We start from the raw sequence: 71,776 nt of genomic DNA on the forward strand, positions 1-71,776 counted from the left end.
TCACCCCTCACTCTGTGATCATATTTAAGGGTGAGGCACAATAATAAATGCCAATGAAATGCCTCTGTGCATGAGCAGGCCTTGACAAATGTTGGCTTTCCGCATTTGATTGGGGTTGGTGGTAAGGGGAAAAGGGTTGCGTCACTGAGGAGTCGTCAAGGCTATTCCCTAGGGAGTGTGTCTTCATCCTCTGTTTTCAGTGTGCTCCTTACCCCTCCCCCATCCGTGACTGCTGTGCTGGGTGTAAATCCTCTCAAGTCCCTCTCTGCCAGAAGTCAATCTCCTGTTGTCTTTGGCAGTAGGAGGGGGACCGATTGCCTGGCTGAGGGATGGGGATCTCAAAAGTTAACTGTGCCTCATATAAAATTTCAAGATATCTTCCTATTTGGTCCTTGCCAGAACTAGCTCCTCCCACCTCCCCTTCGGAGGAATATGATGCATCTAGTCTCTGAGACATTTCAGAGTTCTGTGGCACAAACTGGCTTGCTTCTCACTGGCTTCTTCCCCTGAATCTTAGATTTCGGTTTTCTCTGATTGGCTCCATCAGTCACCACTCAGCAATTTGATTTGTCAGTTTCCAAAATTGTGTTACTATCTCTTATCTGCTGCTGTCTTGTCTCTCCTGCTCTTCAATTTCGTGGGTGCATATTTTATATTACTTCAGTGCCATTTTAGAGGGGTTTGGTGGGGGCAAGATATAAAAGCACGTGTTCAGTCTGCCCTGCCTAATTAGAAGCATTTTTAAGTCCCATTGTTTTTAAAGGAAAAATATGCCTATATTTGTAAATAAAAAAAATTTATGCCAAACTTGATAGCAGAGGTCATCTCTGGATGTTGAGGTCATGGATACTTTTTCTTTTCTTGCCTGTATTTTCCAAAATTGTCTACAGTAAGATACAGAGTAACTAGAAAATAATTATGCAAGTAAAATGATACTATATAGATGTATTAGTCAAAGCGTTTTTGTATCATTGATATTAGCTTCAAATCCAACCATTAGGTTGAAACATATGAAACTGCTCTTTTTCCAGATATAACAAAGGTTGAATATCAGCAATTTCATGTGGTTCAATCTAAAATATCTAATATAATACAGATCTCAGAGGTGACATAGGCTGGAAAGTGGAGTCATTGTGGAGACAGGCCAGGCTCAAGGTCGGGAGGGTGTAAAGCATTCTTTTCTCACAGGGGGCTCTCTTTCAGGGTTTGCCACACAGCCACTGCCTGTGCCGTTCTCTCAGAGCCGTTCTTTCCTGGGCCCCCGGGGTGAAGAGACACGTGTGCTAAGCCAGTTATCAGGAGCACACCTGATATAACTGATAAGACAAACAGTATTATTTCCTTCTTTCCTCCCTTGTTGGTAATTCCACCACATTTCACCCATCTCTGTATTGGAATTCCCCAGGCATGTGCCTTTTCCTGCTCTGGGGAGGCTATACCGTTTGAAGTCAGTGATCCTTATCTCACTGGTATTTGTGGGCTGTTTGGGAAGCATTGTTCACTTTATCACACAGTGTTTTCCTTATAAACTTTCACGGGAGAAATTTATCACAGGCAAATGCCTTGTTTTTATTTTTGGAAGACAATGTAATGTATGCTGGATTGTATTCCTCCTCTTTGCATTGGCTGCTAGGAAGCTCAGAGCCACACTTGTGCCATAGTTCTAAGTAGTGCCTTCTTGAAATCTCCACTTAGATGTCTCCTGGCCTTTGTATTAGTTTCTTTTTGCTGCCGTAACAAAGTACCACAAACTTAGTGGCTTAAAACACCACAAATTTACCTTATAGTTCTGGAGGTCTGAAGTTTTAAATCAGTTTCAGTGTGCTGAAATGTAGGTGTTGGTAGGCTGTCCTGGAGGCCCTAGTGGAGAATCCATTTCCTTGCCTTTCCAGCTTGTAGAAGCTGCCTGCATTCCTTGGTTTGTGGCCCCTTCCTCTGTTTTCAAAACCAGCAGCAGTGTGGCGTCTTCTCTCCTCTGTGACCTCTACTTCCATCTTCCATCTTCTCTCTCTGACTCTGATCCTTTTGCTTCCTTCTTATAAAGACCCTTTGGATTACACTGGGCCCACCCTGATAGTCCAGGATAATCTCCCCATCTCAAGATCCTTAACTTAGTCATATCTGCGAAGCTCCCCCCTCCCCTGGCCCTCAACTTTTAGTAGATTTTAGTTTTCAGAGCAGTTCTAGGTTCACAGCAAAATTGAGCAGAAGGTACAGAGATTTCCCATATACTTTCTGCCCCCATGGATGCACAGCCTCCCCCACTACCACGTCCTGCACCAGAGTAGTCCATTTGTTGTGATTGATGAACTTGCATTAACACATCAGTATCAGCCAAAGTCCATGGTTCACAGTAGGGATCAGTCTTGGTGTTTTACATTCTGTAGATTTGGGCAAGTGTATAATGACATATATCCATCACTATAATATCATATAGAGTATTTTCACTGCCATAAAAATCCTCTCTGTTCTGCCTATTTATCCCTCTTTCTTCCCAACCCTTGCTAACCACTGCTGTTTTTACTGTCTCCGTAGTTTTGCTTTTTCCAGAATGTCATATAGCTAGAATCATTTAGTATATAACTTTTTCAGATTGGCTTCTTTCACTTAGTAATATGGATTTAAGTTTCTTCCATGTCTTTTCGTGGCTTGATCACTCATTTCTTTTTAGTGCTATATTAGTCCATTGTCTGGATGTCCCACAGTTTATTTATCCATTTACATGCTGAAGAACATCTTGATTGATTCCAAATTTTGGCAATTTTGAATAAAGCTGCTGCAAACATCCACATTCAGGTTTTTGTGTGGACGTAAGTTTTCAGCTCCTTTGGGTAAATACCAAGGAACGTGATTGCTGGATCGTATGATGAGAGTATGTTTAGTTTTGCAAGAAATGGTCAAGCTACCTTCCAGAGTGGCTCTACCATTTTGCATTTCCACCAGCAATGAACGAGAGTTCCTGTTGCTCCACATGCTCGCCCACATTTGGTGTTGTTAGTGTTTTGGATTTTGGGCTTTCTAACAGGTGTGTAGTAGTATCTCATTATTGGTTTAATTTGTATTTCCCTGGTGACATATAATGTTGGGCAGCAGAGTCCCTTTTTACCACGTGAGGTAGCATATTCACAGGTTCTGGCAATTAGGGCATGGACATCTTTCGGGGGGCCATTATTCACCCATCACAATCTTCTCAATATTAAGTCTATAAAAATAGAATTTTTTTTCTATTAAAAATAGAAATTCGCTGCAAACCCTTCTCCCTGTAGCCTTCCCCATCTCAGCAAATGGCCCTGCTGTCTTCTAATTGTTCACCTCAGACACTTGGTTCCTTGCTCCCCAGAGCCCTACCTCCAGGTCCTGTGTCATTCTGTCATATCTACTTCTAGATGGATCTAGAATCCATTAATGTGTCTTTGTGGCCACTGCCACCACCCCAGACTAAGCCACCACCATCTCTTGCCTGAACCACTATAACAGCCTCCTAATTTGTCTCTGCTCTGATTCCTGCCTTTTACTAGTCTGTCTCTACAAATCAGCCAGATTTCTTAAAAACACAAGGAAAATTATACTATTTGCCTGCTTGATACCCTCCCATAGTTTCCTGTCTCACGTTGAATAGAATCCAATTCCTTCCTATAGCTTACAAGGCCCCTCTTAAGCGCATCTCACTCTACTCTCTGTACCACCACATTCCGGCTGCACCAGCCTCCTGTGGTTCTCAGCTGGCCTGCATGCTTCTCACGTGTGGTTCCTCTGCCTGGAACTCTCCTCTCAACTCCTCCCTCACTGAATCCTTGTCATCTCTTTGTTCTCAGCCAAAATGCCTCCCCCTCAGAGAAGCCTTTGCATCCGACCCCATCTCATTAGGATTCTCCCCAGTCCACTTTGCACACGTTTTCCTCCCCTGCCTCCCCCTTTCACACAGTCTTCATAGACTTATCACTGTTGGTAGTTACTTAGTTGTTGTTTACTTTATGTTACTCATCTTCTCTATCAGATATTAATTCCATGAAGGCACCGGCCGTTTCTGTTTCCTTCATCACTGGATGTGCTCCTTCCTTAGTAAGCGGTACTTAGTAGTCACTGAGTGCGTTTTATGGAGCATCCTTACTCTGACTTTATCTTTTTTTTGGCTTTTATTTTCCTTTTGTTTCGATCTTCTTACTTTCTGCTGTAGTGAGAGAAAAACTCACAACCTCCAAGATCTACTCAGGGTTGGGAGGTCGAGCTACCTCTGTCCTTGCCCTCCTCCTGCCCCTTTCACGCTGTGGGTAAAGAAACGTTTTCTACCAGAAGTGTCTTCCCAGGGAAGGAGGGGATTCACCTCAAGGTGCCAGATAGGCCACGGACTGTCTAAAAGGAAAGCCAGAAAGCCTTTCTGGACCCAGGATTGAAACTGTTCTGTATAATAATGTAAAAAGCTTATTTTCATTCACTGCGGGCAGAGTGCTTCCTTAGAGAGATTGATATGATGCTAAATGACTTTTTTCTCTCTCTCTGGCTAGGGCTAGAGAGAAAGCTTAAGCTCTGGATTCTAGAGAGGAAGGACAAGGTTCAGAGCTCTTCTACTTGTGGGAGGTGACAAGGGAGGTGAACAGGTTGTGGGCATGTGTAGGAGCGATGACCACCAGGGGACACCCTGGGAGAAAGAGGTCCTTAGCTCTTTTCTCCTGATCTCTGACCCTTGAGTGTGTGGCACACAGAGCACCTTCCTCCATTCTCTGGTGTGGTTGTCGTATTCCTTGGCACAGTGCCTTTGGCCTTCCATGTATGCTGTTCTGTCCAGGGCTAGCGGATGGTGAGGGCTTTAGGCTCTTGACTACGTCAGGAAAGCCTGCGTTGGCATCGAGTTTGTCGATTCTTCCAGGACCTCTTTCCCTATAGGTGCCACATGCCATGATTTAGACACAAACATGATTTGCCTGATTGTTGCAGTCTGGGCCTGGAACAATTTTAATTAATGGGAAAATGGTCCTCAATACACCGATTAGACCTCTTCAGGTACAACAAGATAAAAGCCTGATAATTTGGATGGAGTACTCTTCTTAAACGTCTACTCTATGCACGGCAGCCAATGGGAAAGCCAGGCTCTCTCCACCTGATCCAATGAGTAATTAAGAGAGGGCTTTTTCTTTCCCACCTCTCCCCTCCCTCTACCCGCCCCCCCCCAACTAAAGCTTAACAGGTTGGTGGTATAATTTGGAGACTTAAGGGGTGTCATGCTCAGAGCTTAGGCAAGAGCCAGGGCATCTTCTCTCCAGCTCTCCAGGCTCTGTCCAGCTGGGTTGGAAAAGCAGGCAAGGGAGAGCAAGAAGGAGGTGGAAGAGAGCAAGGTGGGTAGCATTTCTTAGTGGAGGCGGAGAGGGGCCTATGGCCATGAGTGAGCTGAGCACGCAGAAGACCAGCGATGGCACTGTTTCTCGCCTGCTCAATGTGGTGGAAAGTGAGCTTCAGGCAGGGAGGGAAAAAGGCGACCCCACGGAGAAGCAACTTCAGATCATCCTGGAGGACGCCCCTCTCTGGCAGAGATTCAAGGAAGTCACGAACGAAATGATCGTGACCAAGAATGGCAGGTGAGTTTATCTGCAGCCCTGCTTGGGCTGGCAGGGCTTAGCAAGAGAGGTCAGACCCCTCTAATATTGAAGAGGCTGCCGCTCTTCACTCAGAGGCAGCGGGGTCTGATTAAACATGCTCATGAGAAGGACCGTCTCCACGGCTTTCCCCCAGCCAACTTAATTAATTTCTCTGAGATCATTGGAGAAGTGGAGGCTGAAGCCACCTGTCTTGCATGCATTTTAAATGGAGAAATTCTGGGAAATTACTACATAGAGGGGCATGCCCCATAAGTTTGGGAAATGTGCTCAAAAGTCAGAAAATAATACTGATTTTTGACTGACTGCATATTCTGGAGCAGATCTGAGTCCCGTCTCCATTCAGATAAGGTGAAAGACAACTTTATTTGGAAGCTGGATGGTTTCCTCATAAGGATAGCAAACTTGTCAGAAATTTCAGACTAGTTGAAGATTGGGAGCAAATGGCAAATTTGGTCTCAGTGCTTCTCCCTGCATCCGCTTCCTCGTGTGTTTGTGGTGAGCGCTTGTTTGAGACTGTCTGTGTGTGAGGATGTGAGAGCCACTGCAGAAATAGTGAGACCATAATATCCCGTCTGGGGAAAGAGAAGATGCCTTCTTTTCTCTCATTGCAACAAATTGGGGATTAATTGAAACTGATCTCTGTCGGCATTTCTTGGATTCTGTTAAATCTAGACCACTCTGGAGCTGTCAAAGTAATATTAGAAGCTTTCGCTTGGTAGAGGCGACAGAAATATTTTGAAAGAAGTCTTTACTGCTGCCTGCTTGGCTGGACTGGCTCCCAACATTCAGTGGATGCTCACTGATCTTTCGGTTCACATGGTCGCAAAAGTACAAAACTTTGAAAGGCATTTTCAGTAGGGCTAGTTTGGGCAGGACTGTAATTGTCACCTTTGAGAGAAATTCTGCTCCCTATTAGGGACAAGTGGGGGTCAGCAGGACTCCTGCAGGCTTTTGTCCTTGTGCAAAATGCTTCCATTCCTGATGTCTCGCTTTTCTGTTTTTGAGTAAAATGCACAGTGTAGAAAATGAACCATTCCTTGTGTATCTGGGAGAGTTATGAACTTGAGTGCTGTTGCATGACATTAAAGTGCTTTGTAAGTGAAAAGTGTACCAGAAATAAGGGCATTTCAATAAACTGTGATTATTACTGGTAGTAGGAATATCAACCTTGCTTGATGTTTGTATTCTCTCTCTCTTAATGGGTCCCATGGTTATTTCATATGTAGGGTTGATTACTTTTCGTATTTGTAATCCAGGGATACCTGCTCCTAATCTTGCTCTCTATTTACACATTGTTTTTGGCAGAAAGAAGATATAAAACATGTTTTTAATTTCAAAGAATCACCTCAAATTCCTAACTGGATTGACTTTCTTTCCTTTCAAAGATGAGAGATGACGTAATTGTAAAAATTTTATGATGTCTGATAATAAGTAGAACTTTCTGTTTGTTATTCTTTGGACTTATTGAAAAGTAGTTACACTAACACTGAGCCTCATACTCTCTTGCTGTCAGAGTGGCCACATAGGAAAGCAAAATAAGCACAATCACTAAGTAAAAATATAGTTCACCTATTACAATAAGGAATAGATAAAAGTTTCTGAAACTGTTATAAAATTCAATTTAATAATACGTGATATTGGCATGTACTTTTACAATTTAAGAAGAGCATTCTCTTGCCTTTTTTCACCTATATAATTTTTTCTCCATATTTAAAATTTAAAACTCTTCACAATTTTAAAGTTACTTAGTATTAATTATGTGAAAACTATTCGTTGTAGAAAAAGTCTAATTTTGGTCAACTTGGTTCTTCTCATCTGTGGAGGCCCCGCTGCTGTTCTCTTCTCCAGTGAACTGCATCTTTTCTTAGATTCTCTTAAGGTCTCTGAACCCCTTAGGGTCAAGATTTTGCCAGGAGGTAGAAAGTTCCCTTCATACTTCAGATAAAGAAGGGAAGACAAATCTCCAAGAAATTGATGTGGTTGATAACGAATGGGCTTGGTCTGGAATTACTCTCAATCTCTTAGTTCCACAGATTAAATTGTTAGCAACACTTTACTTCTGGATAGACAACACATCTTTCTCGTTTTGTCATCTTCTTTCCTCTTCATCTCTCTTTTTCTCCTACCCATCTATTCCTGTCGGTCTCCTTCCCACCCATTTTCCGCTGGCCATAGGCCCGCTGTGTTTCTTCCAGATGCCCCATCCCTGCCTTTCACACCAACTCCCGAGTCCGATGCAGAGGGGTTTGGGGCCCTTCTCTGTGGAGAGCGACGTTCCCGGTGTTTAGTGCCGAGCCCCAGCCCTCTTCATCCACTTGACCTGCCTGTCCTGTAGGCAGCTGACTTTTGACTGTTCTAAAAGCTTCCTGATGTCGTCAGAAAGCCCTTGTACGCTTGAGGTCTCATTTTTCTGCATAATAGCAAGTTTTGAAATAGCACAGGATGGGCTGCTGAAAGAATTAAAACACTCATTTTTGAGTGGTGACTTACTTTTATGTACATAAACAGGAGGCTTGCCTCAGACCTTGATCAGAAGTAGTAAAGAGAGGATTTTCTCTGAAAAACACTGAATGATCCACAGAAACTGGGATCCTGATAGCCTCATTCCTCCTTCCTTCCATGCCTGCCTCCTTTCTCTCTCCCCCCTCTTTCACTACTTCCTTTCCCTTTCCTCCTCCTTTTCTCCCTCCTCTCTTTTCTCTTTTGAACTTTTAGGTGCTCGTATTCAGTAGTCTTTCAGATGTGACAATAACAATTATAATTCTTAGAGCTCACGTGAGCCATCTGTAGTGCAGCCAGCTGTCATCTCCATCCTTTAAGCCAGGAACTGATATTATAGGTGCAGAAAAAAACGTTATTTCAGGCTTGGAGGCAAACAAATGAAGTCTCTTGCACCTCCTGTTTTCTTTACTGTAACATCTTCACCTTAGGGGAAAATGCTATATTTCATGTGTGTTTCCACGCAGTTAAATAATTTTGACTTAATTCTGATTAAATTTGCCTTGAGCAGGTTTTAAGAAATTGGGAGGATTTCTGATGTAACTGTCGCACCCATTTATTTTCATAAAATGAGTGTTGGAAATCACTAGATTGAATTTGCCAATGAGTAAGGGATGCTGCTGCAGGGAGTTGATGCTGGTAATTTCCAGTGAGGGCTTGTGAGAGGGGGAAAATTACAGGTGCATGTCAGGCAAATAAGTTTCCATGTCCCATAGCCCACAGTGTTTTTCTTTGCACTTGATGGTTGCAGTTTATGGGGATCATGTGTATGTGTGTAATCTGCCTCTACCCAGGCCCCTTGGTTCCCTGCTGCTATTCTTACACCTGCTCGCCTATGCATAAGCATCAACAGCCACGTGCCACTCACACCTCCTCGTGCGCGTGCACACACACACACACTCCAAAAGCTCTGATGAGCACTTGATGAATATCATAGTTCTATGGGGAGATGGAGGAAGGATTTGACGATGGATTTTGCCATTGACCGTCTCTGCTGTTTCCTTGCCTGCAAAATCTGCCCCTATGTCTTCCTGCAAACCTCACTCCTCACCTCCTTCAGCAGTGCTGCTCTCAAGGTCCCCTGTCAGGGAAATAAAACTGAAAAACTAGCCTCACAGCAAAGCCCAACCACCTGGAGCACGGTTTTGTGGAGTGCTCATCCACCCTGCCACGCTGGCGCCTGCCCCTGTCTCTGAGTTAGGGCTGATTTACATAGTTCTCAGCTCTTCAAAGACTCAACGAATGGTGCCCACAGGTGAACAGATGACATCTCCCTAGATAATGCATCCCATGGTCATTGTGAGGCAGGAGAAGCTGAACTTGGCTTAGAGCCGGGGGATCTCCCGTCCCAGTTACAAGACTTTTGGCAAGTTGACTGACTTTTATTTATTCCTCATTGGCAAAAAGGAGATTAAAAAATACATGGCATCTCTTAGTTCATTTGTGATATAAAAGGAATTGTAAGATTCTTGGCAGATGAAGTGCTAAAGAGAATAGAGCAATAAACTGTGGTACCACTTTTCAGATGTGTCCTTCTAAGAGCCAAGATGTCATGGCTTCTTTACTTTTTTAAACAGCTTTATTGTGATATAATTCATGTACTATATAATTCTTCTGTTTAAAGTGTACAACTGGGTGGTTTTTGGTATATTCACAGAGTTGTGCATCTATCCCCACAAACAATTTTAGAACATTTTCATTATCCCCCAAAGAAGCCCCGCATCCCTTAGCCATCACCCCCTGGTCCCCCATCCTCCCCAGCCCAGTCAACTACCAATCTGCTTACTATCTCTATAGATTTGCCTACTTTGTACATTTCATATGAATGGAATCATGCAACATGTGGTCCTTTGTGACTGGCTTCTTTCACTTAGCATAATGTCTTCAAGGTTCATCCATGTTACAGTATTTTTATTGCCAAATAATATTCCATTGTATATGTATACCCTATTTTGTTTACCCATTTATTAGTCGATGGACATGTGTTATTTCCACTTTCTGGCTATTATGAATAATGCTGCTATGAACATTTGTCTTCAAGTTTTTGTGTGGATGTGTGTTTTCATTTCTCTTGCACATACCTAGGACTGAAATTGCTGGATCATATGGTAAGTCTGTATGTAACTGGCTGAGGAACGGCCAGATTGTTTTGCAGAGCGGCTCCGTCATTTTACATTCCCACAGCAATGTGTCAGGGTTCCAATTTCTCTACATCCTCACCAACATTTGTTATTGTCCATCTTTTTTATTACAGCCATCCTAGTGAATGCGAAATGGCATCTCATTGAAGTTTTGATTTGCGTTACCCTGATGGCTAATGATGATGAGCATCTTTTCACGTGATTTTAGTTTCTTTAGAACATGAGGCATAGCTCCTGAACGTCTCATGAAAGAAGAAAAGCCTTTACACGTTTTCCTATTCTGGAATGAAAGGTCACACTGCGTTCTTTGTGAGACCTAGCATGATGCAGCCGAGAGAGAGAGGAGGCCACTGGAACCTGCTAGTGGAAATAAAAATGTGAAGTTTTTCTTCATTTGGCCTCAGCCACACTGGCCTCCTCTTTCTTCAGTAGCCCTCAAAGGTCAGGGCGTATCTGGCCCTCAGGGCCACTGTACTTGCTATTCCTTTGCATGACTCCTTTCTTCTCATTGTTTATTTGTTAGCTCAAATATCACCCCCGGCCCTACCTCAGGTCTGTCTAGAGTAGCTCCCTATGTGACATCACCCCTTTTAGTTCCTTCGTGGCACTCTTGCGGTCTAAATTATATTAAGAAAAGACCTGTTTACATTTTTGTTGCCTGACTTCTCTGTTAGAATGTAAGCTTTGTGAACTAGACACTGGCTCTGCGGCTTTTTTGCCATCGAATCCCCACCTGGAACAGCTCCTGGCATTGAGCAGGTACTCAAAAATCATTTATTAAATGAGTAAATAAATCTCTAATTAGGTATTAAGATTTGGGAAACTATTAAGGGGACTTTTCCTTTCATTCTGGCCTGATCATATTTACTTACTAGAAGAACTGAAAAGGAGAGAGACAGGAAAAACCAGTGCGGTGCATGTAATAAAAGAGAAGGCAGTGGGCAGAGTGTAAGGAGCATGGGCTTGTGCTTCCTGAGCCCCACTTTCCTCATCTGTAAATTGGGCATAACAACACTGACCTCCTGGGGGCGAAGCACGACTTAAATGAGATTATACACGTTAAGTCCTAGTTGCAGAATAAAATTCAGTATATGTTTACTATTATCATTTGAAAAACTATCTTGCATTAAATCATCTCTTAAATCTTAAGTCAGAATTGTATGGGACTTCCTAACACTTCACACCGTGAAGGTGACAGCCTTGCTGTCACACACGAGCAGTTGTGCCACTACTCTGGCAGTTTAGTGTAAGGGGAAGATATGTGAGTTTCCTCTTTTTATTTTTACACGTACTACATATTCTATTGGGAAAACTTTCAGTACTTTTAAACTTTAATGTGTGAAATGACAATTATACACATTTCATTCCTGTGTTTTCTTTTAAAAAAATAAAGTTTATCATTTCAGAAAAAGCCCTGGACTAGGAGTCAGACCAGCTCTCTGTGTACGTCATGTCAACAAGCTGGACGCCTGGCTGTCAAGATGACCCTGTCTGACCCCTGCGGTCACTTCTGATACCCACTTTTGTGATTATTTGCAAATGACATTTGTGCTTTCTGGAGGCTTCTGTTTTCTACAGTTGGCCGATATCATTAGAATAATTGAAAACATTAAAATATATTGTGAAAGGGAATAGTTTAGTCTGATTTGAAGAGAAAAAAATAGATAACAATCCTTCTTTTGGAAAAAGAACAAAAGAATATGCAGCTGGAAGAATTCAGATGACATAGGCAGCCTCCCTAGGGGAGAATCATCATTTTCATTAACATGAAAATATAATCATGTCATTAAGGGAGGGGAGAGAGGAGGCAAGTAATACAACACTCAGGCAGGATCTGGATTTGGGATGCATCATCTGATGTACTTTTTCCCCCTAGGAATTTGATTCAATTCATATACTTGTCCTAAGCTCCTATTCAAATGAATATTCTTTCCTTGAGCCCAGGAAGACAGAGGGAAGGGAGAGACAGTCCTGCTGGGAGTCAAGGGAAGGAGGGAGTCATCAGCACTAGCCGTTTCCCACAGGAAACCCCAAAGCCTAGGATCTCTGTGCAGATGAGTGTGATTCAGCTGGAGAATAAAAACTGAGGTGGTATTAAATTTATTAATTTAGTATTTTTTGAGAAATAAGATATCAGCAAATTCACCTTTGTAAGTGTACAACTTAGTAGCATGTAGAATATCCACAAAGTTGTGCAACAATCATGACTATCTAATTCTAGAACATTTTCACCACACCCATAAAGAAACCTCATAGCCAATAGCGGTGTAGGGGAGGAAGAAATTTGCCCTACACTTCTAGGTTCTCCTGGCAGGTCTAAGAATTAAACTGAGATGAGGCAATAACAGGAGAAAATCAAACAAAGGTTAATAACATTTATACATGGGAGAAACCCAGGATAACTGAGCCAAAATAATCGAAGCCACCACCTTAGATACCATCTTCAGCTAAAGACAAAAGAGGATGTTGGGGTTAGTGGTTTGGGATTCCAAAGGGGAGGAAGAGAATTCCCATGCAGATGGAAAAGCAAATGTTTGGTAAACAAATGTTTGCCATACTTTGCAGAGACAATGGGACATGGAGAGGACTTTGATCAAATGGGCCTTGCTGGGCTCCTCCCTGTCTACCACACCTCGTTTATATTATACTATATAGTTAGCTGTGATGATGGCTTCTTCCTGGAACAGGCCTTCCATCTTAAATTCTTTTAAGCAGCTAGGGGGAAGGTCAAAATTTCTTCCTGAGTCTTTTGTTTCTTAAAAATAATCAAGCCAAAGAGACACATCTTGGGGTGGCAAATTCTGCTCCCTTACAGCTAACACTCCCTATTCTACCTAGACTTCTTATCTCCGGAGGGAAAAGCAGAAGGGTGTGGTTCCTGTCAGCCAGGCAGGAGGGAGGCTGAGTTGATGCCTTTGTGTTTTCAACTTCTAGAGTCATTGCCCCAAGGTGAGATTCTAGAACAGAAGCAGAACTGAGCCAGTCAAAGGTCTTGGATATAATGACAAGATAGCCAACACATGCAGACCACTTAGAGGTGCCAGGCGCTTGAAAAAGCACTTTGCATGAATCTGCTCATTGAGTTCTTGCAACAACTTGATGAGGCTGGGTGGTGAGATGATGAAACTGAAGCTCGGAGAGGTTAAGTAAGGCAGCTTATGGCAGTATACTCAGGAAGGCTGGGAGCTGAAACTAGGCAAACTGAACCAGAACCTATGCTAAAAGTCAGGCTTCCCTATGGCATCTCAAGGCTGCCATCTGTTGAATGCTTACCAAGCGCCATACCAGGAATGTGGGTGTCGGGTAGTGTAATGATAAAATTCCCCAGGCTCTTTGAATTCTTCCATGAGATTAGAAGTAGTCTCTAAGGCAGGGCATTCAGGCAAGAGAGGGTGCTGAAAACAGACCCCCACTACGTGTCCACAGTTGGAGGACTAAGTTGGAGGAGGAGCCACCAAAGGAGGTGGAAAGGAAATTTGATGAGGTGGGGTGAGCCAAGGCGGAAAAAATCCTTTATCTGTCCACAGAGCTCAGGGAGCCCATGTGATTTAAACTCAGGAGACAGGGAGCCTGGATGGCTGAAGTCCAGCTCTAGATCCATCTCTTGTCATTTGCCAGTCAGTTCCTTCACTTTCCAAACGTAACAATTCCCATTCTATCTCCCCTCAAGGCTGGGCACCTCTGGACACAGTAGGATGTCCTTGGTGACCCTCCAGTTCCTCATCTGTGCCCATCCTGCTCTTAATACTCCCATGTTCACATGGAGTGTTATGTGCTCCTGGCACCCTTGGATCCTCCTCTTAGCAGTGGGCACATTCCAGTTTTCCCCTTTTCATTCTCCTCCCAGCCTCATCAGAAGTATCAGTCCTTAGGGTGCCTCCTCCAACCCCCTTTAGCTCCGTGTCGTCTTAAAAGGTGAAGATACTCTAGGCCAGTACATCTTAAGCTTTAACGTTCCTGTGACTCACTGGGGATTTTGTAAAAGCACAGATTCTGACGGTGTAGGTCTGGAGTGAGGTCTGAGGTTCCGCCTTTCTCGTAAACTTCCAGCTGATGTTGCTCATTCGTGGACCACTTTGAGTAGCGAGGGTCTAGACGCTAGATTGTTAGCTTCTCTACCTGGGGACTCGGATTTGATAAGAGGGATTGAGAAATACGACAGCATCTGGGGCAATCAGGAGGGAGGAGGTTTGTGTCTGGAAATCAGATCTTTTGAGGAAAGATTGGAGCAACTTAGAATGTTTGGTGAAAGAAAAATAAACTAAAGGGAATCAGAAGTCAGGTGAGGTAGTTTCTCCAAATATTTGTGAGAGTGAACTTGCTGGTATTGTTCTCGAGAGTGGAAGAAGGACCAAGAAATCCAGACTAGCGTGTCTCGAAGTGTATTGGTCAAACACAGACTTTCACAAAATGCTCAGTGGAAAGATGGTTCCACTGTTATGTACGTTTAGAGTGTGCACAATCCCACAACTCCTGCTGAAAGGTTCCTGGCGCACATTGGTATAGTAAAGTCTCCGAGAAGTCCTGCAGGAAAGAAGCTGGTGTAACTTGGTGTAGCCAGGGGTTCCCCTCACTTGTTTTACTGTGAAACCATGTTTTCTCTATTAACGCTATTACTAGTATTCAGAACTTGTGTTCTTGTGAGACTGGCAAGAGCTGCTTTGTGGCATTCATGTGAGAATCCGATGTAAGCTGGGAGGAAATCTTTGACGAAAGCTCTCTGTGAGAACATGGTGTCTGATCCTCCTCTGTCAAATGACTAGAGCAGTGGTTTCAGACTTTAAAATGGAGCACAGCAATTTGAAGTACGACTCCAACATAAAATGCATTTATACAAAGAGGCTCGGTGGAACTGGGGCTGCGGGCCTGGCCTCTCCTTATTCCGCCTCCCCACTGGGGCATTCTCTGCACCCTGAGGCACTCCATGGCAGGCTCCTTGGAGTAGAGAGATGGCTGGACGAGGGGATGGTCCCTAACATCCCTCCTGTGGCTCGTTTCTGCCTTTTCTTATAGACGGATGTTCCCTGTCCTAAAGATTAGTGTTACAGGGCTGGACCCCAATGCCATGTACTCCCTCCTGCTGGACTTTGTCCCAACGGACAGTCACCGCTGGAAGTACGTCAATGGAGAATGGGTGCCCGCAGGCAAGCCAGAAGTCTCCAGCCACAGCTGCGTCTACATCCACCCCGACTCCCCCAACTTTGGGGCCCACTGGATGAAAGCGCCCATCTCTTTCAGCAAAGTGAAGCTGACCAACAAGCTCAATGGAGGTGGGCAGGTAAGATGGGTCGCTGGCCACTCCACTGCCCCACAACGCCAATTAAGAAATATCAAGGGTGCATTTAGGCAATTAGAGGGGTCCTCACTGATCGGTCACCTGGCCACCCAGCTGCCCCACAACGCCAATCAAGAAATATCAAGGGTGCATTTAGGCAATTAGAGGGGTCCTCACTGCCTCTTCTCCCACAGAAGCCAATTATTCCCCAGAGTCCAAATGTAAACAGGAATAAACAGCTCTTAATTGGTGCTTTCAGTTTTTAATGGACTTCCTGATGTTAAGAGAGAGTGAGAGAGCCCCGCCGTTTACTTAATCATCAGGGCCTTTCAGAGTTTGTCTTGCGAGGGGGCTTTTTACCCACCAGAAGGGAGCCGCGTGTGGGCACCGGGGTTGTGTTATCCCTCTCCCCTTTTTTGGTGTAAGTGGTGTGTTGGCAATAGACAAATGCCTTAATAAAAAGCTGCTCCTAAATGAAATAATTGCTACCTCCTCTTGGGCATTATGATAATTATCAATAGAATATTGAATCAACTTTGGGCTTTCAGAAAAAAAATCCAAACAAATGTTAAATAAGGAAGGTTTTATTTAACGTCTCCAATTAGAGTAAACAAGATTTTGGGGCTTTTCCTCTTTTGTTTCTTCTGGTAGGATTGTGAACACTAGTGTACTGTGTAAGGTGGTTGTTTATCACATAAAATATAGACTGTTTGGGGGGATTAGAGACATAGCTGGGAGGAAAAGGTCTTGATTACTCTCCCCCACCCCCCCATATTTCATTTTGTTCAGCCTCTTGGCTCCCAGTCTTCTCGCCCCTTTTCTGATCTCTCTGTCCTTAGCCAGCTGGGACGGGGGAATTCATTTCTTGGGGGGGGATGTAATCCACCCAAGTCTGTGATATGCAGAAGGTTCCGGTTCTTTATTAAAACAGGAAATTGAAAAGTAAACTATTATTCTGCTCAGATTTCACAACAGGAGACTTCCGATAAACCTTTTACTTGACTCACAAAGAGTGGATGACGCGGGACCCGCAGACGTCAGATGTCATCACTCTTTCGGTAGTCACTGTGAAACGCATAGTATTTTGTCAGTATTTTGAGATATTAGGGTTCCTCATATGAAGAAAAACAATGTGTTTTTCAAAACCCACATTGTGCTGAAAATAGGGAGAGAAAAAAAGGGAAGCGAGGATTTTGGCAGAAAACTGAACACTCTTTAGAACAACTCCTCCGTGGCAGAAGCTCCAACGTTATGCTCCTGGGACCTTCTGAAAAAATTCCCTCATTCAATTCTCTGAGAGGTGGGGGCAGCTCAGGGGACCTATGCTTTGAAGCGTGTGGCCCTAACTGGGTGGGTGCTGAGCTTGGGACTAACCGCTGTGCTGGCTCGTCTATCACCTGTCGTGCACTGGGCTTTGCATGTCTCCTCTTTCTCTTCTTCCACCGCAACAGATAATGTTGAATTCTCTGCATAAGTATGAACCCCAGGTGCACATAGTGCGTGTTGGAGGCGCCCATCGAATGGTGACGAACTGCTCCTTCCCTGAGACCCAGTTCATAGCCGTGACTGCCTATCAGAACGAGGAGGTGAGTGCGTGTGCAAATGTCACCTGGGAGAGAGAGGTGCGACGGTGGGGGGGTGGGGGAGGGGTGTGGCTTTTATTGCCATGACCGAGCTTGGAGGAAAGGTAGATTTTCCAGGATTCAGACATACTCAGCAGAGAGGAAGTTGAACAGTGAGGTAGCTGCCTTCTGCTCCCTCTTGCCTGTTTGTCACAGGCCCACCAGCCCTTCCTTTTCTTGGACCGATGAGGCACAGTTGTGCATTGTAGTAAAATCAACAGAAACCCGGGAGTCTTTGCTTCAGGGCTTGGTGTGCCCTTGGCCTGCACAGCTGGGTGTCTCTCCTGCTCTAGAAGCAAGTCTGTGCAATTGATCCAACCGTGTACCTTCTTTGGGTCTGTGTTATGCTATCTGTCCTGTTTGTTAGATTTTCTGAGCACACTCGGGTCTCTTCCTGCCTAACTTGAGCCACTCTGGCGGGTAGAGCTGAATAGCCAGAATCCGGCCTCTGTGAACTGGATGGGAGCAGGATGTTTGGGTCCCTTCAAGTAGTCCAGGGGTTCCCAAGCCTGCCGGTCAGAAGCACCTGCGGGGATGCTGGGGTTCTTTTTGATTAGCTTTTAAAAAAAAATCTTAAAGGTAATAAATGTTTATTTAAAAAAACCCCACATAATAAGTAGTTATAGATGTAGGTACAGTGAAAATGAAAAATAAAAGTTTAAAATGTACTCTTTCCCTCCTGCCTTTTGAATCCCACTTCCTGGGAACACTACAAATTATAGCTTGAACTGTGTTTCTTTTCTCCGCATATTCTGTGCTTATGTAAATATATGTGAGAATATAGATTTCTTCACATAAATTGTCTCATATTGTTCATGTTAGCCTGCAAATTTCTTTTTCTTCTATTTAACAGTGTATTATGGGTAACTTTCTTTGTAATTAGACTAAGGCATATCTCCTTTTCTGAAATGCCCGCAGAGGATATGTCATATTTCAGGCAATCAGCTCCCCACTGATGGACGTGTAGGTGGCTTCCAGTTGCTTTATTTTCTCTTGTAAATAAAGCCGCAAAGGATATCCCAAAACATCTACTGTTGTTTCTTGTGTCGTGAACACCCAGAACTGGAATTGTCCTGTCCAGGAGAGTGTATGTTTAGAATCAAGGCAGACATCGCCAGCTGCCTCCCTCCAAAGGGCAGATCCGTTTACAGGCCCCACGCCATTCTCAACACTGCAGATTACCAAACTTTTTCAGATTTCTTAATCTGATAGGTAAAAAAAAGTTATTTTATTGTTGCTTTAATCTGCATTTCTTTATTTGGAAGATTTAAAAGATATCGAGCTCCCACCCAGCGAACTGAGTCAGAATCTGCAGGGACGGTGCCCAGAATCTATAGTTTTCAAGTTCCCCTAAAGAATTCTGATGAGCATCCTACTGCCTTAGTGCCCCCAGGTGAAACTGAGTTGCAGATTTAACTCACATCATAGATGTGCAGAGAAATGTAATTTCTTTTCTATAGGTAATCTGGCCTCTTGGCTGAGCCCCTCCAGCAGGCCAGAGGGAACAGAAATTCACTGCATATCTGATAGTTTAAACAGGTCCTCAGGGGGTGCTCAGTCTTTGTAAGCTAAAAACGCTTCCTTTCCTGGATCCCTTCCTCCCCTGCTTCTCTCCCTAGGATCGAGTCTGGGTCTATGAGGAGAGAGTGTGGCTTTTGCAACTCTGGAAAGTGGGATGAGTTGGGGACCATGTCCTAGCCTCCTCTGGTCTCCAGGGCGATGCTGCCTGTTCTCTTAGTCCACGGCCGCCAGAACTTGTCATCTGGTTTCCTGCTGGGTAGATGTTCAGAAGTTTTCCTGGACACTTGCTGGACAGTTCCCTCTGAACCACCAGCCCGGCTAAGGCCCCCTCTCCAGCAAGCTACCCAGCCTGATGCTGTATTTTGGGTCTTGAATATGTCTGTGGAAATCAAGCTCAGGAAAATGTAACCTCAGAGCCTCCCTCTGCAGAAAGCATGTCCCTGCCAAGTCGATGTGGATGCCCCTGACGGGAGAGAGGGCGGGAGGTGGGTGAGGGAGCCAAAAGTCCCTTGTGACCACTGCTAGCTTTGCTCACGCGCCTTGCCTTCTCCAGGTTTGAGCCAAGAGGACGTCCAGGTCATGTGGATCTGACTGCACGGCTCTCCTTTGTCTCCCTCTTGATTTCTTCCCACAGTTCCTGGGCCACAAAGGCTTTTATTTTACTTTTTTTCCTTCCACCAGAAAGCAGCAAGTCTTAGGCCCTTGCTGATGTCAACATTCTTTTTGATATTTATTTATTCAGCAAATATTTGTTGCGTATTACTACATGCTGGATGTTGTTCCACGTGCTGGGAATACTGCAGTGAATAGAATAGATGTGGGCCCTGTCCTCAAGGCACTTACATCCCAGTGGGGAGAGATGAAAACCAAATATATGTCATATATATATTATATGTATTTGCTCATTTCTAATGCTCTGCCCTTTCTTGGCTGACTGTTCACTGCATTTGTCATTTTCACCACATGCCACAATAAAATGCTCCTTGGCAGAGAGAGTGCAATGGTGATTTCAAGCAGAAGTGAGCAAAGGAGCATGGAGAGGGAGAAAAAAAGAGAGAGGGGAAGTATTCTGATTTTATGGAAATTCATGGGTGAAGAGAGAGGGTCCTGTTTGCACACGCGTGTTCCACTCTCACTAACACTTTTTGTCTTTGTAAACCTAAGATAACAGCTCTCAAAATCAAGTACAACCCTTTTGCCAAAGCCTTCTTGGATGCCAAGGAAAGGTGAGTAGAGAAATTTCAGTAAAATCTTGTGAATTGACTTCTGCAATTGTGAAATTTATGATCATCTCGAAAGGGTCTGGACTAGTGGCACTTGCATCACCTTTGACAGAAATATGTTTTCAATATCAACTTCAATATTCAACAAAATCAACAAACTCAACGATCTGTCCCTTATAATAGGGATCAGGAGACCCTCCACTGGCAATGTTGTGTCAGCTCTGTCTTACTCTGGATTCTTGAAAGTATCACAGCCAAATTTAAAAAAAATTAAGTGATTTAGATTTTTAATAATTCACTCTACTCTTCCCCCAATTATCTCTGAGTAGTATGGTGTCAATAAACTTGTTTTTTTAACAACTACATTTAGCCTAGTAAAGCTGAGTAATTCATGCAAGTAATTCGTAAAGATGAGAGGCCCATATCTTTCAAATCTGAGAGAAGGGAAGTCAGAGACTTCTGGGGGTGTGAATGACAATTCTACCACTTTAGGTCAGGGGCTTTATATCTCTGTATTTTTCCTTTCCATTCTAGAAAAAAAATAAAAGGATAATGGTACTTATTCTTGACTTCTATTAACAAGGCCCAGAGTATATACACGATGACCTGTGAAGTGTTCAGATTTTATTGTCTGAGTTTCAGATCGTTTCAATTCCTCCTATAACTGTCTGATTTTCCCTTTACATCTTAAAGGCTCTGGATTAATAGACAGATGTTTACAATGATGTGTCAGGGGGTCTGTCCTTTCAATATCTGACTTAATTTTCAATGATGTAGGAGACAGACTTAAAACTTTTTCAGATGACTAAAGGCCCAAAGAAAATTGGATGTGCGAGATAATAGGGTCTAGATTCAAATTGATAGTAGCACAGTATAATAAGGAGAATTTAGGACCTTGAGTAAGAGGTCCTGATGCCGAGTCCTAGCTTTGCCATTTCCCAGCTGTCTGATCTTGTGAAAGTCGGTTTACTTCCCTGAGATCCACTTTGTTAATCTGCAAAATCGGCACAGTGAGAGTTCCCTCACAGGATATCACAGGTGTGATTGTGACCTGAAGTCCTATGCCAATCTCAGCTGTGGTAATTGGGGCACGAAATTAGGCAGGCAGGAGCAATGACCACAAATCAGTATGATCAAACCAAATAGAGACTGCTGCCGCTGTAAATATGGTAAATTGAAGTAACCGTAAAATTGCAACTCAAAGAGCAGTTGAACAAGTAGATAAAAGTGCCATGGAAGTAGGAGAACGGGGGAAAGATAGTAGCTTGGAGAAAAAAGGTGTTTGATTTTCCTATTCCAAGAAATGGATTGCTCTCCAGAGATCACTGTGGCTGTGCTTTGTGCTAGACTCGTATGATAAGCTGGACGGGCCGCAACGCCCTTTTGTTACTCTTTCAGGAACCACCTAAAAGACGTCCCGGAAGCTGTCGCTGAGAGCCAGCATGTGGCCTATTCTCACTGTGAGTTGGCTGAACTGGGTGATGCCTGGGGCGTCTAGGAGCAATCTCCCACCACACTCAGAATTTTTACTTGTCCTGACGGCTTACGGTCTATTCCAAACCTTCTATCTAGACTCAACAGGTTAATTCTTCCACTCAAGACAAGTTTATGCCCTTTCCAGAATTCCCAGAGAGAACCAGTGTTCCTAAGGGGCTTAAATAAATCTTAGGCAGGAGATAAGAATGAAAATGATGAATTTCTTAGACTCTAGTTTCACGTCAGTGAGGCTAGGAACTCTCAAAAGTGCATGCTGGGTGTATCTCCCGCCTTCACACTCTCCTCTCTTGTCTCTGTCCTGGATTCCCCCTGTTGTTAGTGTTTGCTAATTTTCAGTGCCTCAGGCAGGCTGTAGCCGTGCAGATGAGGGAGAGCCTGCATTCCTTGACTGGAAAGCAGCAGGGAGAGTTGGGGTGATACAGCTGGGATTCCGCAGGTGGCATTGGCTGTTCCTGACAGGGTGCCACCCTCTGTAAGTCTCAGATTGTAGAGGAGGCCCCGTGGTGGAGCAGGTCCTCTGAAGCTGCAACAGTAACCCAAGGTCAGCGACATCAGAGTGGACAAGTTACCCCTGGTGTCTGTGACACTCTTTAATTTGGATTATAGTGGTTTGCTAAGATCCTGTCTGCAGTTTCCCACCTATGGAATTCTTCACTCCCTCCTTCTCTAAATCTTAATGCATCTTCCATTGCAGAAATGGCAGGATACCCCCATAAAGAGAAGCAGCTCTCAGAAAAGCATTTTTTAAAGTGACCTGGAATAAAAAGCCTTTTTATGTGGGAGAGGAGCGGTACAGAACCACACCTTTTCAAAGTCCATGCGTTGCAGTCTTCTCAGTAAAATTCTTGAGATGTGTACGTTGTATGTGGGCAGAAGTGTGGTTCTGGGGATCTCTTGCCTGGCTTTGCCCACTGGACCCCTGAATCTTGATTCTATTAGTCAGATAGGGACCCCTCAGGCCACATGTCTATACAACAATGGGAAAAGGAAGACGACAAAAGGATTTGTTGAGAATGACTGACCCACGCTTTGTGAGATGAACTCTGTACAATTTCCTTACTTATACTTAAAAAGTATTAAGCAAAGACAATGGTTTCTAATCAAAGTTCCATTTCCTTATTATTGAAGCCCCAGGGACAATCCTTAGTCAACAATCTTGAGGCACAGCTCTGGCCCTGTCTGAGTCCTCATCTGCGGGTATCTCAGTTGAGATCTGGTCGGTGAGACGCGCTTCTTGTTTCAGGGCCTGCGTTACTACGTCTCAGTCTTTATCCGTGAACTCACTTGAAGTAGAGCCTTCTATTCCGAATCAATATTTTTTATTGTGGCAAAAAACACATAATATAAAATGCACCCTCCCAACAATTTCCAAGTGTACAGTACAATATAGTCAACTACACGCACATTGTAGTGCAGTAAATTCCCAGACCCTCCGCGCCCCCCCCCCGCATCCTGCGTGACTGAAACTACTTCTCCAAGCAACGCCTTGCCTCTCCCTCCCCCTAGCCCCTGGCAGCCACCATTCTACTTTCTAGCTCTCTCTCTCTCTATCTAGTTTAGATACCTAAAACATAAGGGGAATCATGCAGTATTTGTCTTTTTGTGACTGGCTTATTTCACTTGGTCTAGTGTTCTGAAGCTTCATCCATGTTGTAGCATCTGACAGGATTTCCTTTTTTTTTTTAAAGCTGAGTGATGTTCGATAGTACGTATACACCAAACTTTTTTATCCAGTTATTTGTCGATGGACATTTAGGTTATTTCCACCTCTTCGCTATTGTGAAGAATGCTACAGTGAACATAAATATGCAAATATCTTCAATTCTTTTGGATATATACCCAGAAGTGGGATTCCTGGATCATGTCGTAGTTTTATTTTTAATTTTTTGAGGAACCTCCATACTGTTTTCCATGGCAGCTGCGCCATTTTACATTCCCGTCAACAGTGCACAAGGGTTCCAATTTCTCCATATTTTGCCAACACTTGTTATTTTCTGGTTTTGTGTTGTTTTGTTATTGATAATGGCCATCTTAACAGTATGAGGTGATATCTTATGGTTTTGATTTGAACTTCCCTGATGATTAGTGATGTTGATCATCTTTTCATATACTTTTTGGTCATTTGTGTGTCTTTGGAGAAATGTCTATTCAAGTCGTTTACCCTTTTTTCAGTCGAGTTTGTCTTTTTGTTGTTAAGTTGTGGTTGTTCTTTATATATTCTAGATATGAATCCCTTATCAGATATATGGTTTGCAAAGATTTTCTTCCATCCCATAGGTTGCCTTTTCAGTTTGTTGGTTATTTCTTTTGCTGTGCAGAAGTTTTTAAGTTTGACGTTCCATTTGTCCATTTTTGCTTTTGGTGTCATCTCCAAGAAATAATGGCCAAATCTAATGTCATGAAACTTTCCCTTGTGTTCTCGTCTAGGAATTTTATAGTTTTAGGTCTTACATTTGTCTGTAATTCATTTTGAGTTATTTTTTAGATATGCATAAGATAGTAGTCCAGCTTCTTTCTTTTGCACATGAATATCCAGCTTTCCTGACACCATTTGTTGAAGAGACTATCCTTTCTCCATCATATAGTCTTGGCACTCTTGTTGAAGATCATTTGACCATATAAGTGGGGGTTTATTTCTAGACTCTCCTTTCTGTTCCATTGATCCATATGTCTGTCTTTATGCCAGTACCATACTACTTTGATTATGGTAGCTTTGTAATATATTTTGAAATCAGGAAGTGTGAGGCCTCCACTTTTGTTCTTCCTTCTCAGGATTGTTTTGGCTATTTGGGGTCTTTTGAGAGTCCATATGAATTTTAGGATTGCTTTTTTTCTACTTCTGCTGAAAATGCCATTGGGATTTTGATAGGGATTACAGTGAATCTGTAGATTACTTTGGGTTGTATGAATATTTTAATAATATTAAGTCTTCTAATCCATGAACATGGGATGTCTTTCCATTTATTTCTTTTTTCTTTAATTTCTTATGGCAACGTTTTGTGGTTTTTGGTGAATAAGTCTTTTGCCTCCTTGGTAGAGTTTATTCCTAAGTATTTTGTTCTTTTGATGCTGTTATAAGTGGAATTGTTTTCTTAATTCACTTTTTGGATTGTTCATTGTTACTGTATAGAAAGGCAACTGATTTTTATGTGTTGATTTTGTATCCTGCAACTTTGCTGAATTTGTTCTAACAGTTTTTTTGTGGAACATTTAGGGTTTTATATATAAGATCATGTCATCTGCAAACAGATAGTTTTATTTCTTCCTTTCCAGTTTGGATGCTCTTTCTTTCTCTCTCTCTCTTTCTCCCTCCTTTTCTCTCTCCTTCCTTCCTTCCTTCTTTTCTTTCTTGCCTAATTACTCTGGCTAGGACTCCAATACTATGTGGAGTAGAAGTGGTGAGAGTAGGCATCCTAGTCTTTTTCATTATCTCAGAGGAAAAGCTTTCAGTTTTGCTCCATCAAGTTTGATGTTTGCTGTGGGCTTGTCATACATGGCTTTTATTATGTTGAGGCAATTTCCTTATATTTGCTTATTGACTCTTTTTTATCATGAAAGGATATAAAATTTTGTAATTGCTTTTTGCTGCGTCAGTTGAGATGATTATTCAAAAATAAATTTCTATGAGCTATTTTGCAGCCTTCTAAAATGTTCTGCAAGGTTCTTGCCATCAAGATGTGCTAGCCAGCTCCCTCTCTGCTTTCAGAGTCCCCTATTGGGTGGTGATGGAGGCATCCTGTTTCCTTTTGCTTGGAGTGAGAACTAAGACCCCTTCCCACTGGGCAGAAATAGAGAGGCCTCCACTCTTTCTGTGTTACCACATTAAACATTCCCTAGTAGCTGTAGATCAGTGAGTTACATATACATCTAACACTCCTTCCTAGACTGACTTCTAATCTAATTCAATTAAGTCAGAAGCAACTTAATTTTTACGTTTCTATTAACTTATACTTTCAAATAGTCTTTCATATATCTGTGATTCCAGTGTTCCTTAAGAGGTTTCAAACTTTGATAGGACCTGTCATTCATCTCCCAAGAAGCCAACTTAGCTGCGAACGTGGAAGGACAGTGCCAGTGGGGGTGGTGGCACTTATCTGCACGTGGGCAGATAGTGTCCTTCACACAGAAACATAGCTGTGCAAAGTGGCTGGTTACCTGACTTTTTGTATAAAGTTCACAGTGTCAGTTTCTGTATCTTCCTCTTGTCTGTTTTAGTGGGAGGATGGATCTTTTCCAATCCGGATGGAGTGTGCACAGCAGGAAATGCTAATTATCAGTATGCTACTCCTTTGCCTCTGTCTGCTCCCCACACCCACCAGGGCTGTGAGCACTATCCTGGCCTCCGAGGACACCGGCAGGCTCCTTACCCTTCTGCTTACATGCATAGAAACCATTCTCCCTCAGGTGTGTGGTTCTGCTAATGATACCCTTGGGGATATGAGGGGGAGCGGGGTGGAGAGAAATGGATAAACAGATAGTAAAAAGAAGTATCTGCAGATGGAACCCCTTTCATCTAATATATGTGCTGTTATTTTATATTATTATTTTAATGTCTTAGTTTATTTACTAATATAACATTATTAGTGTTTTGTAATTATTTCAGAAGACAGTCTCCTGGTTCTAATGGGAGTAAAGGCCTCCTCCCAGGGTGCTGGAGTCCCGAGCAGTTTCAGGCTGCAGCTCTAAAAGCCAAGAGAAGTTGTGGGGGTCCGAGACACTCAGCTCAGGGCCTTCACTTGGCCTTTTTCTACAGTTGTGTTGCATGGGAAGTCCAGGGAAGGGAGGGAGAAACGAAGGAAGGAAAGGAGAAATGAATCCAAAGGTTGATTTCTCATTCAATTATTCATGCGGCAAATATTTATTACAGGCTGACTGTGCCAGTTTCTGTCCATGAAGAAAATAGACAAATACTCGCTCATGGAGATTCTATTCTCAGACGGGGAGATTGATGTTAAATAAAACAAATAAGTACAGTTCATGGCACTGGAGATGGAGGAAAGTGTTAAGATTCCAGCCTCAGAGACCTCCTGAGCTCTGAATCTGCAGAGGGCTTTCCTGGTCACCAGCTACCCGTCCCTGTGGCCCTTCACCTGCTACTCCCGGCAACTGCGACAACTCCTGCCAGGAAGGGAGAAAATGTAGCTCACTGATATCAGAAACTGAGCAGTGTCCTGCTTCTTTCCCATCGTCAGCACACAATACATCTGAGCATCTGCTGTGTCCTGGGCGCTCCTCTAGGCCGTGGGGATAGCAAGGCAGTTAGGGTATAGTTTCTTCCCTGGAGGAGCTCAGGGCTCTGTGAATACATAAATAATTCATCACAATACAATGTGGTGAGAGCTCTAACATGGTCCTTGGACCTGCAGCATCACTTGGGAACTTGTTAGAAATGTGGACTCTCAGGTTCTCATTCTGAAAGAGTCTACATTTTAACAAGATCCCCAGGTGATTCTTATGCACGTTAAAGTTTGAGAAACATTCTATAGAACACATATGCCCAGATGCTATGGGAATCAAGGAAAAAGAGCAGCGAGATCTGCCCAGAGGGATTGACATTTAACTTGAGCTTTGAGGGATGAATAGAAAAGGACAGAGGGGGCAGTGGGCAGGGGTGAAAGGATGGATGACATGGGACACAGGCAAAGGTGCAGAGCACTCCAGGTAAGACAGCAGTATGAGCAAAGACATAGAAGGGTGAGAAACCCTGGGTTGGCTGGGGAACAGATTTGGAACAGAGTGTGGAGGAGCAGGGAGAGGTGGAAGATGCAAGAGCTGAGGCTGAAGAAGTTGCAAGTGTCAGACCATGAAAAAGAGTGACTTGGCCACATATCTATACTGGCATCTTCTTCCTCTCTCTCCTCTCTCCCTCCTTCCTCCCTTCTTCTCTTTCCTTCTTCCTCTCCCTTAGGTATACACTGTTTATGCAAATGGAGATTCAAAGACATAGAAGACACTATTCTTGAGAAGTTTAAATCTACTTGGGGCTGTTGAGAAGAATAAGGTCCTTGTTCTGAGAAGTCTCATCTGGGGCACTGGTGGCCCTTGGGCTTATCTTGAGGGGCTGATGATATGGTCCGTTCTTACAGAGGAGTGATTGTGGTGACATGAGTTAGACAGATCTGTGTCACAAAGGGCAGATCACCTCCCTCTGTGTCTCATGTATAAAATGGAGATGATAAGTTGTTGTTGTGAAGATTAAAATATGAGCGGCATGTGGCATATGGTTGACATTCAATAAACCTAAGTTCCTCCCTCTTTTCTGTTTCCCTCAGAAGGTACTAACCAACTATTGGCACCTGTAGCACAAGCCATGGTTATATTTTATCCTAGGATCATGTCATTGGTCGCCATCTTTATATATTCCGCATGCTCCATCAATTCAACTGTTGTTATTTTCCCAAAGTGAATTTGATAGAAAGCTCCAGCAATAATCTGCAAGTTTTCTCCGGAGCTGACAGCTGGACGTCCTTATCCTCCACACCCCATGCCAGCATCCTGTCTGTACCCCACACGAGTGGACCAATGAATCCAGGGCCTAGGTAAGACCAACACCAGCAACTTGCTCTCTGGTGGGCTTGGGAGTTTACTTTAGGGCTGGGGACCCAGCTTCGCTCTTTTTCCTAAGTGGCTTGCTCTGAGCTATTGTCCTGACTTCTAAGCCACTAGGAAGTAACGGTAACAACAGGATGGACCTTTTACTCCTGGAGAGAGGGGAGTGGGAAAGCACTGCTCAGAGATATACTCTTTCTTTTGTAGCATTGGTATTTTGTTTTTAAAAGGGAAAAGACATCATGGCCTGGGCTCATTCATCTGGAGCCGGTCAGAAATACCATACACTGTGGTAGGAGCAGATAGATACCGAATACAAGGAGATCGAAGGGGAAGAGTGTAAATACACACTGAGATCTCAAGACCTGATTGTCCATATTCTCATAAGCCACCCATTCTAACAAGGGGACAGATAGTGGGTGCCTGGACCACACCCGGGTGACAGGGCTAAGTGTAGCATGTAGGACCCACGGCATCACTCTCACACCAGAGACCTGCATTTCGTTCTGACTTCTGGAAATCAGTGTGGTGGCGTGGAAAGGAAAGGGGCCTTGGAGTCTGACAGCACTTCTGTCAGGACTCTGGCTTGAGTCCCAGTTCTACTCTGATTGACTTTGTGACTTTGTCGATTTTCTTAGCATCACCAAGCTGTAGCTTTCTTATCTTGTAATATGGAAATAAGATGAGCTACTCTGTAGGTTATGGGGACACCAAAATGAGAAATCACAGGAAAATGCTTTGTAAGTAATAATGTGCTATATAGAGGTCAGCTGTTAGGTTCAACATAGATAGGCAGAATTTTGAGAAGGCCCAACAAGGGGATTCAAAATTACAAGACGGTACTTGGGGAGATGGCAGATGTCTTGGTGTCTGTAGGTCTAGCAAAAGGGAGGAGAATGCAGGGCTCGGGCCCACAGCAGAGCTCCTCAGGCTTCACTGTGCATTAGGATCATGGGGAATGTTGTTTAAATACGGAACCTGATCGGCAGGTCTGGGTTGGGGCCAGTCTGCATTTTTAGCAAGCTTCCAGGTGTGGCTGATGTGGCCTAAACTGTGATCTTGATGTCCATGTTGCTGCGGCCCACAGGGTCTAGCGCGGTGCTGTCCAGTGCAGGCGCCACGAGCCACCTGTGGCTGTTGAACCCTTGAAATGCAACTAGTCCAAATTGAGAGGTGCTGAAAGTGTAACATACACACAGAATTTTAAAGACTTAGTACAAAATAAAGGATAAAAGTAATTTTTTTACGTCAAGTGCATGTTGAGATGATATTTTGAGTATTTTCAGTTACCTAAAATATTATTAATAATAAGTTCAGTTTTTCTCTTTTTATCCTTTTTACTTTTAAAAATATGGCTACTAGAAAATTTAGCCTTGCATTTGTGGCTCATATTTTATTTCCTTTTTTTTTTTTTTGAGGAAGATTAGCCCTGAGCTAACTACTGCCAGTCCTCCTCTTTTTGCTGAGGAAGCCTGGCCCTGAGCTACCATCGTGCCTATCTTCCTCTAGTTTATATGTGGGACGCCTACCACAGCATGGTGTGCCAAGGGGTGCCATGTCCGCACCCGGGATCCGAACCGGCGAACCCTGGGCCACCAAGAAGCGGAACGTGCGAACTTAACTGCTGCGCCACGGGGCCGGCCCCTCATATTTTATTTCTATTGGACAGTGCTTGACTGGAGGCTCTAAGGGAAATGCACTGATTTGGGCTGTGGTGGGAAGTGAGAAAGAGTGTCCTTGAAGATATTAAGCAATCATGTGCCTAGTTCTGTACTAGATATTTTATGTAAGTCATTTATAGTATTTAAAGGCATCTACAAGGCTGGTATTAAAACTCCTATTTTACTAATGGAGAAACTAAAGCTCGGAAGTGTTAAAAACTTCCTGTAAGCAAGTGATGTAACTCAGAGCCCTGGTCTTCCCACTGGCCCAGGAGGCATCAGGAGGGAGCTCCGGGGGATATTGCAAAAAAGTCTCTTCTGGAGGTGGGGCCAGAATCCCGGCAAGCAGAGCTGGCTCAGAAAGAAGCCCAGGGCATGGGCTTCTGCAGGTTTCCTATGGTCCAATGAGGTCTCTGGTATCTGAAATATGGCCCAGAGTGCAGGGTGGCGTAGCTACCTCTGGTTCCCTCGTTGGCATATTTAACCCATTCCTGACTTTATAAAGATTTTGCAAGAGAAAAACAAATGTGTTCAGTGCCATCACTGGGTAATGAGCCTATTGTCAAGCAATGCAGTGTCAGGCAATGCAGGGTCAGGCAATGCAGAGACTCTAAGATGTCAAACGTGGTGACGACTAAAGGCTTGAAGCATCGCGGGTGATTCTCCCTGTTCCGACTGCGGTCATTTTCATCTAGGTTCTATGTTAAGGTGCAAAATTTGCTGCACATTACAATCAACTGGAAAGCTTTTAAAAATCCTCATACCCAGGCTGCATGCCAGACCAGTTAAATCAGAATGTCTGGGCCAGGGCCCAGGCATCAGTATTTGTTTTAAAACTTGCAAGTTTGTGAACCAGTCTAAGGAATAAGAGAAGGCCAAGGAAGTGGTCCAGCTGCCTGGCTTTTCCGCCAGGAACCAGGGCTGACAGGTAGAGACCAGGAATGCGAGACGGAATTATCACAGCCACCATGGACTGAGGGCCATGTGCTAGGCATCGTCTGCTCATCATCCTGTTTAATCCTCACGACAATATCTGTAAGGTATGTGTAATTATCACTCCAAATCTTGAAGACGAGGAAACTGAGGCTCAGAGAGATTAAATAATTTGACCAAAGTCATGGAGTTAGTAAGTGGCAGAGCCAGGATTCAAACCCAGGTTTTCTGACACAGTGAGTCCTGGTTGTTACGCCGCATGGCTTCTCCTGGCCAGTGAGGGATCTTACTTCCAGATCCTCCCGTCCGAATGTTCCCCTTTCCCTCCTGTCCATGTAACCAGCTGCAAGGGAGGCCTAGAGAAATAAAATGCTGTGTTTAAAATGAACAACTTGCCTGGCGCAGGGCCAGTGTCAAAATTTAGGGCTCGGGGCTCCTAATCGTATGCTTATTCCACTACATCTCGCTGCTTCTCTTGGCGTCTCTGCAGAAACAGGGCCATTCTGTGTCCAAGCTAGAAACAGAGCCGTGGCCAGGTGCCATCTCCCTAGACCCGGTGGCTCCTCTCAGCAGGTGTACATGCTCGTCAGGTGGCAGTCTTTCCAGGGAGCGTCACCAACCATCATCTCTCTCTGTCTCTGCAGCCCCTACCCTTGCCTGTGGACCATCAGCAACAGCGGTGCGGGCCCTGCCGGGCCGGGCACAGAGGTGCACGCTGGCTCCCCGGGAGCCTTTCTTCTGGGTAACCCAGCTGTGACTTCGCCCCTCTCCACCCAGGCACCCACCTCGGCTGGCGTGGAGGTTCTAGGGGAGCCCTCGCTGACCAGCATCGCCGTGTCCACCTGGACAGCAGTGGCCTCGCATCCCTTCTCAGGCTGGGGTGGCCCGGGTGGGGGTGGGCTCCATTCTCCCTCCTCCTTGGACAGTTAGGCAGGATCTTAGGGAAGGGGTCAGCAGAAAACCTTCTATGTGTAGAGCTCTAGGAACCCCCTCCATTGAGCCCAGTGAGTCAGACTGCAGGTCTCCCCACCCCGTGAGCTAGAGGGTGGGTGCGTCATACCAGAAGCCCACTGGAGGACGGATTAGTTTGCAAGATGCTGTTATTGTCCCTTCCGTCTCTCCATCGTTTTCTTTTTGGGCTCTCTTCTTCTCTGCAGCTTCTCCATGCCATGCTCAGGCGACAAAAGCTCTTGAGAACCTTCCTTGTGCTCTGCCTGTTACTCTCGGATGATTCTAGAAGGCTGCACTTCCTGTTCTGTGGGTGCAAAGCTGTTAAGTGAGCTCAGAGTTTACCTAGCCTAAGGCCACTGCTTCCTAGCTTTGTGCAGCCCTGGAAAGTAAGTGTCGCCAGAGAGCAAGAGGGTGTGAGTTCACAGAATGAAGGTAACAAAAATAGAGCTAATCATGTAATGCTCAGAGCAGTGTGCCTGGAATTGAGGAAAGAAGATGTCATTCCGTTGCTCAGAGACCTTTGATGGCTCACCATTGCCTGCAGAATGAAGTCACATCTCCTTACTAGAGGGAGATCCCCTACCGTCTAGCCAGACACTCCTCTGGCTTTAGCTGCCTCTATATTTCAGTCAAGGCAGACATTCCGTCTCTGTTCTCTGGACATGCAGTGTCCTATCCCCTCTATACCTCCTCCCACCGTCTCTGTCTGGTCCCACCTGTGCGAAGCCTACCCACCTCCCGGGCACTGGCTGTGGTGCCACTCCCCACAGCAAACCCCCCATCAGCCAGGGCGCAGCCCGTCCGGGCCGGCTCCCTGCTCTCCTGCTGGTTCCGCCTCTGCTGTAGAGCTCACCTTGCTCTGCCTGTGTTTTTGTGACCTGTGAGTGTGTCTCTCTCACTAGACTGTGAGCCCCTACCTTGGGGTGAGGCCTGGCCTTCTCGTCGTTGTGCCCACAGCACCTGGCACTGTGCCTTGCCTGTAGTCGTGCCTAATAAATACTGGCTGAGTTGAATCAGTGTGGAGAGCATGTGTGCTGAAATGACAGTCACGGAGCTCACTGGGAGGCAGACTCCAGACACACGTGTCCCAGGACAGGGGAGAGTGTCAGCGGGGAGCCCAGGAACACGCTCGGTGTGGTTACTCCCAAACACTGGTGCTTGGGTCCTGTGGACTGGATCACCTGGAACACCTGTTAGAAATTCAGATTCCTGGGCTCAGGCCACACCTATTAGATCAGAAACTTTGGGGCTGGAGTCCAGGAATCCGCATTTCAAATAAGAGCTCCTGGCGAGAGTCCAGAGCCACTTTTGGAAACCACTTGCCTAGAAGAGAGAAAGAGAATGATAAATACTCCAGGAACCTCATTTCAGATGAAGTTTCAACCTCTGCCCTGGCCGAGGTCGCTGCTGTGAGCAGTGTAGCTTATTGTAACAATGAGCAGAATCACTGGCTTTTCCTTTCCTTTCCTTTCCTTCCCACCTCTGACGTGCTGATGACCAGGGGGTGAGGTTTCCAGACCCTGGTGGTGGGAAGCTCTCCCATCTTGGACGTCAGACTGCACTGACGAGCGGCCTTCTCGGGCATCACCCAGGGAGGCTAAGGATCTGCTCGGAGCCTGGCGGTGGCTCAGCTGCTCTACCACTGTTCCGTCTGAGCCCAAGCAAACCCACCCACGGCAGGCCTTCATCTTGGGCGTCCAAACCTGGGGCTGTTGAGTCCTTGGCTCTTTCTTCAGAGAAGGGTCCTTTAACACATTGTGGTTCACACTGCCTGATATTTCTGTGCCCTCCCATTTTTGCACCCAGAACTCTGGAAACAATGCCACTCCAGCCACATGGTGTCCTGGGAAGCCACTTGACCAGCACTCAGGGTTGCCTGGCTAGAGCTCCGGGTCCCTAATTGACCAGAGGGAGTCAGGGACGGAGTGACTGAAGAACAGTGTACCCACATTGCTCTCTGAAAAGCTGCCCACTCAGCGTGCCCGAGGGAGGACTGTTTTTGTTTCCCCAGTCCTTCTGCGATGCCATTAGAGGCCATTAAGATATTAATATATTCGCATTTCTGCAGGATGGTATTTTGGTAAGTTTTAAAGGTGGCCGTTTCTCATTCCATTAGGCGTTTAGGCTTCTGCGGCCTCCGACTGCCCCCGCAGGTCTGGCGCAGCTCTCTTCGCCGTCACTGCAGCCGTCAGTCACGCACCAGTGTTAGGGAGGGCAAGTAGGGCTATGAAAATATGTCTTCGGTCTCGCCCTTCCTGCACCTCCCAGCCTGGGGCAGAAGATGTGGCCCAGAGACAGAGAGCAGAGAGAAGCCAGTGACTTCCTTCTTTTTTCATTTATCTTGCTCAGGCCAGTCAGGCTCTCTGCACAGCAGTGAGGGAAGTGGGAGCTAAGTTCAGGGTGATTCCGTCTCGTCGGTCTTGCAGGGTGCCCAGCTTGGAACCTGCCACGGTTCTAAAACGCACTGCATGATAGCTGCTTCTGCACAGAGGATCTCTGATGTTAGCCGTGCAGCCAGAGCCATATACTTTCTGGTGTTTTCTCCAGACAGTCCAGGGCTAATAACCCTTGATCGTTTGTCAGTTTAATAAATGACAGAGTCTCTGAGGGAGACTTCACTCTGTTTTCTTGCCCACACATCTTCTTTACACAGCTTGTTATAAAACAAAAATGAAATTTAAGAGAAACTTAAGTTCCTCCCGAATAGAAAGAGTTAATACAGTTCTTTTGGCCAGTTGGTAGAATTTTTAACTCTCCTAAAGCCGGGTCTACTTGAAAGTGTCTCGCCTTGTGGGGCCTTTATTATTTGGGTCTGTGTGGTCACCCCAGCTCCCCTCTCTCTGGATGAGCCAGCCTTGTCACCAAACTCCTCTGCTCATGATACGTCAGCCTGGTGCTTACAGGACACTGCTCAGTCCCTTCAGTCACTCGGTGGGCACCTGCCAGGAGGGAGAGGAAGCGGTGGGGAGCAGGTAATATGAGGAGAGCGAAAACACTAAGTTGTTGAGAAAAAAAATCTCAATAAAAGATATTTGAAGCCTAATAGGTATTGGCCACCTTCCTCCAAGACTGGAATAAATTTGGGTGAATATCGGCAAGTTAAAATATCCCCTTTGTGGAGAATCTGAATTCTGTGTTATGAGCCCTGGGTCAGTCAAAGCTGGGGCATGGTAACTGGGTGTTCCAGTGGCATCTGTTTCAACCCCCTCCCTTTTATTTTCTCCACCCACTCCCACCTCCCTGAGCCACTTGTCGGCTCCTGGCCAAGGGGGTCAACAGAGAGAGTATGGCATCCTGGAGCAGAGGTTAGGGCGGGGATCTGCAAGGCCGAAAAAGCATAAGGGGAGAGACTCTGTGGTCAGAAGATACGGAGACTTTTCCATCATTGTCACTGTAGGGACATCTATGATGTCACCCAGCACCCCAACCTTCTGTGAATAGAATCCTCACCCTGCTCCCCACACTCTTGGGGAACTGCCTCCGTCGTGTGCGCTACACGTACGCAGTGGAGGCCACCACACCACACTCCATCCTGCTGAGGCGGTAGCTTCAGGGGTTTCTGTCCCTCACCCGAGTCCTGTCTGCTGCAGGAAGAGCAAGCAGCCTGACGTGGGCAAACACACGCAAGATTCCAAGTTTCACTGCGTTACAGGCTATGTTAGGCCTGTAAAAATGCAGTAAAAATGTCTTAAAAATGGAGGCACTGGAGCGGAAACTTGAAGCTTGCATGTCCATGCCAGCTGGCTCCCGTGCAAAGCACAGGGCACACTGCTGGATGGACGGATACTGTTCTCTCTCCGGCTGCCTGGTGGAGACCGTTTCCACAGTGTGGCTGGGTTCTGCTTGTCTCCATGGTGCACCTCGTCTGCCTGACAATACTGCAGACATCTTGGTTCTCAGGCTGTGGTAGGAACTTGGATCACGAGTCCCCAAGTACAGACGGGCCTGCAAGGGCACCCATCCTCACCATTAGCAAAATGGAACCCAGATCCTCCTCAGCTGGCAATGGAGGGGCAGGTAGATTTTGCAAATTCTAGGTTCCTGGAGAGTCTCTCGAAATCACCACAGCCTCCACCGCGCTGGGCTCTCTCAGGGGCTCAGATGTGGAGGGGCCCACAGTGACGCACAAACCCAGCTGTAAGGTCTTTTTTCTAGAGGCTTAGTGCTTGTCGAGGGAAACTAAACATGAAAGGTTACAGGCAACTACAAAACTGAGTAGAGTTTAATTCTCTTCAGTTTCTTGGTGTCTATTTTAAAAATGTTTATTTGTATTAAGATGTTATATTCAGTAAGTACACAAACCTTAAGTGTACAGCTTGATGAATGTTTACAAATGATGAATGTTACAAATGTGTCTCCTTATAAAACCCCAACGAGATCAAGCTACAGAACATTTCCAGTACGCTTGCGCCCTCCCCAGGCAACACCCCCAAGATAAACACAACTCTGACCACTCTCACGGCATGTTAGTTTGACCTGTTCCTGACCTTCCTATAAATGGAATCAAGTAGTAGGAGGGACTCTGTTGTATCTCTTTGTATTATGTCTGCACCCTGCTGACTAGCTCCTGTCTAGCTCTCCCCTCAGGAAGATCATCTTTTCGTTCCTTAGTTGAAATATCCTCATAGATAATTATTCCTTGATATCCAAACCAAGAGACTCACGCCCAGAAAAAAGTGTGAGTTTCTCTTCCAAGGGCTCCCGTCCTCTCTCGGGGTGATTGGAATAGGACGTCTACCTTCCTTTCGTAGGTCTGCCCTTTCTCCCTACCTCCAAATAACACAGCACACCAGAAGGCAGCCTAGTAAGTTCAACCTCCGCATACTTCTGGTACTGAAGGATTGTTTTGTTACAAGGACTTTGGAAAGCGTTTATTGGAGTCTACCTGCACGGATGAGAAGACACGGTTGAACGTCACCCGTGATCGGGGTAGGTCACAGCGTTCGTGAAGGGTTTGACATGGACAAACGATCCCGCAAGTCTTTATCTCCTGGTGCTGAGCTATTCCAGTTTATTATTATTCCTTTTTTTGCAGATTTGTGTTTCTTTCGGGTTGAGACAAGAAAACCTCTTGTAGTATGTAAACATTATCTGTGAAGAGAATCTAGTCAATTTTTTATTGCCTATAGTACTGCAGGCAATTCAAATTCTCATATTACGTAGCTAGTAATTAAGTGAGCTCTTGAGAGAGGGACATCAGACAGGCGCGTCTTATAGGGGTGAAGAGATGTTGATGCCTGCATAAAACTCGGTTGATGGTTGGCAGCCAAGAGACACTGAGACAGCGTAGAGGGAGTGTGGCAGGGCAGCATGAGGAGAAAATCAGCAGATGTGGCAGGTGTTTTAGAGCCATCATTTTCTGAAGGGCCCACCGTTTCCCATCCCTCTGTGGTTGGTAGTGATGTCAGAGAGGGGCTGGGACAGAGGTGGTCACTGAGCAGGTAGCCACGTCCTAATTTCTAAATCAGCGTGTGAGGCCCCCCAAGAGTCTGCAACGGACGTGGGCAGTAGAGTCGGCCACCTTTGTCGCTGAAGCTCAGCAGGGCTCTGGCATCGACAGGCAGGCGTTTGCACCTGTGCAGAAGATTTTTAAATTTAACGCTATAAAGAATACGCCTTCTCTATAGTGAAGATCTTGAACCAACACAGCGTCACCTCTGATGAATGCCAGTGTGAGAGCGACAGAAGAAAGAGCACTGAGTGCAGCGGGCACAGAGTGGGAAACCTGAATTTACATGTCAACTCTGTCATCGGCAATGGGCAGTTACCTCCCCTAACTGGACTTCAGTTTCCTTATCTATGAAACAAAGTTCGGTAGGAGCAGGTTTTGCAAACGGTAGGATGGCATCCGTGTCTGTCAGGGGTCTATCAGAAAAACAGAACCAGTAGATTATATGTTATATATATTTGTACACGTATACACATGTATATATAACCTGTAGATTATACATGTGCTTGTTCATTCATTCATTTATTCATTTATCTATTTATTGCAAGGAACTGGTTTATGCACCTGTTGAGGCTGGCTAGGGAAGTGGGGGATCTGTCGGGCAAGCTCAGGCAGGAGCTGACACGAAGTCCACAGGTGGAATTTCTTCTTCCTCACGGAAACTTCAGTTTTTCTCTTAAGGACTTTGAACTGATTGCACGAGGTCCATCCACATTATTGAGGATAATTTCCTTTATTTAAAGTCAACTGTCAGTAGATGACGTTGACCACATCTACAAAATACCTTTGGTCTAGCCAAGTTACACATAAACCTAACCGTCACAGCCCTCAAACTTATTCTTCCTTGTCCTTGCCTCAGCCGCTGAGAGCTGGGGGACATCTCTGGGGCACTATTTATGTGGGATAAACAAAATATTCTAAAGACGCCCGCCCTCTGTGGAGAAAACCCTGCCTTCTGGTCCTCTGAGAGTCAGTCTAGGAATCATTAGCAGGGGAGCTGCTTTGAGCCCCAGGAGTGAGGGCACAAAGGGCCCCCCCCCCCCACCACTGTTCTCACAGGCACGAGAGCATGGGGAGCGCAGTGGGGGCACCCAGGCTACTGAGAGAACATTGGAATCCGGGAAACTTGGAGGTCAGTGCAACTTGTCAGGCCTTTGTTAGGTCTTGATAGAATTAAACCGGGACTGGAGTGAGAAGTTGGTCAAATTCTTGTTTTTGATATGGAAAAATCTGAGATCCACTTTTTCTGATCTTGACCTCTCCGATACGGAGTGCCTCGTGGGAGTAACCGGGTGTGTGTTAGATGCATGTGTATTTATTTAGCGGGGGAGTTTCCTATCCCTAGAGGAGAAGTCAATAAACCTTTGGGGCAGCCGCGCTATGTTCTGGAAGAGCACTTTCTGGGGGATGGGACTGTGGGGCATAGTGTAGCAGGGAGCTTTGGGGGCTGCTCTGGAGGAGGAGCTGTGGTACCCCTCCCACACACCTATTAGATGACTTGGAGCTTGGATGTTGCTAAGCAGGGGTTGGACAAATTTTATTTAGGAACATAGTGATCTCTTTCTCAGAAGGAAAGGGATTCAGATCTTGACCTTTTCTCTCTGTGGTTCAAATTTAGTGAAATATACGGGATGGCCTGGGATAGCCCAGACCAGGGTTGGGCAGCAGGAAAAGCATAACGTGACCTCTAAGACAAAATTCACCAAAATGGGAGGGGTAGTTCGAATGGATGATTGGTTTCCACAAAAGGGCCATTGAAGGTAAGAGATGTTTCTGGACCCAGTGAGCATTCCTGCAGCCACTTGGACACTGGACGCCTTGAGAAAAACGGCTGGTGTGTGAGTTGAAAGATTGATCCTCGAGAGCTTCAGCAGTTGGGGCCTGGGCTGAAATCCTGAGTGGGAGACTTGGGGAAGGGGTGTCCAGGGCCACACAGCAGTGAGCCGTGAGAGGGAGAGAGGACACCCCATGGATCTCTATTACTGGAGTTGGTCGGTGTTGCCAGTCACTATAGTTAGAAATTTAAATTAAAGAAACGACTTATTTTGCTGTTCTAGGGTGTGGATTGTGTTGGTTACACTTGAGGACAAAGACTATCTTCCATTGCTGTATCTCCAGGCCTTGCACACGAGCCTGGCACGTGGCACGTGATCCAGAGCTTGTAGAAATAATCCACGGCAGTGCTTGGACATTTTAGATGGGGAAGGAACAAGTTTGGTTTGGCAAAAAATTTTGTGTATATTTTTGTTAAGTTTGTGTCTTTGCAAGGTCCTATCTTTTTGGGAGAGTTTTTTGTTTGTTTGTTTTGGTGCAGATATTGTTAGACACCGGTCTCCTGGAGTTACGTTATGCTTCCTTGGAGATCCCTCTGTTCATCCTATTTCCTTCTTTCCTTCCTTCCCTCCTTCCTTCCTCTGTCTCTTTCATTCTTTCCCTCTTTTTTTTTAAAGTGTTGCTTATAGGGGCTGATGAGAGTATCTCATGGTGGATGAGAGCCCCTCATAAAGCCATGACCCTCATCTTTTTTTTTTTTTCTGAGGAAGATTGGCCCTGAGCTAACATCTGTGCCAATATTCTTCCACTTTATATGTGGGTCACTGCCACAACATGGCTGACAAGTGGTGTAGGTCAGCACCCAGGATCTGAACACGGACCACCAAAGTGGAGCATGCTGAACTTAACCACTAGGCCATGGGGCTGGCCCCCATGACCCTCATCTTACCTGGGGGATGGAGTGGGTCATAAAACAAAACAAAAAGGAACTGTGCAGGTGTTGTTGCTCAACCTGAGGCAGGTGCCACGTTTGTTTACACTCAGTGCTTTCCCAGAATGACTCCCTGAGACGTCTTGAGGTTGGACTACTGCGTGCTAATCACAATTGCTAACCTTTGCTGAACACTGCGTATGTGCCAGGCACTGTGCTGAGCACTCTACATGCATTAAGTAATTTAATCCTTACAATAAGCCGGCGAGGTAGGTTCTATTATTTTTTAAATAGCTTGTTTGATATATAAGTTACATACCATAAAATTCACCTGTCAAAAGTGTACAATTCATTGGTTTTTAAAGCATATTTACAGTATTGTGCAACCATCACCGTAGTCTAATTTTAGAACTTTTACATCATCCCACAGAGAAGCCCTGTGTCCATTAGTCATCACTCCCCATTTCCTTCCTGCTCCTCTCCACGCCCCAGCCCTGGGCAATCACTAATCTACTTTCTTTCTCTATAGATTTCCCATTCTAGACATTTCATATGGTCTAGACATTTCATTTAAACGGATTCATGTAATATATGGTCTCTGGTGACTGACTTTTTTCACTTAGCATCTTGTTTTTGAATTTCACCCATGTTGTAGCGTGTATCAATACTTCACAACTTTTTGTTCCAAATAATATTCCATTGTATAGATGAACCACATTTTGTTTACCCATTCACTACTTGATGGACATTTGGGTTGTTTCCACTTTTTGGCTCTTATTAATAATGATGCTATGAACATTCATGTACAAGTCTTTGTGTGAGATGCATACTGTCATCACCCCCTCTTTACAGATGAGGAAACAGGCTCAGAGAGCTGAGAGGGGTTTTCCAGTATCACACAACTGCCAAGCGGTGGAATTCAGAGTTGATGAGTATCTGACGATAGGTCTCCCTATCACATTCCCCCCACGGTGCAACATCCCCCCTGTACCGAGAGGGGACCTAAGTAGGAGCCCTTATGTGACTCTTTGTGCTTCCTCTGCTTTCTTGTCAAATTTATACCAGGTCTCTAGGATTGCTGTGGCAACTAAGGCAGGGATCTGTGCTCACGCTCAGGAGGAGGCTGCGTATAGGAATGAGGAGATGGGGAGACTGTGGTATGAGTAGGCCCTTATGGGCAAGCGACTACCGGAGGCCACCTAGCAAGTTCTTGTCCTCCAGGTAGGCCTCGGTGACAGGGAAGCATTTTCTTGAGGGTTCTCAGAAACCCACTGGGACAGATTCTGGTAAGAGACTGAATTTCCTGGAGTAAATAGAATGTGGGTTTGAGTCTATTGTAATGTGGATTATTAATGGAAATGTGACCTCAGAGTCTAGCGAAGTCTGGAAAATTTGATTGTCATTAGAAAAGAGGTGATTGATTTTAGGATAGATATTAACAACTAAACAAAAATGTTAATGATTGATTTTAGGGTAGATATTGACACCTAAACAAAGCATTGACAAAAGTAGTTCAGAAATTTGAAAATTTCTTTACATTTTTAAAATTCACAAATGTGATGAACTAGATGAAGAAGATTTTGTAATCCTTTGTAATGATTGGGCTTCTGGTTGGGGGCCCATATGTATAAGCTATGCCACTGCTTGGTGAGCCTGCTGCCAGGATGGCTACCAGCAGGAGGAGGCTGTAAATTTCTTGCCCAGCAGGGACGATGACACACAGGGCAGCACAGATACCTTCTTGTCCTGGAGGGAAGTCAGTGACTCCTCGGGAATTACAAGTGGCAAGCATGTCAAGTGACCGCCCTGGCCTGCCTGGGACTGAAGGGCCTCCTGGAATGTGGGATTTTCACTTTGAAACTGGACAGCATGGACAAGCTGGTCAACCTATATCATGGAACACATGCTGTGGGCTGACCAGTGGGAGTCAAGAATCCTGCAGTTTTGACCACATGGGGGAATGAATATTTGCCTGAATAGGAATAGGGCACAGATGGGCAGAAGAGTAGAAAAGCTAACAGTTGAGACACTCCCTGTGGCCTGAAATTCCTCCTGCTGCACTTTTCTCAGCATCCTGTAGGTGGGTCTCTTGTTTAGCACAATTACAGAAGGAAAACTGCTGCTCAAAGTAGCCAGGGGGCTGGCCGCAGTAAAGCAGCTGCTCGTTCCATGATGGACTATCCTGTTCATCTGTGCCGCCCCATCGAGTGTCTCCCTGCCAAGTGCTTCATATGGTCTGAGACGTAGAAACACCACGTACGATCTCAAGATCTGCTTCTCTCAAGTAGTTGCGGAACTCCAGACTTGGAGCGTGGCCCATAGCTGGTGAGATTTCACGTAAAGGATCAAGAATCAGAGCTGGTGAGTCACGCAGGCTCACAGCACAGGCATAGGATTTATTCACCGGTATAGACCCCAGGTGTTCCAACAGAGGCCCTGGGCTTGTGGTAACGAAATTGCCAGGATCAATTATTAGGCTGTTGTTTAAGAGGCGGGAACCCCATCAGTGGGTTTACAAAATGGGAGGGAAGGGAAGTAGAGCAAGCATAGCCTTCGTCTGACGCCCCAGTCTCCTGCCACGTAGGGATAATGCCATATGAGTCCTGAGGAGTTATGCTGTGGGTGGAATCAAGGCTTGTGGGGGCACTTTCTCGAATGTCCTCAGAGTTGTGCAGAAACCTGGAGTATCGGCAACTCCATAAGCAAGGGCTCTCTCCTTCCAGCGCTATTTCAGACATGCTCTGCTGCTAGTCATAGGGTTTTCAAGGCCAATTTTTTGGGAGTGAGTGGCCGGGTCTTTCCTCCTAGTCTGTCTGAGTCTGGAAGCTCCGCCGAAACCTGTCCACCATGGGTGACCCTGCTGGTATTTGAAATACTGGTGGCATAGTTTTTAGCATCACAGCAACATGCAGCCATCACAGTATGACAGCTGACAGTTGGGTGGTGTGGCTCCCTGATTGGGAAATGAACCCCAGCCACAGTGGTGAGAGCACGAAATCTTCACCGCTAGACCGCCATTATGTGTACATACATAGGGTGATTTGGGGAGAGTGGGGTACAGGATAAGAGTGAAGGATTCATAGCTTTTATTAGATTTCCAGTGGGATCCATCACCCTCCAAAGTTAAGATCTACTGCTCTACGTGCTTGTTGAACGATATGATCAATCCATACCTTCAGCTTTCAATGTACGTGCTAACGACATCTAAAATTTCTCCAGAATAGACCTCTTCTTTTGGTTCCAGACCCATAGATACTGCTGCCTACAGGACATTTCCACTTCTGTGTCTTATACGTGCCTCAATGTTAACATATGTAAGATGCAAGTTAATAACTGCTTCTCTTTCTATATTCCCTATTTAGGTGATTGACATCACCATTTACTCAGGTACTAGAGGCAGAAACCTGTGAGTTGTCAGAGAATCTCTCTCATCTGCCACATCTGGTTTGCCAATGAACCTCGTTTACGCTACCTCAGAAATAAGTTTTGATTCAACCCTACCACCTCCTTCTTACAATCCCACCTGCCATTACTCTCATTTAGAGAGAAGTGAAAGCCACAGTCATAAGCCCTGTGCCCTCTTACTCTCACTGAGGAAAATACCTCAGCTGTTTGCTTTTCTAAGGAAGGCTGAATTAGAATTCCTTTGAAACACAGGCAAATCTTTTGTGTATCCAAAGACCAGCTGTAGGCTCCTTTGTGAGTTTTGGAGTCAAAGAGAGGAAGGCTGGAATGGAGGTTTCATTGGCAAAAGGAGCAAAGGGCGTTCTGGAAGCCATTGTCCAAGGGTCTGGGTGAGTAGGGATGGGATTTGAGTCAGGAGGAGCTAGAGAGCACCTTACTCCACTTAATTCATCTTTGAAAGTTTTTTACTTTCTTTTAAGGAATATTTTAAATTTTTAAGTATTTTAAGCTTTTGGAAAAGTACAGATAATAAGATAGCAGACATATATGTATATATCCCTACCACTGATATTAAACAGATGTTAGCATTTTGCCATATCTAGTTCAAATCATTCTTTCAATTTTTAAATATTTTTCTCTGTTGTTAAAAAAACCACGAAACGATACCGCTAAAGCTTCACACTACAATGCATTCCCCACCTTCTTTTCTCTGAGGTAATTGTTGGGAAACATGGCTCACATTCGTGCGTATCTTCAGCAGAGGCACTGACAGCTTTTGTTCAGGACTGTCATTTCAAGGATGTTTGTAGAGTGAACCGTCTTAAAAGACGAAGATAGTGTCTCCCTGTGAGCAGAGGGCAGGGTTGTTTACCGTCTGGTATAATAGTGTCTTCCTCTAGGGCAAAGGCAAGCTTTTTTTATAGTCTATTATAAAAGCTGGGGGTTCCTCAACTGTGATAGAAACGTATTGTGTGCACAGCATCCACCTGGGCCACTCAGCATCACCCCTGTGGGACTTGGGAGGCCAAGGGAACTCATGTGAACACGAAGCACATACTGCCTGCTCTGCTGTGAGTAATGAAGTCCTTTGTCTCTGACCCAAGAATCTCGTGTCTATTGCCGGCATCCATAAAAGGGGCAGGCTGTCTTGTTAGCTTGGAAGGAGGGCAAAATCTTAGAGCCTTCACAGTTCTTGACAGAAACCACAATCTTGAAGTTGGTGTATATCATTCCTATTTTTGTTCTTGTGAATTTCCTAGTATGTATGAATTCATAACTAATATAAACAATTTGTTTTATGTATCTTAAATTATAGGGAAATATCAACCTCTACAAGTCATGTTGAAACATTTAACTCAACAAATATTTAAAAAATACATCCATGTTTATAAACCTAGATATAGTTAATTCATTTTTATTGTTCTATCATCATTTATTGGATAGTTTTCCATTTTATGAATAAACCTTAGTTTATTAGTTATTCCTTTACCTAGGACAGTTAATTAATTTCCACTTGTTTTCTGTTATAAAGAGTGTTGCAGTGAACATCCTTGTATACATTTCTTGTGAGCATGTGTGTGTTTGTCTGCAGGATAGATACCCCAAAGCAGAAGCCGTGCAGCTCAAGTTTGGTGGGTATTGTTAAATTGTTCTCTAAACTGGTTATATCAATTTATGATCCCAATAGTAGTATATGTTTCCAACCTTGCTAACACCTGGTCTTACTGAGCTATTAACTAGTATTCTATGGCCATTTGGGCTCTCTTTTTTATAAAAAGCATCTTCATTTCTTGTGTCCATAGTTCTTTTGAGTAGTTTGCCTTTCTTCACAGGTTCTGGATGGTATTTTTTTGGCAGAGGTGGATTTACTGTAGAGCTAATGAAACAGTGTTAGGGCCCCTTGCTTGTATGGGCCTCTTCCAATGCCATGGGAGGGGGCACAGATATGTTCATATGATCATATATTTTTGTAAAATTTGCATATGTAAGATATTTTAATGCCATTTGGTTAAGATGAATTTTTCTTTCCACTCCTACCTCCCTTCTGTAATGCTTCTCTTTGTGTTGAGTGGCACTGGGCATTTTTGGAATCTTTCTAAGGGGAAATTTAGTTGGGGATACATTTAGCTTGGATCTAGTGAAACATGTTTATGGGGTTCTCAGTCATGTCCATGTTATTGCTGGCCCTCCCACTTCAGAAATGGCATGCAGGGGTATTCCCACTGCTTCTGACATGAAAGCGCAGTGCCAGACATTGCACTGTGATACAAACACATCCTGTGGCAGCTCGCACTGGAAGAGTCTGGGTACTGGAAGAGAAGCAAGATTGCAGTGTTCAGACCCAGAAGCTGCTGTGCAGAAATCTCATCCAGTCATTGGATGTGTAGACCTGTAAGTGGAGAACTCAATGATCATTGACACCGAGTCAAAATGGAAGTTGTCTTCTGCCACGAATGTAGTCCATAAAGCAGCAAATATAACCATAAATGCACCACACTATTTCTCTTTTGATGGGAGTTTTGTAACATGGAATGTGTTAAAATTCCATGTTTTTGTAAGGCACAATGTGTAACAGCCCTATAAATATGTGTAATGGCTCAGATATAAAAGAAACTTGATATAAACTTTCCAAAATTTCACAATTCTAGAAATTTACATGAAATTACCAATGCCTAGTTGTGAAGAAGAAACAAACTGCTCTAAGATATTAGCACCAAAAAAAAAAAAAAAAACCACTACACAAAATTTTGGTCAGTTTTATTGAAGAGGTGATCAGAATGTATAGCTAAGAAAAATGTAGGCAGCTAATTAATATAAATATTTTGTCATTTCTGGCAGCCTAGAATCAAGGTCCTTCCCGGTCTTTCTTGCAGCTATGTGTGCCTGTGTAACTAAATTCTGACCAATGGGTGTGGATCGGTTTCCTTGGGCTGCTGTACAAAGTACCACAAACTGGGTGGGTTACAACAACAGGAACTGATTCTCTCAGATTTGGAGGCTAGAAGTCTGAAATCAAGTTGTTGGCAGGACTGTGCTCTCTCTCAAGGCTCCAGGAGAGGATGCTTCTTGGCCTCTTTCTGGCTTGTAGTGGTTGCCAGCAGTCGTTGGTGTTCCTGGCTTGTAGATGCATCTCTCCAATCTCTGCCTCTGCCATCACATGGTATTCTCTCTGTGTGTCTGTCTGTGTCTCCGTTTTCTCTTCTCTGTCTTTAGTCATTGGATTAGAGCCAACTCTGATTCATAATGGTCTCATTTTAACTTTAATTATATCTGCGAAGACCCTGTTTTCAAATAAGGTCACATTCTGAAGTTCCATGTGGATGTGAATTTTTGGGGGACCCTATTCAACACAGTACAGGGTGTAAGCAAACTGCCATATGTGACTTCCAGGAGGTGTTCTAAAGGGGAGAGGGCGAGAACTTCTTAGCCCTTTCCTTTGCTTGTTGGCTGGAATGCAGGTGCAATAACTGGAGCTTGAGCAGTTATCCTGAACCACAAGGTGGAAGCTATAGTTCGAGAAAGATGGAAAAACAACATTGAAGGAGTTTGAGCTCACCATCCTCTTTGAACCATCATATCAGCCCTAGAACTCTCTTCTAAGCTTTGTTTATATAAGAAAAAATAATATTCTATCTTCTTTAATTCAGTTATTTTGGGTTTTGTATTAATTGCAGCAGCAAAATCTACTTCTATTTTTTACAATGGTTTGTTATTTTTAAAAATTTTAAATCACTTTAAATATGTTTATTTATTTTTATTTTTATTTTTGTGAGGAAGATTGTTGCTGAGCTAACATCTGTGCCAAGCTTACCCTATTTTATGTGGGATGCAGCCACAGCATGGCTTGATGAGAGGTGCTAGGTCCATGCCCAGCATATGAACCTGTGAACCCTGGGATGCCGAAGTGGAGCATGTGAACTTAACCACTACGCCACCAGGCCAGTCCCTAACTATGCTTATTTTATGTGCTCTTCCTGATTGTTGTATTATTATCTCAAGTTCTTGGGGTCTAATTCTCCAAGCTGTTGAGTCTGTTGATTTGCGCCCATGATAGATTTCTTACTTGTACATTTGTCCTTTTGATTAGTTTCAGTCATGGGAGTGTCCTTTCAAGAAGTTTACATTCCTTCTGTTCTGTACCTCTGGCTTATCATCAGCTGTTCTGATTACTACGGGTGCATAAGTAACCACCTTAGTCTTAGTGGCACAAAACAACAACCATTTATAATGTTCGTGGCTTCTGTTGGACAGGAATTCAAAGAGGGCAGAGTAAGGATGGCCAGTCTCTGCTCCACGATACCTGGGACCTCAGCTGGGAAGAACCAAAGTCTTGGTGTGCAGTCACCTGAAGGCTTCTTGATCATATGTCTGGTGGTTGACTCTGGCTTGGCTGGGACTGTTGGCTGGGACGCCTACATGTGGCCTCTTCAAGTGGCTGCTTGGGCTCATAGCATGGTGGCTGGATTCTAAGAGCAAACATCCTGAAGAGAACCCGGAGAAAGCTGTCTCACAGTAAAAAGAGCAGTGGTTGCCAGGGATTGGGGAGAGAGAAGGATGCATAGGTGGAGCACAGAGGATTTTTAGGACAGGGAAAACACTCTGATACTGCGATGATGGATATTTGTCGCTATACGTTTGTCTAAGTCCATAGAATGTACACCGAGAGTGAACCCTAATGTAAACTATGGACCCTGGATAATGATTTTATGTAGGTTCATGAACTGTAACAATGGACCACTCTGGTGGGGACATAGATGATGAGCAGGCTGTGCATGCGCAGGGGCAGGGGAGACACGGGACATCTCCGTACCTTCCTCTCAATTTTGCTGTGAACTTAAAACTGCTTAAAAAAAAATCTACTAAAAAAAAGCTGTCTTGCCTTTTATTACCTAGCCTTCGAAGTCATATAGTATCACTTCTGTCATAGCCACCGAGATTCAAGGGGGAGGGTATGTGGACTTTACCTTCTGACAGTAGGTATGCTAAAGTCACACTGTAAGAAGAGTGTGTGGCACGGGAAATGTTCTTGTAGCCATTAAAAAAAATCTGCTTTTAATGTTAATTTCTCAACCTGTGGTTTTCTTGTCCCCAAATTTTGAGCCAACACTAAATCCAGCCTCAGGTCCAAGGTTTTAAACTAACTAATCCTAAATCCAGTATCTCAGGTCAAAGTTTTAAATGACCAAGTGAGAATTTTTCTCCCACCCAGAGCCCAGGCAAAGATGGACGACCTTCTACGTGGCTCTTCCTGTGCCAGCTGGCGGGCATTCTCAAGTTCACTCTTTTATTGATAATGTAGCGGTCTGAAGGTAGTGTTCTCTAAAATTGCTTTAGTTTTTTTTTAAGCATCATTCTCCCTCATTGTGTGAAGCTCCCCAAGAACAGTGGCTGTGTCTCCTTCATTTTTGTATTTCTAACAACTGATACAAATATGTGTTACCTAGCAGAGGCTCACTGAGTGTTTCTGAACTGAACTGAACTTTCTTTCTTCTATTTGGACCTCATGCTTCTGTCCTTTATTAAATATCCATTCATTCCTGCTGACTTCATTATTTCATCTTGGCATTTTTTTTTTTAAAAGTCATTTATTGTTTAAAGATTCCCTGGGACTCCTGGAGACAGAGGCTATAGATAGAAATAAATTAATAATGTTCTGAGTTTAGCATCTACATGATTCTGTATGTTTGCAGTGCAGCAAGCATCAATATTTCAGTGTCGTGCACTTAGAAGGCAGCAGGGTGGGAAAGCATCTCCCTGGCCCTGTGTCCCCGTGGGCAATGCTTCCATTCTTGTTTCTATCCAAATACAAAGGAAAATACAAATTCCATCCTCCCTCCCTGCAATTTGTCCTGCATGGACCTTGAAAGTCCTTTAAAAAGGCCGTGGCTTCCAATCACGTGCTATGTTTAGGGGTTTGGAGCTGCTCCCCTCGATCCTGGCTGAGCGCTACCAGTTATGATTGCAGCAAAGCTGCCGGTCACAGCGTCTTTTATGATGCAACTTGTGGATCTGAAAAGCAAAGAGAGGAGGATGAATGAAGTTAGGAGAAATAGGCAACATAGAAAGTGTATTTAAGATAAAATTTTATGATCACTAAAGATACACTCACCAGTATTTATGAGAGAGTCTTCTCCTTTTCTCTAATTCCCAGCACATCTCTTTCTGTGTGTCTATTCAACCTCTCATAAGATGTTTCCCATTGATTCTGATGGGGATGACTTTGAATTTTCCATGCTAATGGGGAGAACGGGAGTTTTAAAAATAAATTCCCAAACCTCACTTTAGTCACTAGTTTAACCTTTTGCCCCCTACTCCATCCAACTTTTTTGTGGATTGCTTGATTAAGCAGCTAACATTGGCTTATTGGAATTTCATCCTCTTCCTTTTCATTTGATAATCTTAATAGTAATAAGAATAACAACTGATATTTGTATTGTGCTTTGGAGCGTCCAGCATATTTTCACATTATCTCAAAAACCAAGAAGTGAGAGACCCATGGAGAATTGTCTTGCAACACCACTCTCTTTCAGACACATTACCAGGTTCTTGGATTGTGGCTATGGATTCCCCCCTCTGCCTCAGGCCATCCTACAATGGCTATCAGCACCATCTTCCTAGAGTCCTATTTAGATTGTGTCCCCTCTCTGCTCAGAAACCTTCAAGGACTTGCTGTTTTCTATTGTAAGTATAAAGGCCAAACTCCTCAGCCTGCCGGTAAACACATCCCCAAATTGAGCTCTGATCTCCCATTATTCTTTTACATAAAATTTATGCTCCAACCAATCCACCACAGTCCTTTCCACATCTTAGTTTTGGCTCTTACTGTTCTCTCCATGTGGAACTATTTCCTTTTTTCTTTTCCTATTAAAACTCTAACTTTTAATGTCCAACAAAAATCCATCCTCTCCATTGAACTTTCTTTAATGACCAAACAGACCTTTCCCTTGTTAGCTTGCTATCCCATATTGTTTGTATGACCCCTATTTCTGATTAAAAAACTGAAAAAAAACTGGTTAATTTTAAATGTATCTAATTTTCCTTACTACACATATAGGTATGTATCTTTGTCAAGGACCCTAGCTTCTGCAACAGGTAAAACCCTGAATCTCAGTGGTTTTATACAATAAGACTTTAGGTTTCATTCAAGTGACATTCTGATGTGGCTTCCTGATTGGAAGAAGCCATTTGGTGGCTCTACCATTTTTAACAGACTCCCAAATTTCCCTTGCTGGTGGTGGGTGTCTTCTCTCTCTCCCACCAGCCGGAAGGGGAAAGTGCATGGACAATTGTATAAGGATGGTTCTTTTCAGTGAGAGCTGGAAATAGCGCCTGCCACCTCCTCTCATCTTCCATTAGAAATCCGCCGCAGGCCACAGGAGAGGATGGGAAATGTCAAGGTCTTTGCCCAGGAAGAAGAGGAGATGAGTTTGGTGAGCAAACTTGTTTGGTGGCTGGTTTCTTCAGAGATGGCCATAATTTCCCTTCTTTCTCGGTGTTCTGGTAGCAGCTCTTAAAGAATGAAACTCCGGGAATGTTTCTTTCCCCAAGGAGAAGTTCTGGAGAGAGAAATTCTGCCACTTCTCCACTCTTCATTTGCTTTTCCCCGGGAGAGGAGAAAACACTTATCTAATTAGGGGGGTCAGGGACAATCAGACACCTCCTGGGCTGGGTTAACTAGCGTGTGGGTTGAAGGACAGGCTCAGGTTGTGTGCAGCCTGAAGCTGAACACTTTTGGGAAAACAAAGATACGAGTACAGAATTGATAGTGCCCCCAGGGCCTTGGAAGGGCCTTTGCAAGGGAGGACTCTGAGGCTTAAACTTCTCTGGCTTCATGACAAAGCCAGGGGCAGGCCACCACATTGGAAAAGCCGCCTGAGTCCCCTTGTCTGGAGCTCTCCATTCTGCCCTCCACCAGCATGTAAGGTAGGCACAACTCCTCACTGTTCTTCTCTAGCCCAGGCCCGCCGGAAGATCTGAGCTGACACAAGAGCCCCATTCTGGCTTCAGGTCTAAGCCACATTCTCAACCCAACGTGGTGGCTTTGTAATGTCTGAATTTGGGTAGACTGATTCTGCATTTCCCAGAATTTCTTTTCCTACATATTTCCAGTTAGGATAGGCCACCAGAGAGATTCTTAGGGGCAGAAGCAAAGAGTAGCCACTTCGTAGCTCACACATGCTTTTGCTTATCCACTGGCTCGCCTTGTTGGAGTGAGGCAGTGGCAGGTCCTGCAGTCACCCATCCTACCTGGCTCCTCCTTCAGCTTCTCTGATTCCTGGGCCAGATGCTTGGCTTAGTTCCATGATGAAGGACCCTGGCTCCTGCAGGACACTCATGCCATCAATGTCAGGTCAACAAGAACTGACAACTGACACTGGTTTCAGTCCATCTTCACGGGCTCTGACTCACGACTGTGGTTTCCAGCTTGTTCTTCTTGTTCTCCACTTTCCCCTCTTCCCTTCCCTGCTGCCTGCCCTGAGGACTGAAGCTCTAGCATCAGATGTGAAGATGACAGCCTTGCAGAGACCACTTAACCCCCTTGCACAATTGCTTAGAGTCAAATCCCTGTAACAAATCTCTCTCCACCCCCATCTATCCATCTATCTTTGTCATAGTGTGTCTGTCTGCTTCTGTTTTTAAACCTGGCTGATACACCCAACTTTACTCAATCCTTCCATCTCTATATGGTTTTCCGTCCTTTGTGTATATGCCTCTGGATTAGCACCCAGAGGAGTGGGTACTGAGGGAGTGGAACCCCTAAATTCTCATTCTTTGTCAGCTCATTATGGGAAAGAATCAACTGTTAGTAGATGTCCAGTAAATAAACCATATGAGAAAGAATAAACAAAGCAGACAGGCAGAAACACACATATCATGAATCTCATGAAAAAAACCCTGATAGGAGCCAGCCCTGATGGCCTAGTGGTTAAAGTTTGGTGTTTTCAATGCTTCAGTGGCCCAGGTTCAGTTCCCAGTCTCGGAACCACACTACTCTCAGTTGTTATGTTGTGGCAGTGGCACACGTAGAAGATCTAGAAAGATTTATAACTATGCGCTGGGGTTTTGGGGAGGATAAAGAAAAAAAAAGAGAAAGATTGGCAACAGATTAATGCTCAGGGCGAATCTTTCCCAGCAAAAAAAAAAAAAAAAAAAAAAGGCCAGGGTAGAAAGCAAGGCAGCAAGCTCTGCTCTAGTTTCATATGACACGTTGTTTTTCAATGGGACAACGCTGGCGTTTTGGGTAGGACAGTGCTTCTTTGCTTGGGGCTGTTTGCACCTTGTGGCTTGTATAGCATCCCTGCTCAGTAGTGGCCCCAGGCACTGAGACAACTAAAAGCGCCCTCAGATTTCACGATGGCCATGGGTAGATTGGTGTGGTGCCAGTTGAGACCCATGTCACCTCACTGAGTTCCTCTAGAAAGCCTTCCCAGGTCAGGTTATATTCTCTCACACCCATGTACTGGAGTTTACATTAAATATGTGTGTGTATATTATTGATATCTGTCTCCTCCCATGGATTTTAAGTTCTATGGAGGTGGGTGCCCTTTCGAGGTCCTGGTTCCTGTCACTTGCTGAAGACTGGCCACATTCAGGAGAGCCCCTTGAATCCTTGCAGTAAATTCCCTCTTTTAGCTTAATACAGCTTGAGATGGTTTCTCTTATCTGTCACCAAGGCTCCTAACTAATACAGTGGGTCAAACCACTTTATGTAGTACGTACACATACTCGGCACTCTTCTAAGCATTTTACACATATCAACTCATTTAATGCTCACAACAAGCCTATGAAGTAAGGACTGTTGTGATACCCGCTTTACAGATGAGGGAATGAAGAAGCAGAGAAGTTAAAGTATGTAAGTGGCAGAGCTGGGCTTGTGATTCCAGCAATCTGGCTCCTGAGTCTACAACTGTGTTATAGCTGCCTCTGCACAACTAATGGAGAAGGCAGATTGTTAACTCTCAGAGTTGGTGGAAGAGCTAACATCTATTGAACACTTGCGAAGGTACCAAGCATTAGATGCTGGACACACGTTATCTTATTTAGTTTTCACAACCATTCTGTGACATGGGCTCCATTATTTTCTTATAGGAAAGAAAATCGAGGCTTAGAGAGGTTAAGAAATTGGCTTAAGCTCACACAGCTGCTAAGCAGCTGAGCCAGGAAGAGACTTTGGTGTGTGAGTGTGTGTGCGTGTGTGTGTTAGGCTAAGCTCTACCCAGGACAGGCATTATTTCTATGCCATCTCTCCTGGTGGTTAGACTCTGTGAACTATATGGTGGCACCCCCACTTTCTCACAATGCAGTTTGCTTGATATTGTGAACAACTATATTGAAAGTTCTAATTCTATCCCCTCTTCCCCATGACAACTCTTCACACATTTGAATATAGGTCTTCAGTTTTCCCCTGGATCTTTCCTTCTAAGCATCCTTAGCAGCTTCAGATTTTGCTCCTATGACGTGATTTCCAGAACTTTCATCATCCTGGTCTACTTCCATGTTGTGCTGTAGCGGGCTGAACGGATGCAGCGTTGCAGGCATGACCCCACCATTGCAGGCTTCAGTAGAACTACCACCTTCCCTGCCCCGAGAACACTCTACCTCTGACCAGAATTCTCTTCTGGATCAAACCCTCGCCAGGCTCCTCTGAGCCCCTTCTCGAGAGGAAGCCTCAACCTTGGCCTATAAAGACTCGAACAACACTAATGTGATTCCAACAGCTCCATCCTAATTACTGTCACATCACCCTGTTTATAGGTTTTATCAGAATCTGTAAATATTTTTATTTACTTAATTGTGCTTTCTCATTTCTCACAAAAATATAAATTTCTTAGGGGCAGGGTCTATGCCATGTTGTTCATTACTCCATCACAGGATTTAATACTTTCCCTGGCACACAGTTGGTGCCCAGATATATTTTTGAAAAACTGAATGAGGGTGGTAGAGTGTTGCTAATTCCATCATCCGCTTTGACCCATATCACTCCACAGTCAAAAGAAAAGGCATGAGGACTGGAATTGCTGGGGCTCTCCGACATTCTCCACCACCTGTGTCTTGCATCTGCTAACATCCCAAGGCTGGACAACTCCAGCCCCCCTTAAAGTGCCTGCCTGAGAAAACTCAAGGCTACCAAAAGAATCGACTATTGGTTCCAGCCAACACCTGCAGATAGAGTCTGTCTCCCAGCCTCCATGGGAGGGCAGGAGCCTGACTTCAATAAGCGCCACTTGGCAAACCCAGACAGTTTCACAGGGGCCAACCCCTCCCTCCCGCTCTTTGTAATTTTCCACTTCCCTGACTCTCATGAGCCCAGCTCACGCCTCGCTGTTCCCTCCCTGTCGCTTTAAAACACCCAGTTACTCTGTACAAATGGAAGTTGAGTTGTTCAGGCCACTCTGGACTCCTTTCCCCATTGCGGTAGCGTATCATTGATTAAAATCTGTCCTTACCATGGTAACCAGGTCTGGTTTTGTTTATCTTTGACGCCTCTCTCTATAGGTGCTGCCTAAGACAGTCTTGACACTTTTGGCAGCTGCACCAGGTGACAAAACCACCCAGGTTTCCCCACATCAACTGTGAATCAGCCACGTTTGCACATCTTGTATCTGTGTGATCAACTTAAAAACAAAATCTACTTTAGTCTTATCTCTTATAAGAGAAGTCTTGAATTTTAGCCTATTGGATTACTTTTGAGTGAAATTCTGCCAGATAATGCACTATCGATCCTCGTCAGCCTACGCCATAAAAATTTGATCAGCGTGTGGCAAAGTCTTCTCCTACGTATTAACAGAAATAGTCAAAGCGCACAAGAGTGCACTGAGAGTTGTAACTACCAGAAAGCACTTTCCTGGATAAAAGAGACAATTTCTTCATTAATTCTCAGTTAACTAGAAAATCAAATTAAACCTTCCGGTCCCTGACCCCTCTCATTAACTGAAGTTCACGGCGTTATCATTACAGGTTCGAAGAAATCTTGTGTGAGCCTTCCCAATTTGGGGCATACTAAATACACACCAGGTGCTCCTGGGGCTTTGAACTTGCAGATGGACCACAACCAACCACCAGACATATTAAATTAGCTTTAAGCTATTTTTTCCTGAGTGTTTCTTTTTAGTGGACTCAGAGTCCTCTCCAGCCCTTCTTTGTGGGAAGTCGTGCACATCACCTTGACGGTTTGCATCTCCTGGAGATTTCAGTGCATGGATTTAAGATTGCTTTCTTGAGACTTGGTTGGGGCGGGCCCTGGGGCTCAGCGGTTAAGTTTGTGTGCTCTGCTTTGGCAGCCCTGGGTTCGCAGATTTGGATCCTGGGCAGGGACCCACACACAGCTCATGAAGCCATGCTGAGGCAGCATCTCACATAGAAGAACTGGAAAGACCTACAATAGGATATACAACTATGTACTGGGGCTTTGAGGAGGGGAAAAAACAAAGGAGGAAAATTGGCAACAGACATTAGCTCAGGGCCAATCTTCCTAAAAAGAAAAAAAAAAACAGTCTTGGAGTTAGAGCTCAGAGCTCCCTGTAGGAGCTTCTCATTCCTGTCTCCACTTACTCCCCAGGGGAGGATATGGATATGGGGGGAGGGGCGTGGGATTCAGGCGGGAGGAAGAAAGCATCGGAGGGCAACTGGAAAGGCGTACAGCAAGTGGGAGAAAGCGCTGTTACACTCACTGCCCTGGTGATGGAGATGGGGGGCAGGCGCCAGCTCGGTTTGCTGTCTCGGGTGTGTGCTGTCAGCCACCCTAACTCAGAGCCTCTCAGCGGAACGGTTCAGTGCCGATGTGACCCAGAGCTCTGCACAGTGCCACCCCCCAGTGCCGGGCAGAATTAGGCTCCGGAGCCTGCGAGTCTCCATCTGCGTACCGCCGACTGTGACCGTCCCGCCTGCCACCGCCTCAGCCTCGCAGGCCCGACGCTAGGTGGCAGCAAAGCGCCTTTCCACCCGCGGCCCGCCGCGTCCTGGCTGGCCTCTGACGCAGGACGTATAAAAGCAGCGATGCTGCGGGTTTTCCTTTTAGGGAAAGAGCTCTCCATGGGGGACTAGCAGCTTTAAAGACAGCCATGGCGAGAACTGAAACGCCTTCAGGATGAGAGCTGCCTGCTGAATAGCAGAGGCAAACAAAACAAAACAAACAAACAGAAACCCCTAACCCAAGCCGTCTCTTATGAAACACCCCTGAGGAGAACACAGTGAAATTCTGGTCCCCATCCTCGGAGCTGACAAGTCACTGTTGGAGGCGTGCAGGGAGACAGAACTTGCGGTTTTCCGAGGCCCTTTCTCCTGGCAGCGTGGCCGTTCACACGGGACGGTTCCACGGAAGGTGGCTGGCTCCGGGGGAGGTGGTTCTGCGTGCCTCAGTGACGTCCAGCTTCTGATCCACGACTGCGGGGCCTGCACTATAATGAGCATCTTGTAGATAATATACGGACCCCAGGCAGATGTCAAGATGCAGCTCTCTAATTGACAAGGATTAGCTCAGGAGGAAGAATCCCTCTGCTTCTAAGGCTGAGCCTTCAGAAAGGAGAGGATTGAGCACATTGTGTGACAGAGCCCTGTTGCAAGCTGCATCCCAGAGGAGGGAAAAAGACAAATCGGGGACGGAGGAGGCAGTGAAAACAAGAGCCCTCCGCTAGGGTCCAGAACGCCTGAGTCCTGTGTCCCAAAGAATTTAGTAAAGCCACGCCCACCATCCCTGCTCCCTCTCCCACTCACTACACTGCTGCTCCAACAGGATTTTTTTAGAGTGCTGTCAAAGTCCTTTAAGAAGCCAGCCTGTTTCAGCGGAGATGTTATACTTGCAAAAGCCATCTTCCTGCTCAAGACACATTTCAGCTTGCTTGAAAGCTATTTATGTGGCTCTGGACATGGCACGCAGGCCACAAAAGGCCTCAGGGCCAGGAGGACAGTCCCTGTCAGATACCTCTTCTTTTTCTCTTCCTCCATCCTCTAAGTAGCCCTGAATTCTAAGGGCGGTTGAGAGCTGTAAGTTTACAGAGGATAAGAAGCCTGATGTTGCCGTCTGTGTGGCCGGCTTGACTTCCTCATCTTTCAGGGTCTCCCTGTGGCTTCAGTGAAATGGGGAACATGGCACAGCTGCCCTGTGTCTTCTCTTAAGAGCCTAGGTGATGGGGTGTCCTAAGTCTACCTGGCGTCCTGAGTCAGTGGGACACTTGCCTCGCATGAGTGCGTCTTAAGATCATCTTTCTGATGTTTGTGTATGGCTTGAAATCCTTCCTTTGTCAGAATGCCTTCCTTTGTTAATAATGAGACTTGGCTAGTACTGAATCCTTACATTCAAATTCGACAATTCTATCTTCACGTATTACCTCAACAAAATTAATGAGCTGCTTTGTTTACAATGTAAAGGATTTCCTGGTAAATTTGTGTATTTATGCTAGGTTTGCTTATAGTTTGCATTTTCTCTATGTCTCTAGAATTACTGTGCTGTGCCTTAGATTTCTGTCTGACAGAGGACATGCAAATGAGGAGTTTGACAAGAAGAGTATTAAGTAAATCAATGTTTAAAACACAACATCCAAAAATATGGGCATGATGCTTTATAATTTACGGAGAGATTTCAGATGGTTTATCTAACTTGACCTACACAAAGACTATTATCCACACAGTACAATTGGGAAACTGAGGCTCAAAAAGGTGTAGTAGGGCGTTGGTATAGGACACTCACCTGTTCAAGATCTATGGCAACACTGAACGGGGCAGTACAGGCTGCTGAAGGGGTGTGGATGGTGGGATCTCTTCTCCCTGGAGGCTATGCAAGTGGTTGGGGCCAGTCCTAGCTCCACAGACCTGGAGGGCCCCGGCTGCGCAAGGCCAAGTGGTGCGTACTGCACACACATGCATAGCACAGTTCAGGAGAGGCAGGGATCTGGGACAGGGCAAGGGTCCAGAGATGCCTGGTTACAGGAGTGGGCTATTGGGGGTACAAGGCATCTTCTAATTCCAACTCTCACCTACTCAAATGTGCACATTCTCCTGAAGGCAGAGCTGCAGGAAACTGCCCCGCCTTGTCAGGGAGGGCCAGGCTGGCTGGCGAGGGTATCCTCCAATAAGAGACACCTGGGAGCCCTGGTGCTGGAGCAGCCCCATGCCGCCATCAGACAGTAAGTCCGCCTGGGGACTGTGTTACCCATTTGCAGCTGCTGCCTTGGAACAATTTGCCCAGGTGGGCTCCCTCCACAATGTAGGCTCTGCAGGTATTTGGGGCTAGGCCCTGACTCCACAGGCCTGGTGGGCTCTGGCTGTCCCAGGTCAGCTGGAGGGGCATGTACTGGGTAAGACTGTGCAGCACAGTGCAGGAGAGCCAGGAGTTGGGGAGGAGAGGTTTCTCCTGTACCTTTCTAAGTTCTTCTGGCTGGTCCAAGAATTAAATTGACTTGAGACAGATTCATAGGAGAAAATCAAATTGGATTTTGTATTTATGGGAACCCCAAAGATATGAGGTTCTCAGACATTCAGGTAATTGAGGCTTTTATGCAGTCAAAAGCTGAGGAGAAGGGGAGTAGTCTGGGACTGCAAAGGAGAGGAAGTCAATGTAAAGGAAGATGGGAAAAGCAAATGTTTGGTAAACAAATGTTTGTCATGCTAGGCAGAGACAATGGGACACAGAGAGGGATTTGATCAAACTGGCCTTGCTAAGTTTTCCCTAGTCTACCACACCTAGCTCATTTTCTTTGTGGATATCTCTGGTGATATAGCTCTTCTTCCTGGAATAGGCCCTCTCTCTACATTCTTCTGGGCAGTTTAGGAGGAGGTAAAACGTAAAACTTCCTGAGTCTTTCTGTTTCTTAAAAATAATCAGCTTAAAATAATCGTCATGCCAAAGAGACACATTTTGGAATGGAAAATTTTACTCCCCCACAATCCCACTTTCAAAACTTCCCCAAGAAGTTTTACAGTCCAGACGTTGAGTTAGTAGATGGCTCCATCACATTAAACCAGCCTCTTAGTCCCGAGACTAAGTGGGTTCACTGAGGTCAGTTGTGTCTCATTTCAGGAGGCAGTGATGCAGGAGGACTCCCAAAGTTAGGCCTTTGGTGCAAGCCAGCAGGTATTTCTTAAGAGGCATTTCTATGGAAACAGAAAAATAATGTTTAATGATTGGAACAGATTATAATCCCAGCTTCTGAGTCTGAAAGCAGGCAGTCAAGAAGATTTCTAGATGTCAAGACTGAAGTACTTTTTGCAGTTTGAATGTCTCTGATGACGTCATTGGGTATTCAGGTGAACTTTCTGAGTGGCCCATACGGCAACAGGTGTGAAGAAGGTTGTCTAAACATAGGCTATTGTGGTGATTTCTCTTAAGGCATCTGGCCGGTTTGCAGGACTTCAGGAAAAAGGGCAATTTTAGTTCTCAGTGATTCCAAGTCAAAAGGATGAGAGAAAATTGGAGGCCTTAGTTAGGAGATTTGTAGCCAGATGAGAAAACTAGACGAATTATGAATTCAGTCCGGTTCACAGGCAAATGAAAAAACCTCAAAGACAATTAACAGAACTAGAATCTGATTTCCACAAGTGTGTATTATAGTTTCTACTGAAAAGTAATTTTTGTCTCTAAAATCACCCCCATTTTTACCAAAGACAGCCAAATTAAGACTAATTTGTTTGTAAATTGTCTACTCTCATTAAACTTGGTCTAATTATTTACATGAGTGCAGCAAGAATAGTGACTGATCATAAAGTCTCTTTTAAATCTGGTTTGCTAGAATTTTTCATAAGGAAACTCAAATTAGACTTAAAATGTCTCCTGAGCCCAGGGAAGCCAAACCAAAGACTTTTCATGAGACTTTGCTTGCAACACCTATAGATTTGGGTGAAGTCTTCTCTTCTTGAGGTCCCCAAAACATCCTGAGGTTCCTGCACCTGCCAGGAAGTGACCTTCATTACTCACCTGATTAGGCTGTCAGGAATCCTGTAAGCAAGGTACCTGGCTATTTTTTCCATGGGGCTTTTATTGGATCCATAAAGTTAATCTTAGTTCCTTAAAGCTATCTGGTCATATCTGAGTGTATGCATGTCTCTCCCAAATATGACATTCCAGTCAAAGCTTTGGTAATATAACCAATTTTTCTAATTGTGTCCTGTTACAAGGAGTAGAGATTTTCATTGAGCTTATGTAAATAAATATATTGCCATGAAAATATAAAAATATTCACTGAGAGTTTTGAATTCTGGAGGTATCAGGTAGGGAGAAAAAGATAAATGTTTCAATTCTGCTTACAAAGGTACAATTTACCAAATTGCTGATAGCTTAAGAGAAAAAGATTTCCTTAAATCTGGAAAATCAAAACATTAAAAAAATCAGCAATGTTTAAAAAAAGTCATAAAAAATTGTAATCATCCTGATCCGTTCATTCAGTCCTGTATAATAAATTCTTATTGATCTTAATCTTTTGTTGGCAGTTTTATGAAGCCATCAGTTTCTCCATTAGGCTTCCATAAATTCTTACGCAGTTCAATGCCACGGTCTGAAAGCTATCAGAGGCTTCTATGCTAGAGTACCTGTCAGAGTTCTTTGCATGAATTTCACTGAAGATGAAACACATTTGCAAAGGCATCAGAGTAAAACAACAATTCTCTGTAAATGATAAAAACTTAAAACGCCCATGGTTAAAGGTTGAATGAGAGTTCATTATGATGAAATTGGTAAGAAAATTTGGTTATTTCTGGGACATACAACACTTAAGATAATTAGAATCACAAGTGATAACCTTATACCAGGAAATATGAGAATTTTAGGAATTTTATATAATTTCTAGAACATTTATATTAATAGCCACACAAATATAATCTAAGAAGGTTTACATTACTTCTTACTTGAAAACTCTCCCCATGTAGTTTAACATGTGCAGTAAACCTAATTAGTATCTCACTTTTTATAAGAAGAGGGATCAAATCCTTTGAAATGTTCCAGGGACCCTCTAGAACATTTCAAAGTTGGTTGAGGTCAAAAAGACTTCATTTCAATTTGATTTTGGGAAGTTTGTCAAGAATATTGAGGTTTTAAAACATTTGTCAAATAGGATCCTAGGCCACTGTGAAACTGTGCTTAGTTATTTATTTAACCAAAGTGAGAACAGAAGACTTTAAAGCAAATACAGTAAGTTAAATAGTTATAAAAAAAAACCCTAGCTCTTTCAATAGAAACTAAGAAGTAAACAGTTGTGAACTGTCTATTATGCCAGCATTTAAAAATTTTTTAAGCTTTGTATTGAGATAACATTCATTTATAATATTACATAAACTTCAAATACACATCATTATATTTTGACTACTATATAGACTCATTGTGTTCACTGCCAGAAGTCTGGTTGCCATCTGTCACCATACGAATGTGCCCTTTTGCCCACCTCTCACCCCCTCTCCCCTCTGCTAACCACCAATCTTTTCCCTATATTTATGTGTTTGTTTGTTGTTGTTTACTTTTATTTTCTCATCTTCCTCATGTGAGTGAAAACATATGGTCTTTGTCTTTCTCCATCTGACTTATTTCACTTAGCATAATACCCTCATGGGCCATCCATGCTGTCATAAATGGCAAGATATCATATTTTTCATGGCTGAGTAGTATTACGTTGTATATATATGTACCACATCTTCTTTATCCATTTATCTGTCCGTGGGTAATTAGGTTGTTTCCAAGTCTTGGCTTTTTAACTAATGCTTCAATAAACTTAGGAGTGCATTACATCTTTTCAAATTAGTGTTTTCATGTCCTTTGCATAAATGCCTAAAAGTGGAATAGCTGGATCATATAGTATTTCTATTTTTAATTTTTTGAGGAATCTCTATACTCTTTTCAATAGTGGCTTCACCAATTCACCTTCCCCCCAGCAGTGTACAAGTGTTATCTTTTCTCTACATCTTCCCCAACACTCACTATTTCTTGTATTTTTAATAATAGTCATTCTGATGGGCATAAAGTGATATCTCATTGTGGTTTTGATTTGCATAATTAGTGATGTTGAACATCTTTTTGTGTGCCTGTTGGCCATCTGTATATCTTCTTTAGAAAAATGCATGTTCACATCTCTGCCCACTTTTTAATTGGGTTGTTTGCTTCTTTTGTTGTTGAGTTGTGTGAGTTCTTTATAGATTTTGGATATTAACTCCTTATCAGGTATATGATTTACAAATATCTTCTCTCAATCGGTAGACTGTCTTTCCATTTTTTTTGATGATTTCCTTTGCCATGCAGAAGCTTTTTAGTTTGATGTAGTCCCACTTGTTTAATTTTTCTTTTGTTTCCCCTGCTTTAGGAGACATATCAAAAAAGATATTAGTAAGACTGATGTTAAAGAGCATACAACCTATGTTTTCTTCTAGGAGTTTTATGGTTCCAGGTCTTTCATTCACGTCTTTAATCCATTTTGAGTTAATTTTTGTGTATAGTGTAAGATAATGGTCTACTTTCATTCTTTTGCATGTGGCTGCCTAGTTTTCCCAACACCATTTACTGAAGAGACTTTCCTTTCTCCATGGTATCTTCCTGGTTCCTTTGCCAAAATTTAGCTGTCCATAAATGTGTGAGTTTATTTCTGGGCTCCCAATTCTGACCCATTGATCTGTGTGTCTGTTTTTGTACCAGTATGGTTGCTGTTTTGATTACTATAGTTTTGTAGTATACTTTGAAATCAGGGAGAGTGATATGTCCAGCTTTGTTCTTTTTCCTCAGAATTGCTTTGGCTATTCAGGTCTTTTGTTGTTCCATACAAATGTTAGGATTCTTTGTTCTATTTCCACGAAAAATGTCATTGGGATTTTGATAGGGATTGCATTGAATCTGTAGATTGCTTTACGTAATATGGACATTTTAACTATGTTAATTCTTCCAATCCATGAGCATGGACTATCTTTCCATCTCTTTGTGTCTTCTTTGATTTCTTTCAACAATGTATTATAATTTTCAGTGTATAGTTCTTTCACATCCTTGGCTAAATTTATTCCTAGGTATTTTATTGTTTTTGTTGCAACTGTAAATGAGATTGTATTCTCAATTTCTCTTCTGGCTATTTCTTTGTTGATCCAATAGTTGTTCAGTAGCATGTTGTTTAGTCTCCACATATTTGTGACTTTTCCAGCTTTCTTCTTGTAGTTGATTTCTAGTTTCATACCATTATGGTCAGAAAAGATGCTTGATGTGATTTCAGTCTTCTCAAATTTATTGAGACTTGTTTGTTTCCCAGCATATGGTCTATCTTTGAGAATGTTCCATGGGAACTTGAGAAAAATGTATATTTTGCTGCTTTTGGATGGGATGTTCTATATATAGTAAGTCCATCTGGTCTAATGTTTCATTTAATGCCAATGTTTACTTATTGACTTTCTGTCTGGATGATTTATCCATTGATGTAACCAGGGTATTAAAGTCCTCTACTGTTGTTGTGTTGCTGTCAATTTCTCCCTTTAGGTCTGTTAATAATTTCTTTATATTCATAGATGCTCTTACATTAGGTACATATATATTAATAAATGCTATATCTTCTTGATGGATTGTCCCCTTTATCTTTATGTAACGTCCATCTTTGTCTCTTGTTATCTTTTTTGGCTTGAAGTCTATTTTGTCTGATATAAGTATGGTTACACCCTCTTTCTTTTGGTTGCCATTTGCTTGGAGTATCATGTTTCATCCCTTCACTTTGAGCCTATATTTGTCTTTAGAGTTGAGATGGGTTTCTTGGAGACAGCATACGTTTGCATCTTGTTTTTTTGATCCATCCAGCCACTCTGTGTCTTTTTTAATTTTTTTAAAGATTTGCACCTGAGCTAACATCTGTTGCCAATCTTCTTATTTTTTTTCTTATTCTCCCCAAAGCCCCCCAGTACATAGTCATATATTCTAGTTGTAGGTCCTTCTGGTTGTGCTATATGGGATGCTGCCTCAGCATGGCCTGATGAGCGGTGCCATGTCCGCGTCTGGAATCTGAACTGGTGAAACCCCAGGCTGCTGAAGCCAAGAGCACAAACTTAACCACTTGGCCATGGGGCCAGCCCCAACTCTGTGTCTTTTGATTGGTGAATTCAATACGATTTAGGGTGATTATTGGTATATAAGAACTTAATACTACCATTTTGTCTTTTGTTTTCTGGTTGCTTATATTTCCATTGTTTCTTTTTCCTGTGTTTCTGCCTGCCATTTCAGTTTGGTAGTTTTCTGTGATGTGTTTCTCAGTTTCCTCTTTTTTTATGTTTCTCGACTCTGCTCTGAATTTCTGTTTTGTGGTTATTGTGAGCTTTGTATAAAAGATCGCGTAGATAAGATAGTCCTTTTCCTGATGATAGCAACTTATCTTCATTTGGTTATGCAGCTTCTGTCCTTACCCTCTTCCCCTTCTATTTTTTTGGTCCCCAATTAATATTTTTTGTATTGTGAGTTCATTACCAAATTGAAGTAGTTATAGTTATTTTTAATGCTTCCTTTCCCTTTAATCTTTTTGTTGTAATTAGGTGTTTACTAACCTATTCTGATATAGAGTTGCAATGTCCTGATTCTGTCTTTCTGTTTATCACCTCGCTCAAAGCTTTGTACACCTTTGCCTTTTTGTTTCAGGTAGGAAGACTCCTTTCAATATTTCTTGTAAGGTAGGTCTAGTGGTAATGAACTCTCTCAGCTTTTGTTTGTCTGGGAAAGCCTTTATTTCTCCTTCATATCTAAAAACTATTTTGCTGGAGAGAGTATTCTTGACTGATAGTTTTTATGTTTCAATATTTTCAATATATTGTTACACTGTTTCCTGGTCTTTAGAGTTTCTGCTAAGAAATCTACTGGCATCCTAATGGGGATTCCCTTGTAGGTTATTGTTTTTTACACTAGTTTCCTTTCATATTCTTTCTTTGTCCTTGACTTTTGACAGTTTTATTATCATGTGTCTTGCAGAATATGTTTTCATATTGAAATAATTGGGTGTTCTATTTGCTTCATGCATTTGTATATCCAGTTCCTTTCCTAGGTTTGGGGAGTTCTCAGTTATTATTTCTCTAAATAAGCTCTCTGCTCCCTCCTACCTCTTTTCTCCTTTTCAGATGCCCATTATTCTATGTTGCCCTTTCTAGTGAAGTCAGATAATTCTCATAGAATTTATTCATTTTTAAAAAATCTTAGTTCTCTCTTCTCTTCTATATGTATCATTTCTAGGTTTCTATCTTTAAGCTCATTAATTTTCTCTTCCATATGGTCTGCTCTATTTCCAATGTTTTCTAATACATTCTTCAACTCATTTATTGAGTTCTTTATCTCCAGAGTTTTTGTTTAGTGCTTTTTTTAGAGTTTCAATTTATTTGGTAAAGTATTCCTTTTGTTCATCAATTTTATTTTTGAGCTCATTGAATTGCCTTTCTAAGTTTTCTCATACCTCATTGAGTTTCCTCATGACAGCTATTTTGAATTCTTTATCAGTTAGATCACAATCTCTTATGACTTTCTGTTTGGTTTCTGGAGAATTCTTATTTTCTTTTTGTGATGTCATGTTACCATGGCTTTTTGTGGTGCTTGCTGAGTTATTCGTCTGCTGGAGCATTTGTCATAGCAAATGCTTTTCTTTTAAAAATTATTTTATTGAGGTCACATTGGCTTACAACATTGTGTAAATTTCAGGTGTATGTTATTATATTTTGATTTCTGTGTAAATTACATCATGTTCACCACCCAAAGACTAATTATCATCCATCCCCACACACATGTGCAAATCACCCCTTTCACTCACTCCCTCCCCCCTTCCCCTCTGGTAACCAACAATCCAATCTCTATCTCTATGTGTTTGTTTGTTGTTGATTTTATTTTCTATTTATGTGTGAGATCATCTGGTACTTGACTTTCTCCCTCTGACTTATTTTGCTCAGCATAATACCCTCAAGGTCCATCCATGGTGTCACAAGTGGCAAGATTTCATAATTTTTTATGGCTTACTCAGCTATAAGTACTTCCATATGTGGAATACATCTGTATTCCATTGTGTATATATACCACATCTTCTTTATCTGTTTGTCCCTTGATGGGCACCTAGGTTGCTTCCAAGTCTTAGCTATTGTGAATAATGCTGCAATGAACACAGGGGTGCACATATCTTTATGCATTCATGTTTTCATATTCTTTGGATAAATACCCAGTAGTGGAATAGCTGGATCATATGGTAATTCTATTCTTAATTTTTTGAGGAATCTCCATACTGTTTTCCATAGTGGCTGCACCAGTTTGCACTCCCAACAGCAGTGTATGAGAGTTCCCTTCTCTCCACATTAGAGCCTTTTTTTTTTTGTTTTTCAGTAGGTGGCACCATAGTGCTAGTTTTTGGTTTCTCTTACCTGAGTTACCTCTGGCTGTAATCGAGGATCTGCGCATTCCACCCTCCGCTGCCTCTCTTTGGGGTGTTGCTGGTACTCTTGTCATTGCTGCCTGTGCCTCTGGGGGTCACTGATGTCTTGCTATTGCCCGTGTCACTGTGGTCACTGGCTTCTCTGCCAGGAGTATAAGGATGGCTGATGCCTCTGCTTAGTCTGGGATTACCTGGGTCAGAAGCTCCACTGCCATGTTGTGGGGAAGGGAAAGGCGGGGAGGGAGCTGGGTTTGCAGGACAGTGCCTCTGTTGTTGTCTGTTACCTTGTGGTCACAGGTGCCATGGAAGTTGGGATGTCAAAGTTCTGTGTGCACCTCTACTGCTGCTACCTGGCTCTGAGCCATGGCTGGAGGCCCAGGATCACATGGCTCCGTCTCTGCTGCTCCACTCCCTGTGGCCACAGGTGCTGCTGTGGCTGGCTGGCCAGAGTTGTGTGCACACCTCTGCTACTGCCCACTGGGTTCTCTGGGATTGGGAGCAGCTGGGCCAGCCAACGTGACTGAGGGTCCAAGGTCCTGGGCACTGCCTCTGCTGTTCCTCCACTTAGCCTCCTCTATGTGCTCCAATCCACCCAGCTTCACATGTACTGATGTGTGTATCTCTCTGGCATCCTGGTGTGTTGGGCAATGTAGCCTTTGTTGGGTTATGGATGTTTTACTTGCTGTAGATTGAAGGAGAGAGAAAAAGGGATCCTCTCTTTGCCACCATGATGATGACATCTCTCACCAGCATTTTTTAGATTGATAAATTTATGAATACATTTTATAATTTCTAGAGACAAATCCTTCCTCATAGTAAAAATTTTTTAAAGTGACACAGTACATGTTTACCAAGAGACCCAGACATCTTCAATTTCGCTGCAATAGGAAGCCAAAAGTAGATAGGCGTACATTTAGTAATTAATGTTTCATCATTTTATCTTATTTGGAAATGGTCTAGATAGTTAATGAATTCCCATCATTCAATTTAACTTAGCAAAACTCCAAAGGTGTAAGTTACCAAACAGATTTAGGAAAGCATTTAAGTAGACGTATCATTAAACAATTATTGCCAAAAAGTTCACCCCAAAACTCCCATCCTATCTACATCTATTTAATTCATTAGTTTTTAACCATCATACTTAAACTACCCATGAAAACTGCATAAGACATTACACAAAATCAGCCATCATTCCAAGTTACCTTTTTGTTGATAAATTTTGCAACAGAGATGACATGAAACTACTTGATTAATAACTCAGGTAGAATAAAAATTGTTTATCTGCATTATGTTCAATGTTTATAACTCTGAAGACATATCTGTTCTAACCAAATCAACAAACCTAAACTGGCTTTAATATCAAATATTCTTCCAGATCATGTGAACCTGAAAACACCTGGGCTAGTCACTACTTTATACTTAACTTATATAAGTACTTAATTTATTTTAAGCCAATTAAATAGAGCTTTTTCACAAATTAATTTTAGCAACAGCATTTGGAGGTAGAAAATGCCACATATCTACAACATACATATATAGGTGTACATAAAGACAGATGCAAACAGAGACCTTCTAGTTTCCATTTTAAAATTTTTCTTAAATTAGATTTTTGGGCAAGAGCACTTCTATAGCAGTTTGCATTCTTAAAAGCTCCCTTTTTTTTTCCTTTCAGTCTTAGGAATATAGGATGGTCTAGATATGAGTTTCCAGGGGTCTGAGAGGAGACCTGGTAAAACTTTTACATTTCAAAGGCACAGAGAGCTCTCTAAAAGAATGTAAATTATTCCAAGAAGGACTTTGGACTATCTGTAGAGCTTCATTTCTGGTCTTGTAGAGATACGCAAAACAAAGACAATTGTTTCGAATTCCTCAAAGAATTGAGTTGTAGCCTATATGATATCATAGGCTGACTTACTCATCCACCTATGTTGGAATGTTTTTTCCCCCTCTGGGTACATTCAACTTAGAAGACAAGGACAAAAAAATTCATATCAGGCTCTGAATATCAGTTGTGGTCATGAGTTTAGTCAGACTATTGTCTTTCCATCTTGTTTGTTTAATTTTTTTATAGACATTTATAGCTTTCAGAATCATAGCCCTTAGATGTTTAAAATTCCCCCTCCCCACCTTTTCTTCTTAATTGTAAGACAATTGTACTTCTGATGTCCTGATTTTTTTTTTTTTTACAATATCTGCAAATGTCTGAAGGCAAATAGGAAGGGATCTGAGTGGCTTTGATTTTTTTACTGTTCTAAGCCTAATCTCTGTTCTTTCATTTTATTAAAGAAGTTATTAAGGCATTCATTATATTTCTTTACCCTTTTTTAAATTTTGCTTTTCTATAGGTACCAATGAGACAACCGTTTAAGAAGAGAGTTCTCTAAAGAAAATTTTCAGTTTAGAAGTGTTTCCAATACAAAGGATTCATTATCTGACCTTTGATGAGTAGGATCTTCTTACTAGAGACTTAAACCAATAAGCCTTTTTATGGCTTAACCATAGATGCAAGAGATGTCCCTAAAAGAGATGTAGCCCTCACAAGATCCAGACTGTTCTCTCTCAATGTTAGCCTAAGAAAGCAAAGGTGATAACTATGAGGGTCCCTGTTTTTAAACAATCATTCAAAAACAAGGAATCACATTTTTCCCCACTTTTGAACAGAATAGGGTGAATTACCAAGCCAAAAAGTTCACCCAATTTTTAGATTCCCAGCCAACTCAGCTGTTCACCAAATGCATATGCATCCTCTGGCTGATGGAGACCAGAGAGAATGTTCTCACTGGTCATAAAGCCAAACATAGAACAAGACAAGAGAAGAACCTCATCTGGTTTTTCTTACATGAACATTAACAGCTTTAGCTAAGCCTTGGATCTCTTGTAGCCAAGCTAATACCCCAGAGGGATGTGCCAAGGGGTTGAGAGTTGTGTGTTGTTTTACAGTGTACCTGGTTGCACAGAAATTTTCTTGAGGTTGGTGGGTGTCCTAGTGTCATTCTAACCTGTTCCATGACCAACTTGTCCTATCATGGGTACTTTCTTGAGGTGGCAAGCACCCTAATGGCTCTTAAATGCTAGACCCATGCCCACCAGTTTTTCAGGTTTGGCTTCCAAGATGTACCTTAGCAACAGCTTTCACCTCATGTGCATATTAACCCACAGCAAAGTTTGTCTAGACAGACACCAGTCTGGTGAGAACCGTGAACTCACCAGTCTATCAGGCCAGCTCAAACAGCAGGCTTATTAGGGCCTATGCTTGCATTCTTACCAGATGGCTTTTCCTCCTTATGGCAAGTGACACAACAGACAGAGACAAAGAAAAACAGTGACCACCTCTTGGAGGAAAAGGACCAATAAAAACCGAGAATGCCCTTTACCAAAATACCAGAGTTGCTGGGCCTAGCAAAATAATTCCAAAAACATTTTCTCCTGCTAATCTAAATTTAGAAAGAGGGAAAAAGGCCTCTCACCACTTTTGCTTCCACTGGACCTTACAGGCAGAGATCCAGGAGGCTGATGTGGTAAGAAATCTTACCTTCTGCTGGCTTCTATCAGATGCTGCAGAATTTCTCAGCTGTTGTTGCCTTGGGGGACGCATGGGGCTCCAGCCAGTAAATTTTATCCTTCTGACTACACCAACTGTTGGGGAGAAAAAGTTTCTCCTCTATCCTTCTAAGTTCTTCTGGCTGATCTAAGAATTAAGTAAACATGAGGCCGATTACCAAGAGAAAATCAAATTTAATTCCATATGTGCAGGAACCCCAAAGATAGGAGGTTCCCAGACATTCAGGGAATTGAGGCTTTTGTGCAGTCCAGAGCTGAGGAGAAGGGGTGTAGGTCTGGGACTTCGAAGGGAAGGGAGACAATTATAGGAAGATGGGAACGCAAACGTTTGGTAAACAAACGCTTGTCATACTATGCAGAGACAATGGGCCACAGAGAGGGCTTTGATGAAACAGATCAAATATCTCTGGTGATGGCTCTTCTTCCTGGAACAGGCCCTTCATCTAAATTCTTTTAGGCAGTTAAGGAGGAGGTAAAAAGTAAAACTTCCTGAGTCTTTCTGTTTCTTAAAAATAATCAGCTTAAAATAATCCTCATGCCAAAGAGACACATTTTGGGGTGGCAAACTTTGCTCCTCTACACAAGGATCTCAAACAGGGAAAGGGTCAGGTGGGAGTGGGCTGGTCACAGGAATGGCATGGTCGCAGGAGTGGAATCTTGGGGGAACAAGGCATCTGCCTAATTCCAAGCCCTAACCTACCCAAATGCCCATATTCCCTCTGAAGGCTGAGCTGTAGGAAACTGCCCTGCCTTGCCAGAGTGGGAGCGGGTGCCCTGGCTGGGGTATCCCTCAGTAAGAGACACCTGGGAGCCCTGGTTTCTGGAGAAGCCTGAACCCCATCAGGCAGTGAGTCCAAATGGGGACTGATAGTTGCCCATTGGCTGCTGCTGCCTCAGAGTGATGTGTGTTGGGGTCAGGGGCTCTCCCCCACTGGAGGCTATGCAAGTGGTTGGGGTCAGCCTAGCTCCACTGGTCTGGAGGCTCCTGCCGCCCAAGGCCTGCTGAAGGGTTGTGCACTGTGCATGCGCATGCAGCGCGGTTCAGGGAATCCAGGGATCTGGAACAGGGGAAGGGTTGGGAGAATCTTAGTGGGATCTTGGGGGAATAAGTCTTCTGCCTAATTCCCAGCTATAACCTACCCAGTGGCACATACTCCCACTGAAGGCAAGACTGGCGGAAAGTTTGACTCCCTTGCAAGGGGATGTCAGGCGGGCTGGCTGGAGTAGCCTCCCATAAGAGACCATGGAGGCCTGGCTGCTGGAGAAGCCCCAGGCCCTCATCATGCAGCAAGTTCAAATGGGGACTTCCATGGCCCACTTGCAGCTGCTACCTAAAGAAATTTTGCGGAGAGTGATCTCCTTCCATCCTGGAGGCTGGGCAGGTGCTGGCCTCTAGCTCTACAGGCCTGGAGGGCCCCAGCTGCCACAGGCTTGCTGAAAGGGTGTGTACTGGTCATCCATGCTCAGCAAAGTCCAGGGTCACCAGTGATCTGGAACAGGGCAAGGGTCTGGAGAGGCCAGGTCATAGGAGCAGTCTCTTGCTTAGGAGATTAACGAGGCATCTCCTAATTCCAAGCCCTAACCTACCCAAGGTGCACATTTCCCCTGAGGATAGAGCAAAGGAAACTTGACCACCTTGCCAGGTGGCATGGGGAGGGCTGGCCGGATATCCTCTTATAAGAGGTACCTCCCATAAGGGAGGCCTGGTTGCTGGAGAAGCCCCGGGACCCACTGTGTAGCAAGTCCAAATGAGGACTGACTGTTGTCCATTTGCAGCTGCCACCTCAGAGTGATTTGCCAGGAGTGGGCTCCTTCCATCCTGGAGGATAGGCAGGTATTGGGGCCTGGCCCTGGCTCACAG

The 71,776-nt window shown here is 43.9% G+C and overlaps 1 protein-coding gene across 2 annotated transcripts; it reads left to right on the forward strand.

The window, feature by feature from the left end:
* Window positions 1-5,202: 5,202 nt before the first annotated feature.
* TBX19 (T-box transcription factor 19) lies at window positions 5,203-32,479 on the forward strand. 2 transcript variants are annotated; one of them, XM_001494278.6, is made up of 8 exons: window positions 5,203-5,573; window positions 15,248-15,512; window positions 16,961-17,095; window positions 19,817-19,878; window positions 21,274-21,335; window positions 25,588-25,776; window positions 27,776-27,911; window positions 31,160-32,479. In XM_001494278.6, the coding sequence occupies exons 1-8, from the start codon at window positions 5,371-5,373 to the stop codon at window positions 31,443-31,445; spliced, it is 1,338 nt and encodes a 445-aa protein (XP_001494328.1). In that variant the 5' UTR covers window positions 5,203-5,370; the 3' UTR covers window positions 31,446-32,479. The 2 variants fall into 2 exon arrangements, with proteins under 2 accessions (XP_001494328.1, XP_070122738.1); XM_070266637.1 differs by lacking the exon at window positions 25,588-25,776 and having other exon boundaries at window positions 5,240-5,573.
* Window positions 32,480-71,776: the final 39,297 nt, after the last annotated feature.

The sequence above is a fragment of the Equus caballus genome, chromosome 5, assembly GCF_041296265.1.
Source record: "Equus caballus isolate H_3958 breed thoroughbred chromosome 5, TB-T2T, whole genome shotgun sequence".
Lineage (NCBI taxonomy): Eukaryota > Metazoa > Chordata > Mammalia > Perissodactyla > Equidae > Equus > Equus caballus.

What these genes read in the sequence shown, in the direction of transcription:
- TBX19 (XM_001494278.6), top strand. Translation starts at nt 5,371, where the DNA reads ATGGCCATGAGTGAGCTGAGCACGCAGAAGACCAGCGATGGCACTGTT. An exon ending in TTCTTGGATGCCAAGGAAAG is followed by an intron (nt 19,879 to 21,273) that starts GTGAGTAGAGAA and finishes TTACTCTTTCAG; the next exon opens with GAACCACCTAAAAGACGTCC. An exon ending in TAGAAACCATTCTCCCTCAG is followed by an intron (nt 25,777 to 27,775) that starts GTGTGTGGTTCT and finishes ATTTTCCCAAAG; the next exon opens with TGAATTTGATAGAAAGCTCC.